At 33.8% G+C, this 69,728-nt stretch overlaps 1 protein-coding gene across 1 annotated transcript; it reads left to right on the top strand.

The window, feature by feature from the left end:
• The first annotated feature begins 34,353 nt into the window (after positions 1–34,353).
• Positions 34,354–61,718, top strand: LOC129753284 (uncharacterized). Its single transcript, XM_055749084.1, has 3 exons — positions 34,354–34,769; positions 43,787–44,524; positions 61,700–61,718. The coding sequence occupies exons 2-3, from the start codon at positions 44,139–44,141 to the stop codon at positions 61,716–61,718; spliced, it is 405 nt and encodes a 134-aa protein (XP_055605059.1). The 5' UTR covers positions 34,354–34,769; positions 43,787–44,138.
• The last annotated feature ends 8,010 nt before the right edge of the window (positions 61,719–69,728 follow it).

The raw sequence follows: 69,728 nt of genomic DNA, 5'->3' as shown, positions 1-69,728 counted from the left end.
AACGATTTATAACATGAACTTGAATGATTGATTTTCAGCTGTTTTGGGGTCTGTCAAAGGCACTTCTGAAATTTTCACTATCCCTTCCAAAAATGGTAGTCAATATACTTATACATGGAATGTTATTTAAAATATTACTTGACAAATCATCACAAAATTTCGTACATTTATAAACGCACCTAGCACTGGGTGCGTTTTACTGAAATTTTTTTTAGCGCCGATACCATTAAACGATTCGTGCACTTGAACTTTGTTGAACGAAGTGTATTTTTTATTTCAATATGTTAAGAGTTATTTACGATCAATTGTTAGTTTGTAATCAGTTATGTCTGATTTGCCTTTTCTTTTTTAATTAATTTAAAATCATGCCACTTCAGATATTTTTACAGGTTATAATCAAGGTTGCCAAAAAAATTCTGTATTTGGATGAAAAAAATTCTGACTTTGTGTGATTTTACCCAAAGTGTTGGGGTAGTTTCAGAGACCTTTTTGAGCAATCAAACACACGGTGGTTGTTGGTGAATGAACAGCTAAAACTATGACAATTTTATTAGTGGGTGATAAATGTCTTATCTAGTGGCAACTTACAATTTATGGTTTCTTGCCTAATAGGTTCTAACCTCCAACTTTGTTGACACCTAAGTGCTCGAATATCGGGAAAAATCTATCCTAGGGATCTCAAATTAGTCCAACTAAATTTTCATTAATATTCATCGGAAGTACTTACGATTAGAGATGTACCGAATAGTGGTATTCGGCGAACGGCCGAATACCGAATATTGGCCTTTTCAACTATTCGGCCAAACGAATATTCGGCTGAATATTCGGTCGAATATTCGGTCGAATATTCTATTGAATTTTTAATGAAAAAAACAAAAGTGATTATTACAATTTTTTGAATTTCTGCCATTTTATTGCCCCTCGTGTTTAAAAGTCGATTATTTTCATTCTGATGATATTATCAGATGATGTATTGCAAGATCTTTTTCAAGAAGTGGTATTTCTGATTTTTAAAATGTCACCAATAACTGAAAGAAAATCAGATAATTTGCCACTCTAGGGTAAAAAGATTGTGTTCCTGTGAAATCTGGGAAAAAAACATGGCAAAACAAGTGCCAATTAGGAATTGCTTATTTTATCGCGAGTTAGATGAAGGTTAAATTTCAGAAAAATATCTTAAAAATAGTTGATAAAAAAAGATGATCTCTAACATTAATCATATCATACTTTCAACCACACGTATCCACACAGTCAGGCATTCAGGACGACTTTAAAAATAAATAAAAAAGGGCAAGATTCATGTTCATTTTGAAATTTTGTTTAAAACCGGTTTTGAACACCAAAGTCTAAAACTTTTTAAAGAAAAGTTTTTAATTTGACTAAGATAACAATCTGAATAAAACCGAGCAAAATGCGGAAAATTTTTAAAAAACATCTGAACATTCCAGCCAGATTTGACTTACCCGAACCTTTATTGGATTCATGGACAAGCCTGGATTTTTTATTTTCGTAGTATTCCGTCTCACGACATATCTTGACTAACAAAATTCCTAAAATTCACTGTCTGGATATTTCAAGCCAAGATTTATCAAGAAACTCTGGAATAAACGATAATCAAAGCACAAAGCGATACAGCATTCTCCTATACGATCTACAGTAGCAGATGCACGGATACACATTAGACGTTTAGTTAAAACCAAAAATTTTTGATGATTGTGTAGCTTTTTTAACATTACTTTTGGATATTTTTGAAATTATCCAAAATTAGTCGAAAAACTTTACAAGTCTGTGATTTCATAAATTTAAATAACCACTATTCGGCCTATTCGGCCTATTCGGCCTATTCGGCCGAATACTTATCTCAACTATTCGGTGAGCCGAATATTCGGCTTAACGGTTTTCTGGTGGTATTCGGCGCCGAATATTCGGCCAACCGAATATTCGGTACATCTCTACTTACGATGTTATGCAAAAGCATATATGTGTTTCCCAAAATAATAAATGCGTATAAAAAACGCTTATAAAAGTTGCGCACGGTTTAGGATGATGACTTTCAATATTTATCTTCTTTACATTTTATTCTTCTTCTAAATAAAAATCTGTCAAAGGGAGCAGTAACGTCGTCACTGTCTGCCCATTGGTGGGGTTTGAAGACCGGGCGTAGCTGCCGAAACACAAAGGTTCTGTGACGGTTTTCTGTGATACTTTTTTCATTAATTCCATTTAAAAGTCATGTCAAATTATGTCTATTTTACTTAAGAAAAATCAGTAAACATTATCTATTTTATCATATTCCTCCACTTAAAAGATAATTATCCAAAATTTATATTGACATAAAAAAATTAATTTTAGAAAAAAATGTTCAATATTTTAAAATTCTGTGAAATCTGTGAACATTTGTAAAATTCTGTGTTCTGTGACACAGATTCTGTGATGAATTTTTAATCAAAATTCTGTGAAATTATAGATATTTCTGTGATTTCGGCAACCTTGGTTATAATGTTAATTGATGAAAAAATAAAAAATCTAGAAGGAAGAAGGTGGTACTTTTATTACTTTTCAACACGCTGTTTTATTATTTCCATTGCAAGATGACAACGTTATGTAAATTTGAAATATCTTTGAGGTTTTCCCCAAAAACTAAAAAAAAATGTCGAAAAATAAATATTTTAGAGAATCTGCAGAAAACCGTGTGTTTTAAATCTCAAAAATTAGATCACAATGAACAGGAAGGATTTTAATTGAGTCTGAAATGTGAATGAAATCATTTTGTTCAGGTGAATTATGAAAAAACTAGGATTTCATCAATAATTTTTTCCTTCACTTTGATGAACGATCTTCAAGTTTGAATCATTGGGATGAATGATGTGATAATGAAAAAACCTGGCGGTCTTCGATTTGTGTTCTAACATAAAAATGTCTGGTTTTATTAGTTTCATAAAAGTATCCTGAATTGTCCAAAAAAGGGATTTTTTAAAAGCAATGAATCCTATGAATCTCTTCCCTTGTAGAAAGTAACAAAATACTTTGTTCGGCAATGTTTCAAGGCACAAAAATCCACAACTTTGTATGATATTATTGTTTGAAAAAAATCTGGATGTTTAAAAATTGTGATACAAATTTGGATGTTCTTACAGTTTAGTTAGTTGTGACCCTTAGCTTTGTGAATTTAATTTTCTTGTTTCAATCTCAGTTTCATTTGATTTATTCAAGCCTAGAATTGATTCCGATTAATGAACAAGAAATATTTGCATCAGTATTCAGCAGTTTTAATGTGATTTTGTTTTCTCCACAATTCCCTACGCTTTGGATTCCTCGTAGAATGAAACGGCATATAATTTCTTAAGTGATTGACTACAAGCAATTTCAATCCATTTGCAAGATGCTTCAAAAATCGTTGAACCATGAACGAGTCAAGGCTGTTGGCACACCGGATGAGCATATCGAATTTTCAACGAGGCACAATGTGAACAACAAGCCAGAATAGCCAATGACCCAGATCCCTTTTCGCTCTTTGAGCTCAAAGGAGATAGAAACCGGAAATCTAATTTACTATACCTATTGGCCTCCCCGGATGGACACACATCCATTAGTTTCGGTAGTTTGCTAGAAACAGCTCGGGCGCTCGTGTGCTCGTTTTCGCAGAATCTAGCATGTAAAATAGACTGCAGGATTAGGGCATCCTTTTGGCTGAAAGTATTTACGTTCGAAGCGTAAGAGGGAAAAAAATGAATTCCATTTTCTGTTTTACATTTTTGCAGCTGATGAACAGGAAAATCCTCCCAGGATAGATGACATCAATCTTGCAGACGAAGTTGTTTATTATTTAACACATTCGTTGAGAATCTAGAACAAAGCCTAAATTTAGGTAATTTTAACAGCTGAAATTGATAGTTGTTGTGTATCGTGTGTTGTCTACCATTTCAAGTTAAGAAATATCCATTCTTATCTGATATTCCTAATTATAAATTATCAAAGCATATTCCCATTTTTTAATTTATCAGTAGTTATTCTAATTCTCTATTCACATTTAAAAATTCTCGAATTTCAATTCTCAATTCTCTCAATGTTCAATTCTAAATTCCAATTCTTAATTCTCAATTGACAATTCTCAATGCTCAATTCTCAATTCTAGATTCTCAATTCTCAATTCTCAATTCTCAATTCTCAATTCTCAATTCTCAATTCTCAATTCTCAATTCTCAATTCTCAATTGTCAATTCTCAATTTTCAATTCTCAATTCTTAATTCTCAATTCTCAATTCTTAATTTTCAATTTTCAATTTTCAATTCTCATTCCTCAATTCTTAGTTCTTTATTTTCAATTTTCAATTCATTACATTTGAGAATTTTCAATCCTCAATTTTCAGTTCGCAAATAAAAATTCTCAATTTTCAATGTTCGTTTTTCAATTATTTATTCTCAATTCTCAATTCTCAATTCTAAACTCTCAATTCTCAATTCTCAATTCTCAATTCTCAATTCTCAATTCTCAATTCTCAATTCTCAATTCTCAATTCTCAATTCTCAATTCTCAATTCTCAATTCTCAATTCTCAATTCTCAATTCTCAATTCTCAATTCTCAATTCTCAATTCTCAATTCTCAATTCTCAATTCTCAATTCTCAATTCTCAATTCTCAATTCTCAATTCTAAATTCTCAATTCTCAATTCTCAATTCTCAATTCTCAATTCTCAATTCTCAATTCTCAATTCTCAGTTCACGTTTGCAAGCCGAAGAGAGAAGACGTATCTTAGAGATTCTGTTTAAGCGCGTGTTTGTTGGGCTTTCGCCTGTGGTGAAAACAATTTATTTATCACCTCGGTGATATATAACCTTAAATCTCGGACGTGAAAAAAGAAAATGAGTGCTGAAAATAGAACAGCTGACCGGAACTTCCGAACGAGTTCGTTGCGGATTTATTTTGGGCAGGACAAGCCCATGCCAACGGACATTGAAATTTTCACCTTTTTCAAGAAGGTTGGTTTTGTGGCCGAATCTTTAAAGGCCATGTATAAAGAGGTCAAGGAGTACAGTGTGTACGCAATGTTCAAGACCGATGCTGACATGGATGCAGCCTACTCTAGGATAACAGGGAACCCGATTTTCACCTATACCAGCGGTTTGTCATACCCACTCACTGTGTCGATCGCTAGTAACAAGGTGAAGTATGTCCGTATCTTCGGTCTCCCTCCGGACATACTCGATTCAGAGATCACGCAGGTGATGTCCAAACATGGAAAAATTTATCGCATGATCCGGGAGAAATATGGTTCCAAAACGGGATTCCCCATTTGGAACGGGATCCGAGGCATACATATGGAGGTGACGAAGGACCTACCGGCAACAATCCACGTGCTCCACTTTCAAGCACGATTGTATTATGATGGTCTCAAACATAAGTGCTTTGCGTGCGGGGCAACGGATCACATTAAGACAAAGTGTCCAAAACGCCTTACAGTGAACGATCGTTTGAAGCAGGGTAACGCTGAAGAAACCAGAGAAGAGGAGGGTGATCTTCGGCCATCACCATCCTACAGCCAAGTTTTGGGTTCCAATTCCACGGCAAAACTCGAGCTGAATTTGGTAGCCTTGAAACCAAAAACTGGTTTGATGAAACCAACGGGCAACGAAGATACAGCTGAAATCGCGACCGCTCCTCTACCTACTCCTTGCCAGCAGGTAGAGTCGAGCACACAGCAACGAAGCAGCGAAATCATCTCGGACGAAGCAGATACCGGCCATGATATGGAAGTACACCCATCCGACGAGGAGAAAGGGAAAGAGTGGGAGGTAGTTCGAGCTAGGTAAAGTGAGTAGCTCTGACGAAGGCTGCTTCGTTCGACTCTTCGGACAGTGGTGAAAAACCCTTTAAGGTTCCCGAGGCACCCGATCTACTGAGAGCGCAGAGAACGAGGACCAGGTCGAAGCAGCGAAAGCTCAGTGAGAAGTGAGCAGCGTGGTGAGTTTATCCATAGAAGATTTTCGAAATGAACTATACGATGGTTATAGGCAGCATAAATCTAAACAGTTCCACTAGTGATATTAATAAGAATCTTCTCCGGGATTTCATTGTTAATCATAACGTAGATGTTTTATTTGTTCAAGAGCTAGTGTATGATAATTTTTGTTTTCTTCCTGGTTATCGAGCGATAGTAAATGTAGGCAATAATAAGAGAGGTACAGGAATTCTGGTTCGTAACACTTTTCAGCATGAGGGAGTCTTGTTCGATGAAGATAGTAGGATAGTCTCTATTGTTATTAATCACATTAATTTGGTGAACATATATGCTCCATCCGGATCCAACTTTAAAAAAGCTCGTGATGAGCTTTTTCGGGATGCCATTGCACCACATATGAACAAAGCAAATAGCAGGTTCTCTTTGATTGGTGGCGATTTTAACTGCATTTTGAATGCGCAAGATAGTAGTGGTTCTAATAAAAAATATTCAGTAGGTCTCTCGCAATTCGTACAACTGTTCTCTTTGAAAGATATTTTCCGTGAACTGAGGAAAAATGAGTTCACGTTCTTCCGAGGATCCGTACAATCTCGCATCGATCGTTTTTATGGCTGCCAAGAGTTTTTAGATAATGTGATCAGCGTTAGAACGATTTGTGTACCATTTTCAGACCATTCAGCTTTAACAATGAAAATTAAAATTGACTCAAATCCTTTTGTGCCCCGCGGAAAAGGTTATTGGAAGATTAATGCAGTACTTTTAGAAAAAGATGAAATTGCCAATCGCTTTAACACGGAGCTGAGCTTGTTAAAACAACGACAAGTTTTCAATCAAGATTTGAATTCATGGTGGAATATTGCTTTGAAACCCAAAACAAGAGGGTTTTACAAAAATGAGTCTTGGATATTTAACCAATCTGTTAGATGTCAGAAAAGTTCTTTGTATGCAGAAATTGATGCTCTCTCAGCTCGCCAAAATCTCGGGGAACAAGTTTTCGATGAATTACAGATAGTCAAGTCCAAGCTTATGTCGATAGAACAAGCCAGGCTTGACTATCTCGGAAAACATCTGCCAATTTCCTCCGTGCTTGCAGATGAAAAAATGAATATCTTCCAAGTTTCCGCTTTAGTAAAAAGATTTCAAAACAACTCTCGGTTCTGTCTCTCTGCTAATGATTCTCTCATAACTGATGTGCCAACATTAAAGCAAATGGTAAAACAATACTACTCGAATACCTTTAAAGCAAAAACTGAATCTAGAAACGAGGATAATAACCAATCCACCCCTTTAGATTACATCACCAAAATTTTGTCTCAAAACCAACAATCTATGCTTCTGGCACCAATTACAGAAGATGAAATCTATCAAACCCTTCGAAAATCATCAAGAAAAAAATCCCCCGGACCAGATGGTTTGACATACGAGTTTTACCTTAAGCATTTCGATTCTCTACGAAGTGAAATGTGCACAGTATTCAACGGCTATTTACAAGGAAGTTTGATCCCCCCAAAAGAGTTTTCATCAGGAATCATTTCACTGATACCTAAAGAAGGTAATCGTGATAGTCTAGGTAATTATCGTCCAATCAGTCAATTAAACACAGATTACAAGACGTTTACAAAAATTCTATTCAACAGAATGAGTTCTGTTTTGCCTGACTTGATTGGCAAAGGCCAAGCAGCTTGCATTCCAGGAAGATCATGTGTGACTAATCTAAAAGATATTCGAAGGTTAATTCTCAAGTCTAATGAAACTCGGAGGTTCAAAGGGTTTTTGGTTAGCGTTGACTTTAAAAAAGCATGCGATAACGTTTCTCATGATTTCCTTTGGAAAGTTCTCAGAAAATTCGCTTTCCCAGATCAGTTAGTCCTTTGCCTGCAAAAATTATACGCGAATGCCACTTCCAGAATTATTTTTGACGGTTTTTTGACAGATGAAGTGGAAATAAAGTCATCGGTGCGACAAGGATGCCCTCTGAGCATGTTGCTTTTTGTTCTATACGTCGAACCCTTGATTCGACAAATACACGATAGCGTCCAAGGAATAATGGCTTACGATCGTATTTTGAAGGTCTTGGCTTACGCGGATGATGTTAATATATTTGTTAGAAACGTCGAAGAATTCGATTTGCTTCTTCAAATCATCGGATCTTTTTCCGCTTATGCAAGTATTGAAATGAACCAGCAAAAGTCTTGTTTCATTAGACTCAACAATACATCGGGAGGACCAATGCAACTGGAAGAGAAAGTGCAGATAACTATCCTCGGTATGATTATCAGTCAAAAATGGACAGAAATGATAAATTCCAACTATGACAAGTTGATCTCGAGCGTTAAATACCGAATAAGTGTCAATGGAAGCAGATCAATGAATTTGTTTGAAAGGTCTTGGTTCTTAAACACATTTGTGCTTTCGAAACTATGGTACATAGCTCAGATTATTCCACCGACAAATCGGAATATAGCAGAACTGAAAACTGTAATAGGGTACTTCATCTGGCGTGGCATGATTTTCAAAACAGGGAGAGATCAGCTGTCATTACCGTGTGATGAAGGTGGTTTGAATCTAGTGGATCCTGGAATAAAAACAAAAGCGTTGTTCATCCGAAATCTTTTACTAAGAGAAAGTGAGGAGGTCATCGAAGAAGAAGAACTTTATTTAATGAATTTTCGACATTCTGAATTTCTTGGAAGAAACATGAGAGAATGGATTGAAGAAGGAAACCAAATAAAACGGTTGCAGCATTTAGATTCGGCAAAGACAATTTATTGGCATTTCATCAATGTACGTGGAGTCAAGCCGTTGGTAGAAGAACAACATCCACTGATGGACTGGAAACTTATTTGGTCAAATGTAAATTGGAAATGGCTCCCAAGTGCTGATCGTTCAAATATGTTTATGCTTTTAAACGATCTGATCCCCAACAAAGGAAAGTTAAAACTGTACAACATCGGAGGGCTTCAAAACAGCTTATGTAATGATTGTGGAATCAGCAATGACGATAACGAGCATAGGATGAAATTTTGTCCATCATCCAAAATAGTCTGGGATTGGCTGATTGATGCCTTGATAACAAAATTGAAAATAAATTGCAAGAAACCTGAAGACCTACTGAGTTTGAATATTGGAACCAGGGAGAAATGTTTAAAAACAGGACAGTGGCTGGTAATTCATACTATGAGCTTCCTACTTTCGAAATTCCCTCATGCAAATTTGTACGAACTGAAGAAAGGATTGTTAGAATGGAAATGGAAGTACAGAAAACGAACACAAGAAATTTTCGGGAAATATTTGAATCTGATATTGTAGTGCTAGGAAATAAGAGTGTGAACATGTATTTTTTAGATTTTTAGATCAATAAAAAAAAAAAAAAAATCTCAATTCACAATTTTCAATTCTAAATTCCAAATTCTCAATTCTCAATTCTCAATTCTCAATTCTCAATTCTCAATTTTCAATTCTCAATTCTGAATTCTCAATTTTCAATTCTTAATGCTCAATTTCCAATCCTCAATTCTTAATTCTCAATTCTCAATGCTTAGTTCTCAATCCTCAATTCTCAATTTCCAAATCTCAAATAACAATTTTCAATTCTCTACGGTCAATTCTCAATTTTCAATTCTCAATTCTTAATTTTTCATTCTCAATTCTTAATTATCAATCCTGATTTCTCAATTCTCCATTCTCATTTCTCAATTCTGATTTTTTACTCCTCAGTTCTCAAATTTTATTTCTCAGTTCTCAATTCTCAATTCTCAATTCTCAATTCTCAATTCTCAGTTCTCAATTCTCAATTCTCAATTATCAATTCTCAATTCTCAATTCTCAATTCTCAATTCTCAATTCTCAATTCTCAATTCTCAATTCTCAATTCTCAATCCCAATTATCAATTCTCAATTCTCAACTCTCAATCCTCAATTGTCAATTTTCAATTCTCATTTCTTAATCCTCAGTTCTCAATTCTCAATTCTCAATTCTCTATCCTCAATTCTCAATTTTAAATTCTCAATCCTCAATTCTTTATTCTCAATCCTCAATTCTCCATTTTCAAATCTAAAATATCAATTTTAAATTCCCAACGTTCAATTCTAAATTTTCAATTCTCAATTCTTAAATTTTCATTCTCTATTCTTAATTATCAATCCTAGTTTCTCAATTCTCCATTTTCATTTCTCAATTCTGAATATTTACTCCTCAATTTTAAAATTTTATTTCTCAATTCTCAATTCGCATTCTTTAATTCTCGGTACTCGATCCTTTATTCTCAATTCTCAATTCTCAATCCTCAATCGTCAATTTTCAATTCTGATTTCTTAATCTTCACTTCTGAATTTTCAATCCTCAATTCTCAATGCTCCATATTCCATACTCAATACTCAATGCTCAATACTCAATTCTTAATTTTCAATCCCTAAATCTCAATTCTCAAACAACAATTTTTTATTTTCAATATTCAATTCTCAATTCGGCAATTCTCAATTCCCATTTTCAATTCTCATATTTTAATTCTCAATTCTCAATTCTAAGTTCTCAATTCTCAATTCTCAATTCTCAATTCTCAATTCTCTATTCTCTATTCACAATTCTCAATTCTCAACTCTCCATTCTCCATTCTCCATTCTCTATTCTCGATTCTCCGGTACCTATTCTCCATTATCAAATTTCAATTTCTTTATTCCCAATTCTTCGTTTGGGATCATCTTTTCATGTCGTTTCGTGTATGCTTCTTGATTTCTGAGATCTACTTTCTTCTATAAAACGTTTGTAATCTTCAGGTTCAATGTTGTCTTTTCCGAACGTTGAACCTTCCTGGTGAGCTCATGCTTTCGAACAGCGTGAAGGCACATTGATAAACACCTGTGATGTGTGGGGGAAACAAACCAATTTTCACTCAACATAACAATAACAAACAGTGAGTCGAGTGATAAAAGTTTTGCCAAGGACGTGTTGCAAAATGACGGAGTAGGCGCCGACGCCCTGGCAGATACCAGAATATTGGGCACCCAGAATTCCGACGATTGATGAACGCTTTAAGAGTGCATCTGCTTTGGACAATAATACGAATGTCCAATTCCTTGATAAAGAATTAACATTATTCGAATCGTTGGATGAAGCACATATTATAAAAAGTGTTTTAATTGGCCTGATAATACATAACCTATTTCTTTATTTTGAATTTTTAATTTTATATTCTGAATTCTCAACTTTCAATTCTGTCTGAATTATCTTTTAATTCTCAATTACCAATTCTTAGTTTTCAAATTTCAATTTTTTATTTAGTTTTAAATTCTCAGGAAATCAAAGTTGTAGCAACCGGGTATAAAATTCAAAATTTGATCGGTAATCGATAAATTTGTGAATTGTGGGATAGTACGAAATAAAATTTAGAAATTTAGTTTGAAATTTTGAACTTGAATTGTCATTCTCATGGTCTTCCTTCAACCTACTTTTCAGGGATCATTGCTTTAAAGAAAATAAGTATTTTTTATTTGTTCTTGAAAGATATGCTCTAGCTTGGGACAATTTCTAAATAAGATGTAACCCAAAAAACAATCCTCAGCCTAAGCAACGATTTCCGGTAGCACATGCCAGAGAGCTAATTGTTCGGATGATACGGGTTGATTCCCACTTACAGCTGTAATCCAAAGTAAAAAAAGTTTTTTTCCGGCACGCCTTTTTCCCCATTTTTGTTTTTCGAATGATTGTTTTATTACTTTTGTGTTTCTATTATGTTGAGATCCTTTTCAGAATTTAACTTTTTCACGAAGAATAAAGTACAGTTCGAGAGTTTTATGGGGATATCAAAGTGTGGAGACATAAAAAGGTCTCTTTTCGACAGAGAAAAAAAAACGTTTTCATAATGGAGGACATGGGTACACGACTTTCTATAAACCGATACCCATCAGAGGCCCTTGAGACCAGCCGGCCAGCCGAACGGATGTTTTGGGTCAACTATATCGTTGTTGTCTTTTATGATGGCCACAAATATTCAAGCCACGATGATGGGCCCATTCGGTTCCGCATTCATATTGTGTCCTCCTAAATAGGGGAGAAGAAGCTGGAAGAAATCTGATCGAGGTGGAAGTGTTACGTGTGCCATTTGTACGAGGCACGAACTTGGTTTGCAATCAAATCAAATACATCTGTGCCGTTTCTCTCTCGTTTCCAGACTGCGGACATTCCGGATGATGTGATGATGGGTGTAGAAATGTTTCGGGGGTTTTCGTTTTGAGTTACTAAGGGACATTCTCCGGCTAAACTGAAAAGGTAAATACAGGTTCAAAAATGAAAGAACGTGACCCGTTTTGTGTATCGGGTGAAATTCTGAAGCCCCGAAATAATTGAGGACGGGCCGGTCGGTGCATGAAAAGGTGTTGATTCTGAATGCTGCAGAGTGTTTTTGTTTGCAGAAAGTTTTTCTCTTGCTGTTTCACTTGGCGAAGAATGGTGTATCCTGCAGCAAGCTTGATTTGGTAGCTGATGGGCAAATAAAACAGAGCTTGTTTCAAATACGGCAGAATTCTTTGCAGTCTTTATTGTGTGTTACTGATAGACTTAGTATTGTACATCTTATTTAAAAACGAAAGCTAATGGAGTATGTATACCTTCAAAATAGCAAGGTGCTTAAAAATTTATGGAATCATAATAAAGCTATGATCATTTAGTATCCGGGTACTTTATTTCGGTGATAGCTACGTTACTAGAGGTTGGATATGCAAAAACTATCTAACTATCTAACTATCAAAAACTAACTATCTTGCCTATTTTTATCAGATTTTTAAATTTACATGTGTTTGAGATATTTACGATGCAAAAAGACATGATAAAAATTGGAAATTCTTCATTGGCCCAAATTGTGAGAAGTCGGTATCGATTTTTGAATACGGCGAATGCGCCAACATCGCTGTTTCGAGAAAAACGCTTTCAAAGTTTGACAGCCCCATAAGCTCCCAGCAAAATATTATTTTGTTTCCTTTATTTCTCGAAAACCAAATATCCTTTAAATAACTTTTTCCAATCAAAATGGAGGTCTTCGAACGTATTTTTTCACCCAGCTGATAACTCAGTTTGTTTACATTTGGCTCATTCGCCCTATTCAAAATTTGCTACCGAAGTTTAATAAGCCACTCTAGAATGCTCACGAAGTTCAAACAAAGCATCGTTGTGAAATCCTTGATCTCAACTATGGTAAAAAGTCTATGGATAACTTAATGCTGACCCTTTAACTTTGCATTAATCCGTTCCCGGCAGGCAAAAATTGTTGCCTGTCTAGAAGAAACCCAGCAAATTACTGAAAAGTGAGCAGTTCCCCTGATCGCACTCTGTGCAATCGGTTTTTACGCAATGTGACAGATGTGTTCTGATGGACGAAGAAATTTATGTTAAAACCGTATTTAAGAGGTCAAATTCCTTCTCATGAAAAGGTTCCAACCAGATTGCAATTGGTTTTTCCAGCTGAATTTGTGTAAAATATCATGATTCTACAAAGGTTTTGCATCTCTGGTAAAAATAATCATAACTGAAGAAGTGTGCGAAGATAAAAAAGAGATTATATGATAAAGTAAGTGTTTTTATTTAAATCAACGGTAATTTTTTTTTATATTTTCACAATTAATATGATATCAACAACTTTATTTCCTCCATAGAAAGCTTTTCGATTGAATAAATAGTTTTTAAAATATCCTTGTTTGTAACTGCCCGGATTTTAAAAGATCGGTGAAAATGTATGTCGTTTTTAGTAAGAAAATCTTAAGATTATGAAATTTTATAAACGGATAGAAAGTTGAAGAAATGAAAGATGGTGGAAGTTTGCGGATAGAATTTATTAGAAGCATTATCATCACATACCAAATCTTTGTTCGGCACGGGCCCACTACTATAAGGTGGTAGATAGACAGATAGAGTCTGTGGCATCGTTTTGTTTAAAGTATGACTTCAGCAAAAAATATGACAAACATATCTATGCCACAAACCCCAATTGAAATAAAGGGTGTTCCACATTAAATTGCATTCCATTAATTTGAAAACGAAGTAGAAAATCACTGATTGGGAATTTTTGCTTGAAAATTTGCATAAATGTAGCTGAAAGTGTATAGTTTTCAACATTTTTGTCCCTGAATTTATTTTGAAAGTTGGAAAAATTAAATTCACTCCGAGAGCAACAGTGCAAATTATTTTGCGAAGACTTCAGACAAATATTCAACTTTTTCAAAAGGACGTTTGAAAACAAATTGTGGTCGTGCTGCAACTGTGAGTTTTGAATTAAATGTTACTACCCAGTTCTGAGCAGAGTTGTGAGAATTCGCACGTCACGCTTAAATGGACTATCCATTTTCCCTCAACAAAACAGCTCCGTATTCCGTTTTCAGTTTTGGCTCGATCAATAATACCATTTTATAATCATCTTAATAGCGATTTTATTGTTTTAAAGTTTGTAAAATGTTGGTGTAGGTAATCCTTAAGTTTATGAAAAATACAAAATGGTTCAATAATAACATTGATTTTTATCAAAAACCCGATTCACGGTAAAAATTGCTTCTGTAGCTCTTTGCAGGTGGATTGGCATCCTTTGGTCAGTTGAAAGTCCAAACTAAGCTGAAGTAATAAGAAGTGAAAGAAGTCACTTTTGTATCCAAGAACAAAAATTTTCTCAGGGCAACGTAGCTTAGACCCATTATTGAAAAATACTGTGCAATTTTGAAGCTGACACTCAGTGAGAATCTCAAATAGGTCAACGAACGAGGACGAAAATGTGGGCTTCTGTATTGGAGAAGCTGCTTCTAAATGTTGTTGGGCCTATTTTACAAATTTACGAATAAGGTCTTGAACTGGAATAAAGTGATTCTACCAAAAAATTACAAATAGATTGAAGTTTATTGTTTGAAAGTTTAAAGAGAATCGGTTAACTAGGTAATTTATTAAAGAGTTTTTCTGTAATGCAAATTGTCGTGGGACACCTTTTAGCTCAGAAATTAAGTATGATTGGTTACCAATACTAATCACAATAGAATTATAATGGAAATCAAAAGCTTTTTTTAAACAATCGGAATTCAAAATTCAAGCAAAAGCCGGAAAATTAAAGCTCATGATCATATTAGAATTACGTTTAATTCACGGAGTTGAACAAATAATAATGACTCTTTAGTATGAATTTTAAACCTGAATAAAAAACCAATAAATAATGTTAAAAATGTATATTTCAGAATCGGAACTTTAAATCAAAGCTAAAAATGAAATACCTTTCAGAGTTTAAATTAGTTATTTCAAATAAAACTTCAATTCAGAATCAAGGGTTTAATTTGATGCTAGGCCGAGCGAACGGGGCGGGGTTTTAGGAGTTTAAAGGAGATTTTTTCCATGCAAAATTTTCATCGTAATACCGGAAAATAACTTGATCTTCTATGGTGTTAAAAAGTTAGTGTTAACATTTAAACTTGTAAAAGTAAATGGCCTTAATAAAGAATTATTTGAATTAAAAAAAAACAAGCAAGTCAGAAATTTAGCTCACCCCTGGGGGGTTTTAGTTATTAATCACCCTGGGCTTGAGAAATTTCATTTTACACTATATGACATTCTCTAGTTGAAACTAATTATTACATTTAAATTTCGATTTGCAATTCAATGAACCTTTTGTATTGAAATTCTAAACTTGACATAAAAAAAACACTACCTCGTCTTTAGAATGCAAAGAATTTAAAAAGTAATTTAGACTAATTCGAATGACCTTAATCTAAATGAGCAAATTTTCTATCAGCTTTTGTTATTGAAACAACTTTTTAAAATAGATTAAAATATTTCTAGGAAGTTCTGCACTTTTTTGTCAAATCTTGAAAACATAAACATTACATTTTAATATCAAAACTTTGAATCAATTATCAACTTCCATTAAGACTTCAAGTAATTTTGAGTTCTGCTAAAAAAGTTTTAGAAGTTTTCTCTTTGTTTACTTTTATTCATATAACGATTTTTTAAAGAAGTTTTAAACCTAATTAAATTTTAGATAATACTTAATACATAATTCTATTCGTTTTGCGGGATCTAACACATTTGTTTATGAAATCAAGAACTGTTTGCTGAAATTTCAAAAATACTTATAATAATACCTATCCAAATTTTTAAAAACTATTCAATTTTAATTTTTAGATCATGCATCATCATCATTTAAAAATGATTCCTTAATTGAATGAAGTATAGTAAACGAAATAAGAATCAGATTTCTTCTTAAATGTAGGTTTCATAGCTAATCAGTTATTCATGATTGATTTCACGTAAAACCGACTCATTTAATCACAAACCGACTCATTTAATCACAAACCGACTACAAATAATCAAAACTAAATGTGATTGTCCAAATTTAACAAAAGATTAGAATTCAGGACGCTAAAATCTACCAAACTATTCACTGAAACATAAGCACCAAATTGCTTCTGCCTTGAGTTATCAATAAAATTCCATAAATATTTTTTAATGGTGTTTATTGAAAAAACTCCTTCTTTGATTTTTAAATACTTAACGTTTTATCTTTATATTTTGTTTTAATTTTCAAATGAATTTATCGAATTTTAAAGTACAGTTTTTCTATGTTTTTCGATTCTGAATTTTTGTGTTCTAAAATCATAAACCATTTATTATTTCCTTATCAAAAATTCACTCAGTTGAACATGAAGAAACGTAAATGTTAATCTTAAATGTAAATTAAGATCAATAATGAATAACAACTGTTATCATTTTCCTTACAATTTATCCTGGTTTATTTTTACCTGACTTGACATTTATTTTAGAATCGAGATTTTTTTTAAAGATGTGTTTCGGAAATATTTATTTCAAAATTGAAAACTAGACTGCTGAGAAATTATTTTGCAAATTTCTTATTCAGAACAAGGTACATAATTTTGTAAATTTTATTAATGATTTACCGAAAATAGCATTGACTGGAAACTTTCATTGAGTTTTGTTTCGGAAATTTTGATTTATTTGATCATTTTTTTTTATTTTTTTGTGTGATTATTATGAATAGGAAAATCATGTTAGATGTTCTTTCCTTATATATTGTGTATTTTGGTATTGTTATTATTTTTAGCAAAATTAGAATTTTGAAATCCCCCACCATGGACGGTTCCTTCGCACAGGCTTGATTTAATGATTTCAATTACAATTTAATACCAAAAATTTATCAAATAAAAAAAAATTGATCATTTTTAGTGTTTTTTAAAGAAAAAAATGAATGTTCAACTTTAAATAACGTGCAGTCGAGGAGCACGAAGAGTGTATTTCGAGAATTAATGGATTCAGTTTTTGGGTTGAAATCATATCAAGCAAAGGTTAAGACTTTCCAAAAGTTTCTATAAATAAATAATCTAAAGATTCATGATCATTTTTCTGTAAACATTAAAGTGAATATCAGAAATCAAACCAGAATACGAATTAAAACAAAACTATCTTATATTTATTTTATTTCAAAATTTAAAATTTTAGACAGCAATAAATTTTTGAAATGCTCAGTCATAATTTGGTGTCGGTTTTTTCAGTGTTAAGCATCTATGTTTTTCACATAATGGAAGGAAACTTCGTTTGACTTGATACCATCAAAATGAATGATTTTGGTGATTCACTCAGCTTTTAATATTATATGTATAGAAAAAGCATAAGGATCTTGATTCAGATCACGATACTGTGCTGATCCTGATGAAAATCCTTTTCTCAATCCTAACTTTGATTCCCATTCCGATCCTGATTCAAATACACTTCCAGATCAAGATCTCGATCCTGATTCTCTACTTGAATCAACCTTGCTGTTAGTCCTGATCCAGATCTGAATCTTGATCTAGATCCAGACGGAAATTTGAATTCAGATCTGAATCTGGATTCAGCCCGAAATTTATACCGTATTTGTTTATTCCGAGTGTTGCACTAGTGTGGCACTAAGTACTATCATCCTTTTTGTTTATTCGGACAGTGTTGCACTGGTTTTGACCTGGTGCCGCACTGCCATCGGGCGGTAGTGCAAGAGAGCGTGTGAGTGAGGTGGCATTATACTGGCGACTATTTGTATTCGTTTATATCGGGTTAAGTGCAATACTGAACGAGGGGAGAAAACAAATACAATTTTAGGTATTCATCCTGATCTTGATCTTAATTCTGTTCCCAAACATGATTTATTTCCTGATTCTAATGCTGATTTTGATTCCGATCTTGATTCAGACCCAAAGCAATTAAAAGTAAAGAAGCATATAATGCAAAGTACAGCATAACTGTTGAAAACATACTTCAATCTATAAGTGAGTTTTATGTTTTTCTATGTCACACTCATGAACGACGTGTTTTCACATGAGTCATCAACGAACTTTCAGCTTGCATGTAGATTAGACTGAGTCGATTTGGGGTCATTTTGGAATTTCTCAAACCCTGGGATCTAAAAAGCTTCGTTTTGGTCCAAATCTCACCCATGATTTTTTGCAAAATTTTTAAGTAACGTTTACATGAGTAAATTTAAACTTTTAGATTTGTATGGGAAAATTGAATATTTTGTACTGAAAAATCAACATCATTTTTGTTTCGACTGTGGAACCGAGCCAGCTAAAGGTTTTTGTGCCAATTTATAAAATTCCTTAAGGAAATTTTCCACTGAATAACTTTGTCGAAGACCGTAACTTCGTATCTTTTTTGACAAAAAAGTTATTAGCTGTTTTACAGGGGTATGTCTTTTCGCATTGATTAACAAAAAATTTAATTGACATCACTGCTTGAGCCTCGCGAGGTGTTCATGTGCTCTTCATAACGCGCCAATCGTAGTAGGCTGAAAAAAGCATTTATTTTTCAAAAAGGCCAATTTTCATTGAAAATGAACAAAAAGTCTAGAATCGTATTTTGAGCGTTAATTCAGCCCAAAAAATCAACTTTTCATTTTTTGTTAAATTTCTATTAGTCCATTTTGATTTTCTTTTCAGTCAAAGTGTCTGTAAGTATTGGTGTGTTTTCGGTCTTCGGCTGCTCTCGGGTGTGTTCGGCTGCTAGGCGCGTATTGAATACACAGCGGCGCAACACAGTTTTGTTCTGCTTTGAATATGGTTTTTAAAAATCAAGTTTTTGAAGAAACTATAGCAATTTGAGTAATAAAAAATCATAGGAATTTGTAGAAAACACTTTTCTTCAACGATTACACCCATTTTTAACACAATTTGTACGTGGAATACATAGAAAATCAGCGATTCGCTTAGGTGGCGCATAATAGGGCATGTTCTCCTACACGCTGATATCGCTACAACATTTCCACACATCGTATACTTCAGGATTAAGCTTTATCAGCCCCAGCGAAGGTTACACGTGAATCAACTAAATCGATCCTTGGTACTCCAGCCAGCTCGATTGTGTCAACTGAAAATGGCAGTCTCTTATTTAAATTAACTAGACGCACTCGACAATGGTGTGGAAAATTGATTTGATTACGCCGAGTGTATTCCTTACCATTTACAATAAAGAGCCAGTAAAAGTCGATGCTTTGCTTTCATGTTAGTTTCTCTTACGAAAAAACTTGTGTGACAATTTGTTCAGCAACAAATGCTTCCATTGAATCAATTGAACCAGAATGGAAAAACACGATATCAGCATTATCTCAAAAGACAATTCCCGATTGAACATTGTCGTACTCATATGTGCACTGCACGTCCGTTGTACTGGCTTTCAGTTCCTACAATCTGTACTGGTACGTGCCTCAACAGCTATCTGTCAGTTAAATTTAATGACGAATGGATAGATAGATTCAATCTGTGCTTTCCGGGAAAAGAAGTAGCTAGGCCCCCGTTTGTGGACATTTTTTTTTTGCCGTCGACGACATTGACGACGACGGCTTCATGCTTAAACTTTTTTTCCTCACTTTCCTGATGGGTCCGCTCCAACGCTCTAAACCAACAAGGAAGGTAGAAAAAGAAAACATTACACCACTTGTGGAAAGTAAACAACCCCTTTAACCCAGTCCATGCATGCGAACTAGAGCGGCAAACACATATCGTTAACACTGCCTCCGAATGGTTGGCTGGTTGGTTGGTTGATGCCCAAACATTAAAGCTACTACAGGAGTGAAAGATTGGTGATGGCCGGAGTTTGCAGCAAAATTTAACATTCGATGGGAAAATACGAATTAAGGGTTCACTGCCGAGTTCATTCGATTCCTGAGCCCACAAACCTTTGGGTGAACATGCTGTCAGTTTCATTTTTCTCCGGTTCACTTACCAACTTTTTAATCGGAGGGTGGTTTCCGGCATGGCCAACCCATTCCATCGGGACAATGTTATCCTGGAGCTGCTTTCAGGATGAAAAAAAAGAAAACATTCTGCAACCGGTGCTGTACGCAAGCAACAGGACCCAAAGCACGTGACCTTAGATTTTCTCTCTCCCAGACACGGTGGGGTTTAAGTCGGGAAAAACAATTTTTAAATTTTTAAAAATTGATTTTGTGCCAAATTCATTCTTTTTAAGTAGATAAAAATTCCTTTAAGAAAGAAGAGGTTTTCTGTGATAGGCATACAAAAAAAAATTTTAGGTCTCTGGAGCCTCAGTCGCAACATCACATGCTTTAATATTAAAAAAGAAGAGAGAAGAGGGATCGTCCTCATATTTCGGGAATATAATGACATTCAGATGCTGCGGTAAGAATACCGATAAACCATTTGAGTGTTGATAAATTTAACAAAGCGTTTTAGTATGATTTATGTTGTATAAACATTTTTATAAGTTTTTGTCAATCGATATTAAAAAAACATATTTAAGTGAAAATTTATTCCTAGTGTTCATTTTTTGGTTAAAAATATTGTAAATTAATTGAATCTTTCTGGAGCACTTTTTTTTTTCATATATTGTTATACAGGCACCAGTAATGAATTAATAATACTACAGATGCTGATGGCTTCAGAGAGAGATTTTTTTTTATCTAAATTTCATCGAAACTCTTTCAGTTTGTGGAGTTGCTGGTATATGATCAGTAATTCAACAAATCTGGTCTTATCTATGATTATTCTTAATAGCTTCTATACTATTTGTACAATGTTCATTACTATTCTGATAGTCATAAAAAGTTTATGAGAACACCTGTGAGTCATGCAACAGTACGATCAAAATTAATGGCTCCATAAAGTGATTCAATGCTTTTGGCAATGTTTAATGATTAGATTGAAATTCGTTCAAGTGATAGAAAACCAGAAATGCTTCATGTTAGCAAATGATGAAACAATATATTTTGTTTCTGTCTCTATATTGAGTCACTATGCTGATTAGGATACTGTAATTTCTTCATAATATTTTTTCAATATTTTTGATTGTGACATTTACTATTGTTAGAACTTTGGATTCATCGAAATTACAGAAAATAATTTATGGTAACACTGTTTTTATTTTAAAATTCTAATCATATCAAATCAGGAGAAAGTTTTCTAAAAACAGCTTTTTGTGATTTAATCTTAATTTCTAGCCACTTATGGCTGATCATAATTTTTGATAACACTTTTTTTAATCATTTATGTTTTTATTTACATCCACTAAAAACTATTAACTTAGCTTTGTTATCGATGTTATTTTCTTTTAAAAGTTGAGTTTGATACCAGATTTGAAATCAGGACATCGGATGTCAGAAATCGCATTTTGAAATTGTTTCTATACTGTTTGCTTAAGTGACTCATTTCACAAGCAAAATATCAGCTTCGTTTGGAAACAGAACTCTAGGTTGGGCGTTTGTTTCATTTTAGATACTGTTTTAGTTTATGATATGAGTATTGCTTTTGGAATTGAGATTTTCTTCTTCTTCTAACACCAACATGGCCAAAACATGTATGCATCCTGGAAAATGATGAACTTGCGTTCCTTTTTTTTCTTTTCAACATAGTGTCTTATACATATGCATTGCAGATATTACTATGGCCAGACCAACCATGTGATGATAAACGCAAAAGATACAGGAACAAGAGAGGAATGAAGCGTGGAGTTCCTTGATCAACGCTTCATTTGATTATATTGGGTTTTGGTTAAAAATTTAAAAAATTATGTAAAAAACAGACTGAAAATAATACCGAATGCGCTTACCATATCAAAGGGAAACTATGATTACAGATGATTCCTTCTACTGCTTTAGCTGCGGTAAAAAATCTGGAAACGTGGTTTAACTGGATCCGGTGATTTTGGGAAAATTGCTAGTTTTGCTTCTTCACAGGAACCGAGGCTAACTGGTAGTTCTTTTTCGGGTAAACTCTAAAGTCCGGTCAGTTCCATGACTCGAACTTTGACTACAATTACTCTTTGCACTATCATCTACTGTACAATATAATCTCATTTACTCTACAATCTCATGTACCTCACATTCTTATCTACTCTACATTATAACATATTATACACTCTCGTCTACTCTCAACTCTCATAAAATCTACACTCAACTCTTCACTCTCAACTATTTTTCATTCTCCTTTTTTTAGAGACATTTAACGCTAGACTCATATTTACTCTTCATTTTATCTGCTCTACACTCTCATCAAATTTACACTCTACCCTACTCTTCTCTGCTCTGCTTTACACTACTCTGCTCTACTCTTCTCTACTCCACTCTACTTCACTCTACTCTGCTCTACTCTAGTCAATTCTTCTATACTCAATTCTACACTATTCCACTCTACTCTACTCTGATCAACTCCATTCTAATCTAATCTAATCTAATCTACTCTAATCTACTCTACTCTTCTCTACTCTTCTCTACTCTACTCTACTCTACTATACTCTAATCTACTCTACTCTACTCTACTATACTCTAATCTACTCTTCTCTACTCTACTCAACTCTACTCTACTCTACTACACAATACACTAATGTACTCTACTCTACTTTACTTTACTCTACTCTACTATACTCTACTCTTATGTAATCTACTCTTCTCTACTCTATTCATCTTTACTTTACTGTACTCTACTCTACTCTACTCCGTTTTCCCTACTATACTCTACTCTAATCTACTATACTCTCCTTTACTCTACTTTACTCTACTCTACACTACTGTACTATACTCTACTCTACTCTACTCTACTCTACTCTATTCTATTCTACTCTATTCTACTCTACTCTATTCTACTCTACTCTACTCTACTCAACTCGACTATATAACTAATCTACTCTGCTCTTCTTCTCTACTCTACTCTTCTTTACTCTACTCTACTCTACTCTTCTCTACACTACTCTACTCTTCTCTACACTACTCTACTCTACTATACTCTTCTCTATTCTATTCTATTATTGTTTTTGGGATTGTGTTTATCAATAAAAGTTACTAGCTGATCCCGAACAAACCTCATTTCGCTTTCAGCTTCAAAACAGAGAAGTTTGTATTTCAATGGTAATTGGAACGCAATTTCAAGACAAAATTGCTCAAAATATCAATCAGTATTTATAAGCGACCTATTTACTTGTCTATCAAACTGAAATTCCAAATGATCAATTGATTGAACGTCGAAAAAAACTTCCAAGTACAAATTTTCGACCTTTTCGGATGCATAATAACGAAACTATTTCTAAATCATATAAAACTTAAAATGAACGATTCGTTTTTTGTCGTCTGGTTAAAAATTTGAATTTAGGTTACAATTGACCGTTTTGTAAAACACCCGTTGATGAACTTTCGTCCGGATCTCATGCATAATAAAGCAATTATTCCAAAAATGATTAACAGCTAATTACGTAATTATTGCGAAAACAATGGAAAATTATTATGGACAACGCCTTCTGCCGCCCCCTTATCAAAATCTGACACTTGGAACCAATAGAGTGTCTCTGAAGACCCCCGTGTAGAAATTTTCATCTCAACCCAATGTATAATAACGTCAATATCGCAAAAACATTAAACAGTTGATATGGACGACCCTTTCCGCCGACCCCTGATCCAAAATTTGACTCCTGAAATCAATTACCCGTGCCTTAAAACTCCCATTTGCAAATTCTCATTTCAATGCAATGTATTTTGGCGTCAATATCGGTAAAACAGTGAATAGTTAATATTGGCGACCCTTTTGATCGACCACTTACCCGGAATCGATTGCTCAATGAGCAATGCTCATCCCTCAAAAACTCATGAGCAAATTTTCACCACAATCCTATGTAGAATAACGCCAATATCGCTAAAAAAATATTTGTCTTGTATGGACTACCGCCTTCAAAAGGGGTCATCCGAAACTCTGAAAACATTTTTCACCATTTCTGATCCTATTGAGTACCCTTGCCAAATTTCAGCTCTCTAGGTCTTCAGACGGCTGAGTCTATCTATAGATGACAAACAAACAAATAAACAATATTTCCTTTTTTCAATCAAAGCAGGAATGAAGATTCAATCAATTAACATTAGTAGAAGTGGTTAATTTTGAAATCGTAAAAAAAAAATCTAATATACAAACATCCGCCAAAAAAAAGAATAAAATCGCCTGATGGACAGTAATGAACCTCATTTTCAAACCGGTCCCTTTTTTGATCGCGTCAATTGATTTCGACGAAACTCTGTCAGGTACGAGATCAAACATTTTTACATCTTTTGGCCAAATTTCAAGTATTTTCAATGAAGATTGTCAAAAATTCAGCGAAATTTTTGGAGCAATCTCAAATTTCCATTTTCAACTAGAATAGTTGTATCTTTTTTCCAATCATTTTAGTATAGTCTTCAATTTTTTAGAGAGTTATTTGGTTAGTTGAATTAGGTTTTGTGAAAATTTTGTGAAAAAATATCAACACAGACAGAAATGGCAACTAGTGAAAGTTAGAAATGAGTGCGCTGCTTCACACGATGCTATTTTTTTTTGGAAGTAACTGTATGTATAGACAAATTTTAAGTTTCATCTTAGTGCAATTCTTAAAGGTTTCCTTTATTTTAGAGTGTAATCATCCCTAAAAGATGCTTGTGGTCCTAAAAATATTGTTTTGCCGTACAGATTGAATGCTGGTATTGAAAAATAAGCCAATTGCCATCAGTATTAGAATCTTAATTTTCTCCAGTTTCTAAAACACTAATTTCATACCGTCAACTGGGGCAACATGCAACATTTTTCAATTTCAATGGCTTAAAAAAAAAAATATGTTCACAGTTAATCATACCCCTTATGCATCAAAAGTTTTAAGGTTGATGGGACATCAAATTGGCGTAGTCAGAAAAATTATTGGTTTCACCAGTTATTTTTGATTTTCTAAAAACATGCGCTTTTCACCCTCCTCAAAAAATGGGGTAACTTGCAACAAACTTTGTTTTTGATGAATTTCCGATGCCTTTAAGACCATTACGCATGAAAACACCAATTACAGTAGTTTTTTGTTCTGTAAATACTAATTTTATCATTTTTCTGAAAATAAAGATGCTGCATACATTTAGGGGTAAAAAATATAACAAATAATTCTACAAGCTGAAATCATAAAAATAAATGTTTAGATGAAAGAAATTACAATGTTGACAAACGCGTTATGCAAAACAATCATATTCCAGCATATGTAAACCAGATTTACGTCGTGTTTCTTAGATTTGCATTTTGTTGCATCTAACCCCAGACAGGTAACTGAATCATAAAAAATATTTATTAAAAAAAATTTTTACACTAACAGTGATGATACATTATGAGGAAATCAGTAAAAAGTTTGTAGGTGATATTATTTAGCCAATCCGCCATACTGGGTAAAGTTTTTTTTTAAATGTTAAAAATTGTACATTTATAGCTCGATTTTTTAAATTTTTTATGAGAATCAAAAACTTTGAAAAACTACCTTATGATGAGGAAAATTATGTCATCAACATTTTGCAATCATTAAAAGACAACTTGAGAGCATAACATTAAATTGAAAATTGAATCAATGTGGTGTATATAATTATCATGACATTTGGCGAAAAGTTTCAAAAACTTAGACAATTTCAAAATTACAGAAAAGATGGCTCCAGAGAGTAACGCTTGGGACTTTGGTGAAACATAGAGCGTTTTGAAGGCTGAAAGTATGTAAATATATATTTACAACAAAACCAAAAGTAAAATAACAAATTCTATTCACCATTTAGATTTTTTTTTATCGTTTTAAACTCTATAAGTCATTTTTATTAGTACTTTGGCATTTGCGTTTTTGTTGTTTTGTTGCTTCTTTTTATAAACGAAATTTCATTATGTGCATCGAGTAGTCTTGAAATAAAAAAGTTCGAATTATTTCTAGGTAAGGATCATTCAGCTCAGAAAATTGTCTTTCCCTGTCCCTGAGTATTCATTTCAAAAGCAGATATCTTTTTCAGTCTCTGGAGCCACCTTTTTATGAGTGCAATTTCAATTCTATCCTAATATTAAAACTTATTTATGTATTTTATTTTGGAGCTCTTTACGTTTTGACCGCGTTTTTTATGAGTGAATGGTGTGAATGCAGGCTTAGCTTGAATGAATAGAAATTTATTTGATTTTAAGAATTGTTCTCAGAAGTCTTTTACATCTATTTAAATGGTTCGAACCTACTCTTATCCGTGGAATTTTGTATAAAATCTTGTCAATATCATGAAAAAATTGCAACGAACTAAAAAAGCTCAAAAATCTAATTTTTAATTCAATTTGATTCATATTGGGTTGATGTTGTGCTAAATACACTTTTCTATATTTCTGAAAATATTTTTAGCAATTCAAACAACCGATCCTTATAATTTAAGGTTTATAGGAGCACTTGAATCATTCGTTAAAAATTTTCTTCTGCAAAATATATTTATTCGAATTGTATGAATCAGAATAAGCTGTCTAGTTTGTAATAAATAAAATCGTTCTTGTCAATAATATTCAATTTTTAATCTCGAATCTGAAAATTAATTCAAAATTTTGTTATCTCGAAGTTATCTAATGGCAATTTGTTCGGTCTGGCAAAGCAAAAACCCGATAAATTACAATTAAAAAACAAATAGGCTCCAGAAAAATTATTATGAAATTCATCAAAAGTTTAGTTGCTACCAAGCAGGTTTGTTTTACTCAATACAAAATAAGGCAAGTCCTGTAAAAAAAATATTGATGAAAAGACTTAATGAATTCTAACAGATTGTGGGTGTGAAAGTAAAGTGGTTGTTGTTATAAATTAAAAACGCTCATGAAATGTGTCCATATTTATAGACTCAATAAAGATACAAAAAATTAACATTGTTCAAGTTGACTATTGATTTGTGAATGAATAAACTATTTCAAAACTATTCAGCTAGATGATGCCCAGTTAAATCCAGAAAAAAACCGATTATGGCTCCAGATAGTAATTTTTAGCTTCGATCGATTTACGTGAAAATATTTTATTTCACGTTACTTCGTTGGACATGTAATTTTTCAAAACGATCTTTGATCAAGATGATTCATGATTATCGTGTTTTCTTGAACAAAGCCCAAGAAATCGATTTATTTTAGTAATCCTCGATGATTGGAAAACAAATAATTGCATTTGCTATTTACAAGTTTATTTAAAAAAATTAAATAATCAGACAGAAAGTATTAAAATTATTTTTCGAATATAATATGCAAGATTTTCGACTTTGTTGAAAATAAATCTAAGTGTGGACTCTAGACTACTATAGATTTACAATAATATCAGATTCTTGATTTGCAATAGTATCAACAAGTTAGCTTTCAAAACAATTGTTTTAAACGTCTCAGTAAAAGTATTCTGGAAAAATAAGTTTTAAGCTCTCTGGAGCCACTTTCATTCTTCATTATTTGATTTTTTTAAATTTATTATTGATCGAATAAGAAAAAAGAATTTCAACACCCATAAATTAAAAATTGAAAAAAACCCTAAGTTTTCAATTTGAGAGTAGATATCTTTTTCAGTCTCTGGAGCCACCTTTTTATGAAGTCAACTTTCAGTTGCAATTTAATCCAAAAAAATGAAGTATTTATTTTATGGTAGTGCTCTTCAAGCTTAGAAAGTGGTATCTATTAGTGAATAGCTCGGCTGAATGGCTCAAGATGGTAATTTTAAGCTTCGATCGTTTTAAGTGAAAATATTTCATTCTACGTTACTTCGTCGAACATGAGTTTTTTAAAACGATCTGTGATGAAAATGATACATGATGTTTCGTTAGACCATTTTCTGAATTTTCGGTAGGGAAATAAGAAACAACTTTCCTGTATGAAAATTGATACTGAAGAGAACTTTTTATTTCATCGTCATTTTACATTACAACTTTTCCCGCGCAAAGTATGATAAATTAGTGGGCTAAAACAAACAAGTTGATAACATTTAGCAACATTCACAATAGTAACGGTTCAGGGGGTTATGCATAAATTTTCGTGACGTTCCTTTCAGAGTGACCAAAACAAATGAAACTAAACACATGATTATCGTGTTTTCTTTAACAAAGCTCAAAAAATCGATATTTTTTTAAAGAAAATCTTCGATCATTGGATAGCAAACAGGATCATTTGCTACTAACAAGTTTATCTTAAATATTTCCAATGCATCTCTTAGAAAGGTAGGCAGATAGGAAGCATTAAAATTATTTCTCGTATAAAATAAAGTTTCAAGCGAAAAATAACACATTTTAGAAGCATTCATTTTTGACTTTTTGCCGAAGTGCGAGATTTTTAAGACTCTTTTATTTATAATGCTTTTATTTGAAACGCTTAAGGAGCCAATGTCCTTTGTTTTTTTTTTAATGGATTACATCAATTACTTAAATCTAATTAACATATTGAAAAAGGAGTAGGAGGAAGATTTTGACTTTGTTAATAAATATATTTAAACCTAGACTATTCATTTGTATTTGCAATAATATCATCAAGTATGCTTTCAAAACATGTGTTGGAACGTCTTATATAAGGTATTTTGATAAATTGAATTTTAAGCTCTCTGGAGCCACTTTAATTTTTTTCATTATTTGAATCTTATCAATTATTGTAAAATAAGTTTGAAAAAAATAATCTTAATACCCATCAATGAAAAAATTAAAAGAAAACTTTGGGTATTTAATTTGAAAGCAGATATATTTTTTAGTCTCCAGAGCCACCTTTTCATGAAGCATTTTCAAATTCTTACCTTATCATGAAAATAAAGTATTCATTTTATTTTAGTGTTCTTTTGGCTTTGAAGGTTGTTTTTATGAGTGAATGATAAGAATACTGGCTAAGCTTGAATTATATTCTAGAATGTAAAAAAAAAGCTTTGTAGGTTTTGAAGGTTTGTTTTCAGAAGTCTTTAACATTTATTCAAATTGTTTGAAGTTTTCTTTCATTGAACAACAAATAATTGCATTTGCTATTTACAAGCTTGTATAAAAAAATTTCAATGCATCACTTTGAAAGGTTTGTCAGACAGAAAACATTAGAATTATTTCTCGAATAAAATAAAGTTTCCTGCCGAACATTTTTGACACATTTTTGACTTTTTGCCGAAAAGCAAAATAATGACATTTTTGATAAATATATTATAGTCTAGCCTCTATATTTGTATTTGCAATTATATCAGCTAGTTTGCTTTCAAAACACGTGTTTTGAATGGCTTAGTTAAGGCAAGAATGTAATCATCCACAAATTAAAAAAAACCGTGGGTATTTAAATCAAAAGCAGATATCTTTTTCAGTTTCTGGAGTGACCTTTTCATGAAGGCAATTTTCAATTCCAACATAATCATAAAGCTTAGTTCTTTTAGAAATGGGACAGTTACGAATGCCTGTATCTCAAAAACCATTCGTCTGAACCAAATACTTTCTATGAAGAAAAAGAAGGTAATGTTATGATCTTTCATGAAAAAATTTGAAAAAAAAATATTGACCGTTTTTTGTTAAAGAAATTTCTACTTAATTCTTGGCATCTCCCATTGGCCGGCGCACACTTTTTTCAGTCATGGTATTGATCAGTTTCTCCAACTTATACTTCGTAAAATCTATATTTTAGGTGGCTTCACCCTCCTTCTTCAATTTCTGATACTTTTTAGTCCAATACTTCTCTGGAAACTGGAAATCGGAAGCATTTAAGTGAAAACAGTTGTTTCGAAATGAACAAATTTGATTATTTTTGACCACATTTTTGAACGTTTTTTTTTTCGGTACCGGTTTTACAGCTTAAGAGCTTTGGAACTATCAAAAAATGGTTGTTTGAGGTTGGATTTCTATGAGTCATCACTAGGCAACACTTTCAGCTTATCGGAGAAAATTGTTTTGGACATTTCAGCGATCTACCCTTAGTTTTTCGTTTATTGAAAATTAAAAATGCTGGTATGAGACTTGACTTCCTTGATGATCCTTAACCGTTGTTGACAATCATGTGCCTCACTCCAATGCTTGATTTGAACTTTGTGGACATTATTGCCAGTGTTTGCATACTTATCCACCACAAAAACTCAGTAATTCTTTGAATAATCAACGGTTTTGTCAGCTATCAATTTGATAATGACGAACTTTAAAGGAAACTGTGCAAAATTATTTTTTTCTTTTTCTCTTACATCGTACATATCTCAAAAACGCGTAAACTTTAAATTTTGAAAAAAATAGCTCAAATAGTTCTTTTCACAGGCAACAAAATGCTGTCAAAATTTTTAATATCCAATAACTAGTTAACGAGCTATTAGCAAATGAAAGTGTCCCATTTCTAAAAGAACTAAGCTTTAGAAATGATCTATTTAATTTATTTCAATGCTCTTTAGGCCTAGATTGTGGTTTTAAGTTTTAACGCGTGAATGATGGGGATGCTTGCGAAGCTTGAAAAATATTCTGGAATATATTGGCATATAGTTTTGATTCATTTTCAGAATTGTTCTCTGAAGTCTTTTCCATTTATTCAAACGGTTTGAAGATTTTATTATTCATGAATTTTTTTGATAAAAATATTGTCAAAAATGAAATTTTTTATTCAAATTGATTGAAATTTGGTGGATGTTATTCTAAATACATTTTCCTTATTTAAATTTTCCTTTAAACTAATATCATAATTATAGTTTTCCTTGAAATTTTACAAACATTTTAAACAACCAAACCTTGTTATTTAAGGTTAATGAAAGCACTTACAACATTCGTAAAAACTTTCTATTGAAAAAAATCTATGTATTTAAAATTTATAAATCAGTATCAGCTGTTTGGTTTGTAAAAAAATCGTTTTTGTCAATCACAGATATTAGTTTTACAATCTCAAATACAAATATTTATTTAAAACTTTGGTATCTTATCAAGTTATCGCTTTGTTCAATCTGGCCAAATCCGATCAATAATAAAAAAAAACAAACATGGTGGCTTGTGAAATATTACAAACAATTCAAACAAACAAACTTAATAAACTAAGATTTGTAGAAGCACTCAAGTCATTCAGCAAAACTTTTCTTACGAAAAAATTTCTTTATTTTAATTTTATGAACCAGAATCAACTGTCTTGTTTGTAATAAAAAAATCGTTCTTGTCAATCATATTCAGTTTTTAATCTTGAATACAAATATTGTAGCGGTCGCACCCTTTAAATTTTAAATTCTTTCGAACCGTGTAGAATGCATCTGTTCTGCCAGTTGTATGCAAGTTGCATTAATCCATCCAATCATCCATAACTCAAAGTTTTCAAATGGAACTTTCTTTAGTCTGGCCGAAGCCCGATCAATTACAAAACAAAAAACCAAATATGTTGGCTCCAGAGAGTGTTATTTGGTTAAATTAATAAATGATGAAATTAGTTAATTGTAAAGTATCTTCCAAGCTGATTTGTTTCGCTTGAATCAAAATGAGCCAAGTCCTGTAAAAAATATTGATGGAAATGTTTAATGATGATGAAAACTTGCCTACAGAAATGATCCTGTGAAGCACAGTCTTAAAGGTTAAATGAGTTCTAAAAGATTATGGATGTGAAAGTTAACTTGTTGTTGATAATAATTAAAAACGCTCATGTAATATGTACATATTTACATATAGAATCAATAAAGGTACATAAAAGTGAACATTGTTTTAGTTGACTATTAATTTGTGAATAAACTATTTCAAAATTATTCAGCCAGATTATGCCCAGTTGAATAGAGAAAAAAAAAACCCGATTATATATCCAGATAGTAATTTTGTGCTTCTCAAAGCAAGTTTGCTTTCAAAACATTTGATTTATACGTCTTAGTTAAGAAATTTTGAAAAATTAGATTTTGAGCTCTCTGGAGCCACTTTTTTTTTCATTATTTGATTATTTTTATTTTTACTGTTGATTAAATTTGGAAAGAAAAGAATGGGTGTTTACACAAATATAAACAAAAAAGAAAACCCTGGGTTTTTAATTCGAATGCAAATAACTTTTTTAGTCTCTGGAGCCACCTTTTTTTGAAGGCAATTTTCAATTCCAATGATGAACCTATTTATTTTATTTTAGTGCTCTTTAGGTCTTAAAGGTGGTTTTATGAGTGAATGATGAGGATGCTTGCTTAGCTTGAATAATATTCTAGGATATAGAAAGGAGTTTCGCTTGATTTTCAGACTTGTTCTCCGAAGTTCTTTACATTTGTGCAAATGGTTTGAAGCTATTCTTATTTATGAAATTTTGGATGAAAATTTTGTCCATTACACTGCTTCTTGATGTGTTTCAAAAGCTCTTAAAATTTCAACAAATACAATGCTCAAAAATTAAATGTTTAATTCAATTTGATTTGAAATAATTTCGTATTGCTCCAAATACATTTTCTTTTTTTAAATTTTCTTATAAAATAGTGTCATAAACTTATTTTTGCTTGAATTATTACAAACAATTCAAACAACCGAACATTTTAATTTTGAGTTTAAAGAAGCACTTCTTGAAAAATTTTCTTCTAAATAAAATCCATAAATCCATTCATTCAATTTTTTAAATTCAGAATCAGCTGTTTAGTTTGTAATAAAAAATCGTTCATGTCAAGCATATCCAGTTTTTAATCTCAAGTTCAATTTCAAATCATTTATTCATTTAACTTTTTTTTTTATCTCAAAGTTATCTAATGGCGCTTTGTTTATTTTGGTCAAAGCCCGATCAATTACAACACAAAAACAAATATGGTGGCTCCAGAGAGTGTGTTATTTGATTAAATGAATAAATGATGAAATTCATGAATACTTTAGTATCTTCCAAGCAGATTTTTATTTGTTTAAACGAAATATGCCAAGCCCTGTTAAAAAATTGATAATTCTAACGAATTCGCACAGTTTGTGGACGTTCAAGTTAAGTTGTTTTTGATATAAATTAAAAACGCTCATGATTTATTTATTTAATTTTAACATTTGGCAGCCGATATTCATCCTCACTCTCTGGAGCCACCTTGTTATTTCTTTTGAACTATCAAGATATTTGATAATTATGAAATTTTATGTCCTTGTCAGTATGATTAAACATTTTTCACAATTGCTTCAATTGTTGTCGTGCGATTGGCAAAATAGGTGTTGTTGACATAAATTAAAAACACTCTTGATGAAATTATGAGTGAATTTTGTCATTTGCCAATTCACATCAATCCAAACTCTCTGGAGCCACCAAGTAATATCTTTTGAATAATCAAGGTATTGGTTTATTTTGAAATTTTGTTTCTTTTTATCAATATGAATGAATATTTTTATAAAAAAGTGAATTTATTATGAAAGTGTTAGGAAATTTACAAAGTAGCTTTAATTGTTGTTGTGCGTTTGCATCGGAAAATTCTTATAAGTTTCGGGAAAAAAATATTTTCAGCTGGCATTATGAGTATTCTAAGCTTTCTGAAAAAAGCATTTCCAATTGGTCTTTTTTAAATTCACTTTCAAAACCCACTGTGTATCATTAATTCCTCTCTCCCGCTGTTTATACTGTTGGTTAATGTAATGCAACAGCTCTCTCTTGGTCGAATGAACAAACTATTCATTCAGCCACCTACTCCACACCACGTGCATTCCCCAAACGGGGTGGCACTTCACGATGCCTGAAGATTGACAGCCAAGTGGCAAACGCGCGCTCCTGTTTGTTCCAGCCAGCAGCAATGGGGAGGGAATCATTCTGGCTGGCTGGTTGACTGGCTAGCTGGCTCTTGGGGCTCGTGAATGGGAAGTTTCACGCGGGCTGCGAAACTTCATCCATTCAGTTCGCCTGAGATGTATGTATACGATGGTTCGCTGAGATATTTCGTGGTTCGTGGAGTTCTATGCTGCTGGATTTCGATGCTGCTGAGCCAACAAGTGACTTGAACTTGCTTTGCCATTACGGTCCGGTATCGCGCTAAGAATTGCCGTGTTTCGTCGTTGGCTCGTGGCGTACGGTTTCGTTTCGATTGTTGCTTGTTGCTGGTGGTGTTTTATTTTTTATTTTTTCTACAATTCGTGTATCATCGAAATCAAGTGTTCAAAGTTTGCGCTAAGTCCTTCGAAAGGAACAGTGCTTTCCCGGTGTAACGAGTGCTCATGTGAACATTATCTGGCTTTTTGCAGATGGTACAACCAATTTAGTCTCGCTTTTGTTGGATTTGTGATATTTTTTGGTGTTTCGGCTCCTTTCTTTGGCCTTGTGATTAGAAGGAATCATGAAAGACAACATAAGTTCGTTCGGTATTGTTTGAATTGCCAAAGCATAAAGTGGCGAAGTGGGTTGAGATTCGTTGTGTTTCCCCCTTGGATGGATGAGAAGGCCAAATCTTTTCTCCGAGTTCAGTGATGGTGAAATGGCCGCATTACACAGGCGGGAATGATGCTGCTTTGAAGTCTCTGGAAAACACACAACCAGTATTAGGCGGCCAAAAGAGGATTTCACAGCAGCGCGTCTCGGTTGGGTTTCTCATTGTGCTGGGGGATGATTAGTGAAATGTGCCAACTTTAACGTTCACCAGAAATTTCCCGTGGATAGCAGATGGTGTTACAGCACCTGTACAGTTACTTGTTTATGTGCTTAAAGTTTTTGCCTTCTATTAAATTATTTTAAGGATCAGATGTGTCCAAGTTATGTTACATTTTTCTCTTGCTTTATTTTTACCGATTATAATTTTTACAACATAACAATGAGGAATTTTTACAAAGAACAGCCATCAATCAAAAATATCGTCCCTCCTTCCCCAAATCAATTGCTTTATTAGATTTGAAATCAAAATTAAACTCGATCATTACTCTTTCTAAGAGTTTCTGCTGCTTCTACGCACTAAGACAGACCCAGGTGCATTTTAAGCAAAAATCTCGTAATAAAATTTGAATTTATTCATCAGTTGCCTTGCTTGTAGCTACGCTTTAGCTAGCAGCAACCCCCCAGGAATTAGGGCCGATTCGAGTTCGTCTTATCTTGGACTTGCACCTGTTGTTGTCCCACAGCATTTTGATGAGATCTCTGTAATCGAGTGAGCGATTGTTCAATGTTTACACGTGTAGTAGACGTGCAATTTTAAAGTTGTGCTCCGATAGTGGAGTCAAAATTATAAAACAAGAATTTTGAAAGTTTTCAAAAGCTTTAAACTGGTTTTTAAATTCAGAAACAGCGTTAACATAAGCTTTTCAGTATTTTTTTTCGGAAAATAATCTAAATCGTAGGATACAACTTTGAATAACCAAAATATTAAAGTTTTTTTCAACATAATGTATTTTTACACACATTTATTTCGCAGAAAACACTAAACTTCGATTATCGATAAAAACCCCTTTTTAAGCAAAAGTGTGTGATTTCTTTTTTCAAAATACTTCAACTTTGGTTTTAGACTCTAACTGGGGTAAATGAGGACGGCTTTCTATAGACTGAATGTTTCAATAATATGTTTTTTAATTTTCGTCGTTCGGACCATTTTGGCTGTATCAAGCATTTGGATGATAGAAAGTTGGAATAAGTACTTATTGTTTCTCCTGAAATTAATATCTATGTCCATTTAATTTGTACAAAGTGTTTTGCAACATATTTTTTAACTATGTCTCATAATAAAGTCTGCTTCATTTAATATTGGAACAAATTCTTTTGCTCATTGTGGCGCTCCTAGTGGACGGATTTGGAAACTTTTTTCACCCACGTGTCGGGAAATTCATTACCTTTCACCATGTATTTATGTCATAACACCAAACGATAGCATTTTGTAAACAACCGCCATGGAAGCCGAACGGAGAGATCAAATTGTGCACAGTTTTCTTACGAGTACGGGTACGAGAATTTCTTCGAAACAGCAATGAATATTTTTTTTAATTTTTTTTATGAAAGAGTAAAGAAAATGCTACATTTGTATGAAAAACAAATTATGAATTCGTTAATAAATGACTGAACTACACGCAATTGTTTGTGTTCCAATATTAAATGAAGCAGACTTTACATCCGTCGAACTTGGTCAGCACTTGGTCGTACAGCTTTCGAGCACGGATTCTGGCCACATTGTTCTGCCTCAGCGTCCGATTTGGCTGTTTGCTGGCTCGGAATGACCTTATTCCTTCCCGGAGACGAATTCGTCGCACCGTACTGTGAGCGGCCTGGAACTTATTGGCCAAATCGCGGTCTGAAAGATTGGGATTCCTCTTGACGGCCTTGATGACTTTCCCACGCAGTTTCCGGTCGACAGTTCCACTCCGACGCTTCGAATGCGGCTTCCGAGCCGTCGTCAATGTTTCCTTGTACTGCTTGATAACACGCCATACGGTATTTCTGGGCATTTTAAGCTGTTTAGCTAGCTTCGATGCCGACAACAATGGATTTTCAAGAAAACTGTGCACAATTTGATCTCTCCGTTCGGCTTCCATGGCGGTTGTTTACAAAATGCTATCGTTTGGTGTTATGACATAAATAAATGGTGAAAGGTAATGAATTTCCCGACACGTGGGTGAAAAAAGTTTCCAAATCCGTCCACTAGGAGCGCCACAATGAGCAAAAGAATTTGTTCCAATATTAAATGAAGCAGACTTTAGTATCATGCACTTTTTTTCAAAATCTAAGGCTGTTTGTGCAAAAAACTAACGTATTCAGCCAAGAAAATGCAAGTTTAGAAATTTCCCGAGAAATAAAAAAAGGAAAACTATCCCCAGCAGTCCAAAACAATTTACGTGCTATTTTTTCTTTTTTTGCATTTTTGAAGCTTATCTTTCAGCGTTTGAGAACACAATGTTTTAAATCAAATTGAACATTATTTAATCAAAATTGATCCACTGCTGTTTGTTATTTTAATATGTTTTAAATATCCAAAGAAAAATGAGTTCTAACCATCATCCGTCCCTGAAATTTTTACCCGTTACAGTACCTGGAGTGTCAATTTTACACACCTGACTAAAACCAATACATCTCTTATGTTTCCCAACCAACAAAGTTTATAGTTTTGGAAACCTCATAATGTAACTCATATAGGTTTCTCAGACACTATTCACATACAACACTTCAGTTTTCCGTTATTTAAAGTTTATCTGAGTAAATCCGACAAAACATGCTTCGGAAAAAATACTGTAGATCAGCTACGGAATGCTCAAAATTTACTGAGTTTCTAAGAAAGTTGAAGTTAAAAGCTATACGTTGCTCATAAGATTTTTTTTTAAATTTTTTAAGATCATGACCACAAAAAATGTAAATAAGTGGTGTCAAAACCGTACTTTTTAATCAATGAATTGTCATAATTGGTTAAGTCATACCAGATAAATTTTGAAAAGAAGATTGGAAAATTTACGTAATTTGGCACTTTTTTGCTACTTTAGATTTTCAAAATACGACACACAGAATATTTAACGAATTTTCAAATGTCGCTGTTTTTCGATTTTTTTTGTCGACTTCGAATTTTCCAGATTCGATTGCATTTTGATTCAATTTTGCACTGTGTTTAGAGTAAGTTAGATTTTACACCACTTTTTACATTTTTCATGATCTTAAAAAAATTCAAAAAAATATATCTTTATGTGTAATGTATAGCTTCTTACTTCAGCTTTCTTGGACATAAAGTATTTTTTTTTTAAATTCCGTAGTTGATTTACAGTCTTTTTCCGAAGAATGTTTTCCTGATTTGTTTTTCTTATTATGTAGCGACTCACCACACTCCCCCACACTAAAAGATTCAATTGAGCCACCTAAAAAAGCGAGCAAAATTCTACTCATGCTAAGAACTCAAAATGTTGGACTTAGACTTTGAACTACGCAAACTGAAGTGGTGTAGGTAAAAAATGTTTCAAATACATATTTGAGTTAAATTACGAGGTTCTTTAAACTAAAAATTTTGTAAAAATGGGTTAGGAAACAAGAGATTGGCTTGATAAATTGGCTTAAGAAAGGAATGTCAAATTGACACTCCAGGGATAGTAACGCGTAAAAATAAATTGACTGGAACAAGCTATTCTTTTTTTTTTCTTTTCAATATTGGATTTTTTTCAAAAGATCAGATTGCATTCAAAGAAATCCCAACTCATGTCTTTAATTTTTTTGAATTTTAATTCTTTTGGTAAAATGTGAATTTGAAGAATGTATAATTTTCCGAAGACTTTTTTCACGGAAAGTTCGTTTTAAAAAATGGAATTTTCTTTTTTTTTTCAAGTAATCTTCAAGAGATGACATAATATGTTTTTATTAGTAAGCCTTCAAAACTTCTACTGCATGAGTTTAGAAACCATTGAAAAATTGGTTTATTTCGAAATATTTATTTGTAACTGAAGAATATCAAGAATTATTTTACATTTTTTGTAATTTGTATTGGGTAAGTTTTTTTTATTCCTGATTATACATGAAATGTAAAAAAATACAACCAAAGAAAAATGAGTTCTTAAGCAGCGGCGTTATGTTAATAAGATTACAAAGTAAGAAGTTACGAAAAGCTTTGATTCATAAACGTTTTACTTCTTAAATTCATTTCCTGGCAATATCTGGGCATTTTAAACATAAAATCCGGACAAATCTAAAAATAAATTAAGGATTTTTTTAAATATGACTTATAAAATTTCAACTAAAAAAACAAATGAAATTTTGCCTTCATTCAATTCTCTAGGACCTCGCACCAATCCCGTTTTATCTTTTCCTCCAAACTTTTCTATTTGATAGGGTTTCTCGCCTTTTGTCCTAGGCTGGCTATCTCTTGGGAAATGTTCCTATTTTTTAAATATCTAAAATTTACCTCAAAATACAACAAAAACTTCACTAAAACTACACATTTACTAAGAAAAAAGTTGAACTCTCATAGAAATCAAACTTCTGCTTCTAAACGTTTCGATTTCATCAGGAAGGGTATTTGTTTGCGAGCCTTCGAAAAAATAGATTTTTCAAGGTATTGAAATTACATTTTCACTTATATTTGAAATTTTCAAAATCAAACCAAGTTTTTCCCAATTTGAAACCCAACTTATAGGTTTTTAAACGTTGAAAATTTTTTTGAGATATTTAAACTTTAACCTTAGTTATTGATCATGTGGAAAAATTTTCATGTTGATTAAAGCTACCCCGGTGTTCAATGTTATCCCGTTTTACGGTAACTGTAGTTGACAAAATAGAGTTCCGCTTTTAAATTTTTACTCCAATTTTAATTTAAGATTCAAAACTCTAATTGGAACTTTTCCAACTGGTTCAGCGCAAATTTCATACTTTTGAGTCTGATGTGCTTTTTTTCTAAATGATCCTCTACTGAAGGAAATACCCTAAATTCAGCATATCATTCTTTTATTTATTTCATAACGTTTCTTTTAAAATAAATTAACAATTTTTTAAATTTTAAGTTTTAATTCGCATTACACTTCAAAAGATAAGAAAGTGAAATAAACATTGGGATCTAAATTATAAATTAAGCAATTCCTGCTTTTCACTGATTGTATCTTTGATTCTCAATTTTGTATTTAAATTTTATTTGTAATATGATAGTACGATTTTAATTTGAGACTTTGAATTGTGGGTCTGAATAAAATTTGATTTTGGGTTTTGAGTTTCACTGTTGAACTGTAATTTTTCTCCAAGGAATTTGACTTTAATTCTGTTGTATTTTTTTAATTTTAGATTCTTTATCTGAAGTCTTTATATTACTTCATGATTACAATAATAGAAAAATATTTATTCCGCTTTCGATGAAGCTCATTGCAAATGATAGAGTAATTAACAAAAATGAATCATTTAAAAACACTAGTTTACAGCATTTTTGAACTAAGTAAACTGATGATCACTATTAATGTTGCGGGCGCTGAATCCGAAAATTAAATCTAAAAAATCTCGGTTGAACAATTTTTGAGTTATGCTCCAAATATGAAATTTTCTTATAATAAAAAAAGTACTTGTACTTTAATTCAAATATTTCTAACTGCATAACACTAATTTGTAATTTTTTTTTTGCATATTAACGAGGACAAATCTGATTTTCTATTGGCCTTAAAAATCAATTCAAAACGCAGGTTTTAAGTGATTTTTTTTATTAAAATTGATTGAAAATGAAAGAAGTTATGTTTACTTTACACTAACAGTAATTTTTGCATTTTTGAATACTCCATCGAACCGCGGTGTACTTATCATAGAATGGTAAATTTCCCTCGCTCCAAGTCAAAATTGATTAGAAGCTTGATTCTCAAACGTAAATAGGATTTTAAAGTATCTAGCTCGGAAGAAATAAAAATTACTTGTATTTCATTGATAACCTTTTTCTTCACTAGCCGATTGCTTTTTATGAATATTTTTTTTAAAGTCTAAACTGAGCCAAATATTTCACTTGAAGACTGCAGCACTATTGGAATTGAAACAAAAAAGTTATTGCGGTTTAAAGATTGTAATTTTGCGGAAAATTCTTGTATAAAAAGCAATGCGTGAAAAGGATTGTATCCCATTTACCCGAAAACTTTTGCCCAGAATGAATTTTTCTCAGAATGACAAAAACCCGAAATCAAACCCCAGAATGAAGTATTTCCCAGAAAAAAAATTCCCATAATGCACCATTTACCACAAATTTTTTTCCCAGAATGAACCATTTCACAGAATTTTTTTCCCCAGAATAGAATAGAATACAATTCGTTAAATTATTCTAAAATGCAAAAAAAACTGTTATGGTAAAGCATCCATATTTCTTTCAATTTTCAACCGGTTTTAATAAATAACCACTTGAAATCTGCGTTTTGAATTAATTCTTAAGGCCATTAAAAATCAGATTTTTTTAATGTTACTTTCGAGTCTAAAACTTTCTCTGAAAAAAAAAAAAATTTCACAAAAATGCGTTTTTCTATTTTTTTTTCTCTATTTAGATGATCGATAGTAAATTTATTCACCTATAGGGGAGATGGGGGCATAATGGCCACCTTAAGGAAAACGCTTATTTAACCATAGAGAACAGCTGTAATATGTGAATTACATCATTGTTTCGTGTTCAGACACTCAAATAGTCTATTGCCTAATTGGATGAAATTTGAAAAAGTAGATAAAAACGTTTAAAAATGCATTTTTAAAATTTTTGCCGAAAGCTGAAAACCAGTCACTGTAAAGGCATAATAAGAAACCTCCCGAGGCAGTACGGGCACCATTAATGAAGGCATAATGAGCGTTTTCTGCCGGGGATTCTAGCAGCGAATTCGACTCGATTAAGTCAACTGAGTAATAGAGCTACAGCTTGACTTGTTTCTTCTGACGATTTGGCCTATTGGTAAGATATCGGAGAGGTATTCAGTAGGCTCGAGTTCGATTCCTGTTCGAGGTGATTTTTTTTTCATTTATCATTCATGATCATGATTGCACTAAACGGTGAGGCGTAGATTTATCAAACAAAGCAAAAACAAAATAATCTAGGTCTGTTTGTAGAATTCAAAGAATTAACAAATGCTCATACATTATGTTTCTGGTGTTTTGTTTGACGGATGATGCTTTGATGCTATTAGCGGTATAATGTAACAATAAAAAAAATCTCCTCGAACAGGAATCGAACTCGAGTCTACTGATTACCTCTCCGACACCTTACCAATAGGCCAAATCGACAGACGAAACAAGCCAAGCTGTAGCTCTATTATTCAGTTGACTTCATCGAGTTGAATTCGCTGCTAGATTCCCCGGCAGAAAATGCTCATTATGCCTTCATTGATAGTGCTCGGTTCGCCTCTAGTGAAAAAAATTAAAGTAAAAAATCGTTTTAAAATTGATTAATGTGAAAAATCAAAAATTTTATGATGTTGAAAATTGAGAAACAATGTGTAGACCATGTTGCAGTGCGTACATATCAGATTAAGATGATTTAAAGGTCATAAAAGTTTATTTGGTGGTGCTCAAAAATTATAATATTTTCGTCACTTGAGAACCTTGCTGGTTATTATTTAATATTTCTGTAAAGATGAAAAGGATATTTCTTTTTAGGTGAAAAATTAATACTAGAGGTAAAACAAAACAAATCCCAATGAAAATTTGTTTAAGAAAATACGTACTTATGTAGAAAAAAGGAATACTCATTATGCCCTCATCTCCCCTAATGTGCAAAAAAGAGATTTAAAATTTATGTTATGCATTCCGAGATATTGGAATCTGAGTACAACTACTTTTGTTTATTTTTTATATTAATTCATATTTGGAGCAAAACTCAAACACTATTCTTCTTAGATTTTTTCGAATTCCATTTTCGGATTCAGCGTCCGATTTCACATTAGAATTTGGCTGATTTTTCAAATTTTTTTAAATGAATATCCATTTTTAAATTTCTGTAATCCAGGAAGTTTTGGGTGGTGTTAGAGTTATTAAATAAATTGTAAATGGAATTATGCATTTAACAACTCTAATCAGTTTTTTTTTATTTTCGATTAGTTGATTAATTCTTCCGCAATGTTTGCACGTGATGGATTAACAATTATTGTTTGAAGATATCAGACATAATGGATTGAATATAATGGTATATTGAATATAATGATCTCTTTACAAAAACCAGCATCACTAAATTATTTTCTAATTCATCCTATGTTTAAATTTTTAGTGGACATGAATGTCAAACAAATGTGAAAAAAAATACTTTTTCGAGTTAATTTGTTAAATTTTTCGTACAGTTTGAATTAGTCCAAGTAAAATCAAAACATTTCTTTTCTTAATCCGGTCATTTAAACAGACCAATTCTTTTGCACTAAATACTCAGACAAGCTTTGTTCTGGAATGCAGATACTTTTGAAGGGCTAAGCTTTTTCAGGGTATGAGTAGTGAATCTGAAAAAATAGAAAAAAGTAGTTTTTCTAAGTATTTGAACGTTTTGGATATTTGTTGCAGCCTTCATGCTGTATTGAACAGAATTAAGAACATTGTTATCGAAAAGTATTGTTTGTTTTGTTACTTTGATTTATCGGCCTAGCGGTGAAAAGTGATGTCCTTTTTAGTAGGGACATCTAAAGATTAGGAAATTTTTATATAGATGGATAGAAGGTTAGAAGAAATGAAAGATGGTGAAAATGAGCGGGTAGAATTTGTCTAGAAGCATTACCATCACATACCAAATTTTTGTTCCTCACGAGCCTACTACTATGAAGTGGTAGATACAGATAGAGTTGCATCTACCACCACACATTAGTAGGCTTAGCGTGGTCCGCCCCACAAGCGAGAACTTGTAGTGCGGACGCTAAGCCTACTAATGTGTGGTGGTAGATGCAACTCTATCTGTATCTACCACTTCATAGTAGTAGGCTCGTGAGGAACAAAAAATTTGGTATGTGATGGTAATGCTTCTAGACAAATTCTACCCGCTCATTTTCACCATCTTTCATTTCTTCTAACCTTCTATCCATCTATATAAAAATTTCCTAATCTTTAGATGTCCCTACTAAAAAGGACATCACTTTTCACCGCTAGGCCGATAAATCAAAGTAACAAAACAAAAATTACGGTGGTTAATCTCTTCATAAAAGTATTGTTTGTTTTCCATTTACGGTTGTGTTTTTTAATCAATAGAATTCCCAGAAGGATATTGTTACTTTTCATTTTGATCCGTTCCCTACCGTTCGCATTGCATATTCCGTTATCCATACTACATAAATAGATCCCTAGACGCCAAACTTCATTTTCAAAGGACGATGCAATATTTGGACGGGTGCTGATAGTGCAACTTGTCAAGTGAGATTGTTATAGCATAGTGAAGTCGGAACTTTGGTTCATTCAGATGCTACCGGAAGATGAGAGATGAGGAGGATTCCGAGTCGGGTAAATAATATTCGCTCTCTATTCAAATGAGACAAGTGCTTTCGAGGATCCGTCAGTCGGTGGTAGAATCCCTGTGTCAAGCGTATTTCAAAGTGAATAGTGTGCGAAACGCCCCCCATTTCCCCTCAACGTGAACCTGAAACGGTATCTAGAAGAAAACCAAAAAGGATAAAAGATAGAAAGTTGCAACGATGGCGAGTGCAGACGGCGATGAATGTGCAAATGCTGCTGGCACCGGAACAGCAAATCATCCATCTTTTTCGTCGGAGCAGCAGAATATTCAATCACCGTCTTCATCGTTGCCGTCGCCATCGTCAGCTTCGACGACGACGGCCATCAGCCGGCAGACGTCCATTCCGTGCCGGCGTCGTGGGCGGCTTCAGCGGTCGGAACGGTTGCAATCCGATGGATCGTCCTCGGTTGGCGGATCGCAGCAACAGGCTTCCTACTCCAGCCTCGAGACGCTGATTCGGGACAGCTTTGGTCAGATCGTATGGCCCATTCGCATCACCAGCTGGGACTTGCTGGCCAGCCAGGCTGCCGCCGGAGGGGTTCCGCAGGATTTCATCAACTCAAGGTTGGTACCTTCCTGTTGCTAGCTAGCTATCATGCTAACCATTAACGAACCGGCGATATTGGAAAGTAATTAATTTTGTATGATTTCGTCTACACCGGGCATGTGGTATCACTTTCCGCATATTGCTTAATTCAGATGGAGCGATGCCCTGATAAGGTATGGTTCATTTACTTCGTTATACTTCACCACTTTTAGCAGAGAATCTCAGTAAATATGGATTCATCTTTGAACCGTATCACGGAAGTCAAGCGAATTAAAAAAAAGACCTAACTTCGAGAGAAAACTGCGATAAGCGGATTCTCATTCATAATTCAATAGAATGATAAGTATGCTACCGACAGAACTTTCTTTCGCCAGGAACAGGCTTTCATCTACATCAAATCTGGTAGATTTAGACTTTTTTTTTACTGGGTCGAAACATTCGTAGAAAGAGTCTCATATAGCTGGATATGTAATTTAAAAATGACTAGGTTACTAAAATATTTTTTACTTTAAGCCGTTCAAGCGTATTTTTTGGATCAAACTCAAAATTACAATATAGGTTTTTTCAGGAACACTGATTTTTTCAACCATGTTTATTATAGAAATAGAGGGCTGGAAAACACAAAAAAAAATTTAAAAAAAATCGCCCAAAAGTCAAATTGGTCTGATTGAATCACCGAGCAGTGAGTTAGTAGCAAATTTTGTTTCTTGAAAATGATCATTATAAAAAAACTTTTCAAGTCTTTAAGAAAGTTTTTCATTAAACAACTTTGCAAATTTCATCAAACTGAGCATGCCTTAAACATGAAACAATATTTGTATTGATTTTGTTTTGTTTCGGCATGAATTTTTATCTTAAAGGATTACTAACTAATCTTTTCAAAAACTGGTAAGTTTTTTGTAAAAAGTAAAAAAAAAACCTGCAAAAATGCTGCAGCGAATTCCAATCTGCCTCACCTAGATCAAAATAAGAAAAGCTCACGCTTATATTCAAGAAAAAATGTATTTTATTTGTTAATGATTTCATTTTATTGCAAGAATTTGGTTATCAACGAAGTAAGCGTTTATGCAAGTTTTTCCAATTTAATAAAATAATTCCTAATATTTTCAAAACAAAATATCTGCTGAGTTAATTTATCATGAAACTTCATCTTTAGCAGAAATTTGAAAAAATATCTTTATATGCTCATCAGTAGTCTTCTGATTTTTTTTAACCTTTTCGACTAGGTAGTTATTGATTTTAAATCGAAAAACCTTAAAGAAAAAGTAAAGGGTAATCGGTCAAAATTTGCTCAAGGGAAACGCGTTTAAATCGGTGAAATCGTTTGTTTAAAAAATAAAATTAAATTTCTTTTTCAAGTTTAATTAGTATAAAATTCAGGAAAAATATTCAGTTCCGCTTTTCCAAATCCGAATTCCCGAACCTTACGCTTAACCCCTGCCATCAGATTTTGTACAGACACCTTGTCCACCTTCTTCGCCGCAGAAAGCCAGTTTGCCTTGAACTGCTGCTTGTCCTTAGAAGTTTTTTAGTCTACTTTAGGTTCCGCTTGACAATAGCCCAGTATTTGTCAATTGGGAGGAGCTCTGGCGTGTTGGAAGGGTTCTTGTCCTTGGGAACCACCTGCACGTTGTTGGCGGCGTACCACTCCATGACCTTTTCCCGTAATGGCAAGATGCCAAATCCGGCCAAAACAGTACGGAACAACCGTGTTTCTTCAGGAAAGGCAGCAGACGTTTATTCAAACACTCTTTCACGTAAATTTCTTGGTTGACAGTCCCGGAAGGTATGAAAATACTGCTTTTCAAGCCACAGGTACAGATGGTTTGCCAAACCAGATATTTCTTCGCGAAATTTGACAATTTCATGTGCTTGAAAATATCTGCTACCTTTCCCCTTCCTTTTGCCGTATAAAACTCCTGCCCCGGAAGCTGCTTGTAGTCGGCTTTGACGTAGGTTTCGTCGTCCCTTACCACGCAGTCAAACTTCGTCAGCCTCGTCGTGTACAGCCTCCGCGATCGCGCTTTGGCCGTCGTATTTTGTTTATCATCGCGATTTAGAGTCACTACCTTCTTGTAAGTCGATAATCCGGCTCGTTTTTTGGCTCGATGCACGGTTGTAGACAATACACCCAGCTTATTTGAAGCATCTTGGAGAGAGAGGTTAGGGTTTCGCTTGAAACTACCGGCATCTCTCTTTGTCGTCTCAGCGGCTTCCGGTTTTCGATTTCCCCCCGATCCAGACTTCCTGGCTGTCAACAAACGTTCCCCAAACACTTTAATTACATTTGTAACGGTTGATTTGGCAACTTTTAGCGATTTTGCCAGCTTTGCGTGCGAGTAGCTCGAGTTTTCGCGATGCGCGAGCAAAATTTTGATACGCTGCTCTTCTTCCTTGAACGGCATTTTGACAACTGAAGAGTGAATTCCAAAATCAAAATAGGAGCAACATTCTACAGACACACACTTTCAAAATGAGGGATGTTAAGGTTTTTTAAATGCAAAATTGAAAGAAATACGTCAAGTTGATATTGACCAAATTTTGACCGTATCACCCTTTAAGCTAGACAGTATTTTAAATTAGAAAAACCCCAATAAAGCTTAGTTCTTTTAGAAATGGGACAGTAACGAATGCGTGTATCCAAAACCATTCGTTTGATTGAAATACTTTCTATGGAGAAAATTAAGGTAATCTTATGATAATTCATGAAAAGGAATTGAAAAAACATTTATTATTTTTTGTAAGAAAAATTTCTACTTTATTCTTGGTACCTCCCATCAGCCGGCGCACACTTTTTTCAGTCATGATGTTGATCAGTTTTTCCAACTTTATCTAATCTATTCTAGATGGCTGCATCCTTCTCCTTAAATTTATGCTACTTTTCAGTCCAATAATTCTCTTTTGAAAGAAACTGAGGGCAATTTTGTGGATACAGCTGTTTCGAAATTAATAAAACTTGTTTATTTTTGAGCCACTTAAAAGTGTTTTAATGGAATTTCTGCTGGTAAAACCAGGCAATAACGAAGCAAAACCATCATGAGATTACAATTAAAGGCTACATACGAGATAACTCTTTTTAGGCTTTTGAAAACAGCAAAAACGAAAGTTTTTTTTTACAGGTGCACAATTTTGGCAAAGCATTAAATTTTATACAAAACAACCAGCTAAAGCATACTTTAATATGCTAAGGACCATAACCACGAGTAGACCTGTTATGGGATTCAAACGCCGAAATTTGTTCGATACACGGTTTTTCATAAGTTTTGTCGTCCATCAGAAATCATTTGTCTCATAGCCTCGGTACCGACTTCACAGATTGCGAGCTCTGCAACTACCAAAAATGTGTTGTTTGAAGTTATGTTTAAATGACTCATAACGAGGCAACATTTTCATCTTATCGGAGAAAAAAATTGCTGGAGATTGTTACCGTTGCGATATTCAACTCGGTAAAGTTTTCCTAAAATTATTATTTATTTGTTTATTTACTTAAATTATTTGTTTATTGTTATATGTTACTTCATTATTTTAATTATTAGTTCATCAGAGCAAGATAGATTTAGTTCAATAAAATACAGGACTCACAAGAACACAACATGTTAACACAGGTACACTGAAACAAACACACAAAATGCTGTACTAGAACGGGTATAAAAGGAACGCACAAATTAAAAAAGGTATTAGTCCAGATGTTAAAAAAAGTGGTATAATCGGCCTGATGAGAGGAAAACTACCAAAAGTAAAACTAAAAAGATCTCTTTCCGCTTTGATCGCCAAGATAGCCAGACTGCGTATCAAGAGGACTTAACCTAACAATAAAAGGGTTGAACTTATAGAAGTCTAAATAAAAGTTCATTAAAGTCCGATAGCGGAAAAACACCAGTGCGCAGTTGAGAAGAGCGAATCAGGTAAAAGTGAAGATCTTGGTAGCCCTTGCAGAAGTTTTATCGGCCTTTTATCCACCAGAACCCAAAACCTAAGAGCATATGCTTTATGCCCTCCGGGACCAACTAGTATCGGGGAGGTTCCAATCTGGTACCGCGTTTCTGCAGTTTGGACCACTTTGGCAGACAACCACCCACCGTAATACAGGATCGAATCCCGAAGGGAATCCACTATTTGGAAGGCTGAACGGAATCCCACATCCGTTCCGGCCTGAGGAGCTGACAAGGAATTGGCAAAGTTACCGCCAATTCTTTTCAACTGCCTAGCCACACCCCAAATACCCGTAGCGTTCCGAAGGAGTAGCGTCAACAGCAGCAAAGGCCGGCCCAACGAGACACACGCCACACAAAACACAAAGGTAAATTAATAAAAACACATAAAAAGCAATTCAGTGGTAGAGTGTTTGATCCTTTCCGAACGGTCCTTGATCAGCAATTTTGTGAAAGCCGACCTTGAGGAGCTCCGTTCCTGCTCAAGATCGAGCTAGCCAGAAAAGAAGGCCTTGTGTGCCCACCCTCCACTGAGTCTCCAGAGGAACGACCAGGGACTCGAGGGCTTAGGTTTGGCCCCCTCTGGTCCAGACGGTAATAAGATTTCAGTGATCTACAGTCTACACTTAGTTTTCTGCTTATTAAATATTAAAAATTCTGATAAGAGACTTGACTTCCCTGATGACCCTTAACCGTTGCCTATAAACGAGTTGCCGATCATGTGCTTTACTACAATGCTCGATTTGAGCTTTGTGGCCATTTTTGACAGTGTTGCATTCTTTTCCATCACTCAAACACGGTAATTCTATGAATAATCAACGGTTTTGTCAGCTATCAATTCGATAATGATAATTTTTGAAGGAAACTGTGCAGAATAATTTATTTCTTTTTTTTGCATCGTATATCTCAAAAACGCGTGAATTTAAAATTTTGAAAAAAAAAATAGGTTGGTTAGTAATTTTCACAGACGCTTCAAGTACAAGTAAAGGAGCTATCAGTAAGTGAAGGTGTCCCATTTCTAAAAGAACTAAGCTTTATTACGTTTCTGACTATGATGTTTTATTTAACTCTTAAAAAAAAAAAACATATTGAATGCTTAAATTTGTGAAAAAATCAATATTGATGATTTTGTGATAAATCCAAACCAAAACACGTGAAGTGGACATTCAAACAAGTTATCTATATATCTACTATTTCCGGTTTATTGAAGGGTATTTTATGAAAATTAACGATCAATCACAGGAAAATTTGCAGAAATTAGTTCAATTTCAGAAGTGATTCGCGGGCCGCACAATAGGGTTCTGAGGGCTCAACTCCGTGTTACAGTATCTCGAAAAGCTATAGTAATGTTCTCTTCAATAAGGCTACTCAAGAAACTAAAAGTCTCGTTAAACAGATCAAACACAGCTTAATCACCATAATGTTGGCAACCAGACGCATCTTTTGATCCCAAAAGTCTCAGCGAGTTAGGGGAAAACTGTACAGAATGCACCAGTCAAGCATTAACGATATTTACAGCGCTTCTTATAGCTTAAGAATAAAATTGAACATTTACGAACGTTGTTATTGCTGAACTTATTGAAAATTTCGCTTTTTAAAACACACTTTCAGATATTTTTAAAGGTAAAACGCCTTCAGGTAAACAACTAAATTCAATTTCTTGGCTGATGTCGAGGCAAATTGGTGCACCTTTTAAACTTGAATAAGGACGAAATTTGTTATAATTATGCATTTATATCGTAATTTGGGAGTCAGCAAATGAAAAGAATGACATTTCGTTTTTTCCTCTCTGCTAATATCATTCAAAATTTGATGGCAAAACAAGTGGTCTTGCAGGAATTCTGCTTTAATTTTTAAATGATTGTTTTTTTTAAAAAAAGTGGTTGGAATGTAAGTGAAATTGAACAATATATTTACAGTCATCTGAAAGTGCACACGAGTAGTTTGGTTTGCTATAAAATCTTTTATAATAAACATAAAAAATTACAAGTTTTACGCAAATTCGATTAATCTTTCTCATTGAACGAATTAAAGAATGAACTTTTTACCAAATAAAGGATTGATAAACTTATTTGCCACGCCAAAATAAAAAATGAAGAAAAGCACGATTCGAAGCCATAGGATAGCGTTTTTTTTTAGAAATAATGGCATGAGCCACTTTGCATGAAACAAAAGAAAGTCATCGACTACCTTCAATGTTTTTGTAAATATTTTTTTCAAAAATCCTTAAAATAGTGCTATAAAAAAAATGAGGTTTTCACAATAATATAGGTATTGCTCTCTAGTAAAGCGTCGGCTAAATGACACAACATACTACTTCCATAGTTGATGATACTAGCTTATCTCTGGTTCCGACTATTTAAAAAAAATGGTTTTTGGAGTATGCAGGAGTGAGAGGTTGCTAGTTGAACTTAAAGAGTATCTAACTAACAATCCTTCCCTTTTCCCCATTGACTACTAGGACGTGGCCGGCGCCGTTATTAATCAGATAAATCATATAAAAAAGGGAGAGCATCAGTTTTGTACAATGAGAATGGCTGCTAATCCCAAGCACCATTCTTTTGGACTTTGTGCAAAATTGATGGCCTCGATTAATCACGGAGTAGCAACCATTGGCGACGTGGAACTTGTTCTGCTTAGCCACGCCAGCGATCATGGAATTCGAAATCTATAGTTTGAAATCAAATGTAAAAAATACTTCATTCCTCTAAAATCGATTTAAAAACAAAAACCTGTAAATTAAGCATTTCGAGTTCAATGATTAAAGGTGGATATGAGTAGTCAAACAAGCTAAGCTACAACATACTACAATTTGATAAAAATACTTAACCAATCTTCATATTGATAGCATAAAAAAAAGTTTATTGTGCCCACACTTCACAACCTATTGATTTTTCCTATGAAGAGTTCAATCCAGGTTTTGTACCACCCTAAAGATCTTTGACAAAAGATTTTTTTATCATCTATAAAACACTTTATTTTACCTACATTTCTCTAACCTCTCATTTAATGATGTTTTTTAATGAGAAAACTCTGATGTTGGTAATAGCGTATGTATAAAGTGAAAAACTTACTATTCAAAACCATACTATTCATTGTAACCAATGACCTCTTTTTTTCAAGGAAAAAAGGGTATGTATCAAATTGTCACTTGGAAAATGCTCAAGGACTTTATTTTAGACAATGAAATACAAATGAATTTCATAAAAAAAACTTTAAAAATATTTTGCGTTTCAATAACAATAAAAAAAAGACAGGCTAATATCATGTGGTAATTCACATTAAGTATATTTAAAAATAAACAGAATGAATTCAATTTTATATCATTTTGAAAATATGTTTATAAAAACTTTTTTTATCAGAAGAGTTACCTAACTAAGCGTCTTAATTTGTCCCGCTTTTGCTTGAAACATGTCTTTCTCTTTTATAATCTCTCAATCAAAATGTCCTATTTTCTAACATTTATTTTGGAAAGCTAACTTTAATATAAGAATTTGTCACATAGAGCATCAGTATCCGTGGTCCAAACAGTCGGTTTAGACCCAAATTCGGACCAAAGCAACCGCATCTGTGGTCCATTATACCCGTTTCAACTCAACTTGTTTTTAGAACCGGTTTAAGGATTGATCCAAAACTGATGAGATTTGAATCCAATTCGACGTAAATAGTTCTAAGCCGCGTTTGAACGTTAATGAAACACGAGTGGAGTTGCTAGTTTTTTCATTTATTATTATTTCGTTGGTTCAATTCTTGTAAATATTAGACCCAGAAATAGACCACGGAAACAGGTGCTCTTAGGTACATCTGAGCATCTTGAGATGTTTTTTTTTAAACAAAAATGCATAAATTTTAGCCATTGTTTATTTGATTTTTGTAGTCAGAGTTTAAATTAATGATACAAATATTTTTTATTCGGCTCTATTGGAGAAAAAGTTTCTTGAAAGAAGAACGAAATGAAAAAAATGAAAATTTTGCACGAATAGATAAGACAAGATAAACAGAAAGACTACCGGTTTTGAAAAAAAGCAAAGTGTATTTTTTGAAAGAAAGAAAGATTATAATTTTCGTTTAAGATTAACGAAATCACCCTTACATTTTTCTTCATTTCCAAATGTGTTTAATCGAAAAAATACTTGCAAAAATACTGTTTCTCAAATACTTATTAACTTTAAGACAAAAATGTAAATGACTTTAAACATATTATTGGTTTATTCATTTGGATTGATTTTTGTCAACAGTTATCGGGTCCTTGGTAAAGGTTCAAGTTTATTTAAAGTTATAAATATCATTATTGTTTTGTATCACAAAAATGCATGTCAAACATCACATTTCATCTAAAACTTTTGTTCATTACACAACGCTGTCAGGAAATGTCAAAGATGATTATGATTAATTTAAAAAGAACAATAAAATGGTATCAAGTTATCCATTTCTCACCTTTTCCTGCTTATGCAGCGTGCGTTGCGAAACATTAGAGATCTTCTCGTTGAATTTTTCAAGTTCTTCTATATATTACCTTTTAACGTGATACATGTATCGAAACTTTATTGAAGTTTATAATAATGAATTCAAATTTATTCATTGCAGTGAGGCCTATAATTGGTAAATACATATATCATTGTAGTACATTCCAGCTCAAAATTGATTGTTTTTGCTGGAATATAAAAGGTCCACATCACACAATAAAAAAGTTTCAAAAAATTTGTTTTCAATTTATTTTTTTCCACAATAATTACTCGATTCATGTTATCAATTGAAGCGCATCAAATTTTCACGTTCAAAGCCAGAAACATATTGTCATCTCATAAAATTACAAAAAAAAATCGGTCAAACCGTATGGCCCTAACTACAAACAATAAACAAACAAAAAAAGCTCCAAAAGCTTTAGAAGAACGTATTTAATCCAATATGATGAAGGCAGTAAAACTGGCATTCGGCCCGCTCAAATAAAATCTTTTTACGAAGTGAAACTTGAGCGATCATCAATATCCTATCAGTAATTTGTCGGATATTCGTAAACAGCTGTGGCGCAACAAATTGCATTTTTTATGTGTCGTCATCCGGGGGAGTAGAGTTTGAGTTTGGTTTTATTGCGTTCCGTTTAGTAGGTTTTAAGGTAGGGTATGAGGTCTGGTGTTGGATCTACACTGATGACAGTTTACAAAAAATGAGTGTAAAATATATAAAATATTGGTTTAGAAAATAATTATGTAGCGTATATAGGCGTAGCGCAATTTTTCAGTTGATGCGTAGTTGGACCATTATTGGTGCCAGGTTTGTATTCATTCGGCATCAAACATAGATTTTTTTTTCCGTTTGAATGGGTCAGTCTTCATTCAGGAAGCTATTTTGAGTTACTTGACCGGACTCCTGGGATACTTGGGCAAAGCATGAAAAAAGATGTATCTTATAAATTGCAGTAAACATCGTTTTGTTGCTCTGAATGATTAATGGTGACTGTTAAATTTAAAGAACATTGTAAATATTCTGAAAAACAAATTTGTATAAGGAATAACAGATTTACTTGGAATCCAGATATAATAGTTCTCACAAATTTGACACAAAAACTCTGAGAAAAAAAGCTTTAATTACACAAACTTTCTTTTCAATGACTAGGTATTAAACACTGCTATTTGTTGACCAAAAAAGCCAAAACATTTTTCTTGTATGTTAAACAAGTGGATTGAGTTCTTATTGTGTTTATTATTTCAAAATGTATCCTGTTCAATTTCTGCGAAAAAAAATTGTTTTGAAAACAATTGTTAAAAGAAATTCAAAATTATTTGTCAAAACTTTTGTTATCATCCTTGTCATCTTCTATCTTTCTTTTTTCCTTATGATCTACTGTAATTTTTTAAATTTACAACAAGTTTTGATTCTTTTATGGATCGTCTTGTCTTTAAACAACATAACCCTATATAAAATCCTATTGAATATACATAAATATTGTTAAGTTATATTACAAAAGTTGTGCAAGTGATTGGTAGGTACTCATACAGGTATTAAACTGCTACAGGTTAGAAATTCGAGTAGATATGAAAAAAGCAATAGGTGGTATGAATAAGAAAATAGCAATTGCTTCGATAGCTTTTACTTAGCTCGAACTTTAGAATGGCAAAATTTAAAGGCATTTGCTCAACTAGATGTGAAAAAGCAGACTAGAACATTTACTTTCAACCAGCTCCGGATTAAAAATATGCATGCCATTCGAAGTATTTGACTCACGAAACTCCTCGAAAATAGCAAAAGCAATTACTAGAGCTTTATTCATACCAGCCAATGTCTGTTTTGCAAAACTCTAGAAAAAAACGCTTTTTTCTCAGCAACCTTAGAAATTCTAGCAAAATTTGTAGTTTAGAATCGTTTAGAAATCAATTTCCAACCAAAGGACTTCGACACTTGATCAGTTTAACTTTCCAACGCGTGGTTGTCTCGTGTAGTAATATTTCAAAACAGGGACCCGGAAAGCCTCACCGGAATAAATAGCGAAACAGCGCCGCTTATTAAATCGCTAGCTCATTCAAAGTTAGCGATCGCTAATTAAATACGCTAAATGTGCCGAAAAAGTTATCGCTTTAAGCTTAAAGCGCTAATCGCTAATCGCTAACTGTTGATCACCATTAAGCTCGAAACAAATAACAAATTCTTCTTTTGTCACGCCCTCCCCCCTTCGATTTTTCCACTTCTTCAAGGGGTAATAAATAAAGTTTAAGCATTTCATTTAAAATTTTATACATTGAAATTTTCATACAATTATATAAGCAAAACCAAAACTGTCTCTATCTGTGTTCTACAAATAAAAAATAAAACAAATTCTCGAACAATTACAATAGCAAATGAACAGAATGTGGAAGATGGGAGCTATATTTTTTTTTATTTGATTGATTTTGATTGTAAATTTACTCGATTTATCGGTTTTGTACAAAGTAGATAGTATGCAATTTTTTGTTGTTTGTTGCATTATTTTACATTATCCTCATTTAAAATCGTCAACCCTTTTCCCCTTTTTCAAACTTGCAGGAGCATTGTCAAACGTGAATATTTATTATATTATATTTACTCGTTGAGTACCACTTATCATAGTTTGGACACCTTACCTCAGAGGTGACCTTAGAGCCCATTTTGTTCCACAATCTCTTCATCTCTGTTACATCCCGAGTCGTCCTACCATTCTTCTTTATCTTCTGCTTGACAATTGCCCAAAATTTTTCGATAGGGCGGAATTGAGGGCAGTTGGGTGGGTTGATGTCCTTTTCGACAAAATCCACCCGTTGTCCCGATACCACTGTAGTACCACTTTGCTGTAGTAGCAGCTTGCCAAATCTGGCGAAAACTTTACTGGTCCTTTGTGAGATCTATTGAACGGAAAAATACATTTTTCAGGCACTCCTCCTTGTACTTTTTGGAGTCCATGGTCTTGTCTATCACAGAAACTGGGTTTATTCGTCCGCAGCTGCAAACACCTTGCCAGATCAAACACTTTCTTGCAAACTTAGCGACAAAAACGAATTCAAACTTGCCGGGGACATCACCCCGGCCAGTGCAGTGCACCATTGCAGTGGCTTTATAAAATTTTTAGCCTGGAATCTGTCAAAAATCCATCACGTCGGGTTTTTGACGTGGGTGACCAAAATTAATTTTCTTCTCGCGGCTTCCATCACGTGTTTTTTGAAACAAAACGAATCGTAATGAAATTTTCAGCACTGATAGAGGAAACATTTCCAAACAAATTACTGTCAAAACTTTCCAGATCCGACAACTAGGAGCGCAATGGTATAATAAACAGTGCGTTCAGATTTGTCATGATCCATGCTTTAGTAGGGAGTGCTATTTTCTGAGCGTGTAGCAAAAATGGAAAAAAATATTAGTAGGGGAAAGTCGGGTAAGACGTACACCCTAAGGTAGAATCACAATAGAAAACCAGATATTGCTATTTTCATCGCAGTTTTTTTGCAGATGGACAGTTTAGATTGTTTGCTATCGCATTAACCACTGGAATTAGTAAATTTCCTTCATCAAGTCATCTAAAAAATGCTTGCAAATTACACTTTTCAAAAATGGTCGTGTAAAACGGACACTGTTCTGAAAAGGTACATTTTGCCGCAAAAGTAGCTGTAAATGTAGATATTTTTGTGAGTTAAGTATAAGAAAACGTTTTTTAACCAAAATGGAACCAACTGGTCCGAGTCCAGAAGCGAAACAGTGTGGTTTCGGAATTCCGTATTTTATAGGCGCTTTCTTCACAGGAGGTCCTGCTTTTACAGTTTATATGGCCTGTTTGAGATGTTGAGTGCTTTTCGACCGGCAATTGCTCTTGCCAAGATCTTCCGAAGGCATATGGAGGATCGAACCGATGAAAAATTCAAAATACCTGGAGAAACTTATGTGTCCGTTTTACCCGACCTTGAGGTGTCCGTCTTACCCGCCTTAGCAACTTTTTTTTCTAAACGATTGATGTTCAAGCCCTTTGACCGGAAATCGCTGATTTTTCGTCATATGGTTAAAAAGAAGCCTAATAAACACTCTTCCTTTGAAAACGGTTGACATTTTTGAAAATTTTGCGAGTTATGAACTATTTTATGAGGAGAGAAAATTACATCAAATAATGGATTCTCAAAGTTTTTGTTTGTTTTGTTTACTATTATGGGACCTTGCTTGCTATAAGGGTCTCGAAAGTATTGATACACTCAGGCAAACATATTCTCATCATTAGATTAGTGCCAAACATTGTAATTCTCGAAATATTGAAAGTGTCCGTTTTATCCGCTGTGTCCGTCTTGCCCGACTTTCCCCTACCGGTAACGACACCTAGTGGCTCTAAGCTAAGTTAAAAAAATGGCGTTGGATCATTTGAAATCATGGTTGATTCTTACACAAGCTTGGAGCTCCAGCCCGACCTCTGCTTCTCTGTTTTCCTAGGTAAAATATTTTAATATTCAGTGGAACTTTACCGGAAAAAGCTTTACTTTAGGCGCACTAGACGTCACTATATTTTTTCTACTTATAGTGCCGCAAAGTGCTATACACCCAGTTAATCTGATTTTTCCTTCACAGATTCCAGAGTTTATTTCTCTCCGCCACTGTGTTATCAACTGAGTGCCTCCCCTAGTCAGCTGATCGAATTGAGTGAGCTACCAAAGTGGAATAATTTTCTCAACTCATTTTCCTTCCCTCTCCAACGGCGAGCGGCGAGAAAATGCGAACTACTCACTTCCCTTCTTAAATTGAAAGATACAAACAGAGCGGAAATCAAGCGGAGGGTGGTTGTAAAATAACGTAACGCCTCCTCGTGGAGGCAGAGCTTCCGTCAGTAGCATTCGAAGATTTAGTCTGCCGTGAAAAATCACATGATTCGGTTTAGAGGTTGTCCCACTACTCTGGGAGCACAATTTGTCATTCGGCGAATCATCTCTCGTTCGGGTCTTTGGTTTGGGCTTGGCGCGTAACTACATACCTATTATTCTAGCCTTTGTGATTGCGAGGGCGGGAAAGTTTCTTTTAGGTTTTGCCGAGCCATGCACAAAGTTTTGGAGGAAAACTATGCAATCGGAATAGTTCGTTCGATGTGCAATTACTAGTTTCTAGTGCATTTTTGGGGGTAAAAGTTGTTTTCCGGATTTCCGATAACACGTGCGCTCAGTAATTTTCCTTGTGAGTGTTGCCGGATGGTGTTTTTGTAGTTATTTGGTGGCAATCTGCTATCGTCTGTGGCAAATAACGTTCGTTGTTAAGTGGTTTGCTGACCTAATTTCTCGACTCCAAAGAGGGAATGTCAACAACCGTGACATATCGCCTATTGTCAATCAGCCTTTGGAAGGGGAAGGGACGTCTCGTTTGAAGTGAAGTTCTGAAGTGTTATGGCCTTTGCTTGCGTATGGCAAAAGGAGGGATGCCGTAAACCATCATCATCAACACCAAAGGCAATGGCAGTAGCAGCGAGCTTTCCGACGACCAAAACCTTGTTTTTCATGCATCATTTCAATTGAGACGGTTGTTATTCGTAATCAAAAGGGAGGGCCTATTCAAACACACACACAAATACACGCGCGTATCACACAAATACATACCAATTCTCAACCGAACAGTTCGATAGATCTGACATTTTGATTACATTTGTGCCACAGTGTCGTCGCAGGATTCCCCTAACTAAATGGATAAGGATTCGCTAACGAGCGGCGTTGCTGCTAGCAGGTAAAGTTTGAGGCGATGAAAAATTACATTTCTCCCCAACGCGTCATCGTAGGTAATGTAAACGGGGTTGTGGGTGAAAGTTCACTGCCATTATGTTAGAGTGTTTTCCGAGGCGTCCGATAAGATCTTAATTAGAATTAGTTTAATTATGGATTGTCGAGATAAGCGTTGAACTTGACACTTGAGTTGTTCCGTAAAATGTGAACTTTTGTAATGTGTTTTTTCAATCAAGTCAGAAAATATATCGCAGCAAGGCAAAAAAAACTTGATAAGCTGTGAATAAGGGAAACTCAACGATAAATGACAAAGTGTTAAATATTTGAACTTTTTTTAACGGTAAAGCATGGATCACGCATAATCTGGACGCATTAAAAAGGGTCTATCTCGGAGCTATGTAAACGAAATAAAAATGTTTTGAAATAAAAATGTAGGGTTTTTATTGCACTTCGAAGAAAAAATAAAAAAAAAATTATTTCGATGTTGTTTTGATGAAATTTCAAACTTTTTGTCTAGAACCACTCATCATAGTTTGGACACTCTATTCACTGACCTCAGCGGCCATTTTGTTCCACAATCTCTTCATCTCTGTTGCATTCCGAGTCGTCCTACCATTCTTCTTCATCTTCTGTTTGACAATTGCCCAAAATTTTTCGATAGGGCGGAATTGAGGAGGGTAGTTGGGTGGGTTGATGTCCTTTTCGACAAAATCCACCCATTGGCCCAATATCACTGTAGTACCTCCTAGCTGTAGTGGCAGCATGCCAAATCTGTCGAAAACTTTACTGGTCCTTTGTGAGATCTAATGTACGAAAAAAAAAACCTTTTTAAGGCACTCCTCCTTGTACATTTCGGAGTCCATGGTCTTGTTTTTCACAAAAAACGGGATTTTTCGTCCGCAGCTGCAAATACCTTGCCAGATCAAACACTTTCTTGCCAACTTACCGGCAAAAACGAATTTGAACTTGGCAAGGACATCACCTCGACCAGTGGCTTTTTAAAATTTTTGGCCAGGAAGCCGCCCAAAATCAGATTTCACGATTTTTGAACCAGACCACGTCGGGTTTTTGACGTGGGTGTCCAAAATTAATTTTCGTCTCACGGCTTCCATTACGTGTAACATTATTGGAACAAAACGAATCGTTATGAAATTTTCAGCACTGATAGAGGAAACATTTCCGAACAAAGTACTGTCAAAGCATTCCAGATCCGACAACTAGGAGCGCTATGGTATAATAAACAGTGCGTCCAGATTTTGGATGATCCATGCTTTATTGGTGAATATAACAAGAAATTTAAAACTTTAGCATCTGAAGAAGACGTAAATACGTTTAATCTGAATGTGACTGTTATTCATAATGTAACCACTGAAAAATGGTCTTGTTTGTCGTTGCCACTCCATGCGGTAGAAGATGATAAGTATCTTGAATTTTTGGTATCCAAGCTAGGATTGGTCGATCTTGGATCGATCTTCGCGAGATCGATCTTTTGAACTCAAATTTTCGATTTTTTGGATCGATTCTTTAGCCTTGGGAAAATCGATTAAATGGGTTTATTTTCGATCCGATCTTTCGATTTTTTTTTTTAATTTTTCCGGAGATTTTGAGATTTAGTTTTTTTTATAATTTTGAAACCTATACCATTCTTAAGACTGTGTTCCATTATTGATGTTCCCATGCCAGCAATATAATCGAGACTGGTTTAAAAAATAGCCTTTTTTACCGATATACTCTTTAGGAAAATCTGAACTTTTATAGAATGCTCAAGTAATCAATATTCACAAAATCTGGTTACTTGAAAGCTAACTCAGCCTTAAAGTTATCGTCAATATTCTATAGCATTTTTTTCAGCTTAAAAATTAAGTTCTTATCGAAACTTTCGAGTTTCACTGTCGATAATCGGTAGAAGACTTTTCAGCCTTCAAATGAGACCGCAATAAAAAGGATTTCTAGAAAAATCAAGTATTCAGTTTTATCTACATTTGAATTATTACATTCCTCAAATTAATATTTTAATATTGCTTCTACTTCAATAAAACTATTCTTGAAAAATTTTGATGCTTGAACCTTGAGCCTTCCTGATGATAACTGAATAAGTGTAAATAAAAATCCGTAGCCTTTTCAAAATAAGCATTCTACCAAGTTTCATTCTACCTAATGGTTGAAATAAAATCAGTCAAGTTTATTTAGACTTATTTCTATCTAACGCGCTTATGATTTGAACTTGAAAGTATGTCGTATAGAGAAACGGATCATATTTATTCTGTTTTATTTTATACTAGCTGATTTTACCCGGCCTTGCTCGGGTTCACAAAAGATATTAATCAAAATGAGTCGTTTGATTTTTCGATATATTAGAAGCTTTATATTCATGATTTTAAGAAATTGGGCCCATGTTTGGCCACGTAAGTTTTGTAAGTCTTTTAAAAGTTTTTATTGAGATTATTCACAGTGTTTATCGATTTCATTTTTTTAGAAGAAGCTTATAGTTTTAAGGATTATGAATTGAATTTCAAAATAATTTCCTTCTTCTCTATCACAAAAAACTTTAATCTCTTTTGGAGACTATCCCACTTTTCAAGATGGATGATCTCCCTGTACAATGGTATATTTAAGTTTTATTTAATTAAAAATTTCTAAAAACACTTCCGAACCTTGTTGAACCATGTTTAAGACTCATTTGGCATGTTTTCAATTGTACGTTTGCTTTTTTCGCTTTTTTAATTTAAATCTGATTTTCTTAAATGTGAAAGTTGCACTAAAAGTTTCTTGGAGTTATCGAAAAGAAATCATCTCTGAACCGAAATAACCATTTAAATGTTATAGAAATGGTCTTATTTGAGTTCCATTAATTATTTTGAAGAGTGATCAATGTTAAAATTCTTTGAAATCATTTGTTTGAACTCGCAGTACCAAACGGTTTTTTTTTTTCAAAATTGGATGGTAGAATTGAACACATTGATGACTAAAAATAAATCAAAAAGTATAAATAAATTGGCCAATGAAATAGGATTGTATAAAACTAAAAACCTCAGATTGTATTATCTAATCAATTTTCTAATCCCCCATTTAGATTCCCCGGCGGCTATTAAAGCGTTGAAATTGCAGCCTTCATCATACATATATGTAACTCTGAATCTAATGATTTTTTCTTTCTCTATAAGGAATCTTTAAAATTTGAAAATGGTTGGTTAAAAGCTGGAGTTTATGAAAATCGGTTCATTAGTTTTTCAGCATTCAGTCCAAATAGTTATTCAGCTGAAGAAGCCAATTCACTGTTGACTGTTCAATCCACTGTATATCCTTGTAAACTCTCAAAGCCCCCCAGCGGGGCGGTAGGCAGCACATTGAAAATCACTACAATTTTAGTCAATATATTCTTTACAGGATACTTGTAATTTTCAATACAAAATGTAGGCTCATTATTGCATCCAAATATCTCGTACCGGTACCACGTGTTTTGAACAGTAGAAGGAAAAAACACCCGCCAAAATTTTACCTTTCAAATCTTTGATGCTCAGCAAGCTTTGATTTGCTTTCCAGTCCACGTGAACTCTTGATGGTTGTTTCTAATGCCCGGCCCATAGTGATGGTGAAAACAACCCCGCCAAAGGGAAAAAATGGGTTCTGAAAAATGGGTGCCATGACTTTTGATTTGTGGGAAAAAAACGAAAGTTCTATGGGAGGGCCCCTTTTCTCAGGTGGGAGGGGCTCGAAACTATTACCAAAACCTTCCCATGATCCAAACACATAACTGTACCAAGTTTCAGGCTGATCGGTTAAGCGGTGTGGATTTGTATAAGGTGCATACAAACAAACATATATAGTCCAACTCATCTTTATATATTAGAAGATGTCATATTCATATACACTCAACCAAATTCATGAAAAGTTTAACATTCTGATATTGAATAAGAATTTTTTTTTCACTTTCAAATGTATGGATTTTCCTGTCGAATTTCACTTTTTACTTCAGCATAAAGCATCCCTCAGGCAACACCCCTCACGAAAATTTGAAAGATCGATCTTGCAGAGATCGATCCTTTTGCTTCGATTTTTTGGGGGGATCGATCCTGGAACCATTTAGCTGAATCGATCTCGGGAATCGATCTTTTCCAGAAGATCGAACAATCCTGTAGCACATCATCTCGATTGTGCTAATCGTCATCACAATTGTCACAATCGTCATCGGTGCCACATCTAGGAACCCGATAAATTATAGCAAATTTGTAATCTGTACACAATAGAAACACACACACTAAGGAACACACACTTGATCCAAATTTTGATTTCAATAAAACACACATCCAGTTTAGGCTTACAACTCAATCAGAGCACATCATTTCATCCTGATCTGAAAACCCCAAAGTTGATAAGAGTGCCTAAAGATTGGTGACCCCAGACAAAAACCGAAATCGTATCTCGTGTCTCGCTAATTCATACTTATTTTCGGTCGATTACGTGCACGCGAAATGGAGGATAATAAATCCAACAGCACCTCGAATCTGCAGCCGGTCGTTGAAACGATACACGCGCCGCGGCTTAATCCACCCAATATGGCCGACGCGAACATCGAAACTTACTTCATGTCACTGGAGTTCTGGTTCGCAGCCTCTGGAATCGGGCCGCAACATGACTCCCGTAAGTTCAACATTGTGATGGCACAAGTGCCCCCAAATAAATTGGCCGAACTGAGGTTGATTATTGAGGCCACTCCAGCAAGCGATAAGTACACCTACATTAAGACGAAGCTCATCGAGTATTTCGCCGATAGTCAACAGCGGCGCCTGCAACGTGTTTTGTCGGATATGCCATTAGGGGATCTAAAGCCAAGTCAACTCTACAACGAGATGAAACGAGTTGCGGGTAATTCCCTAGCCGACACTGTATTGGTTGACTTGTGGGCGTCTCGATTACCTCCGCATGCTCAAGCCGCAGTTATTGCATCGAGAGGCGACACGAACGACAAAATCACCATTGCTGACGCCATCGTGGATTCTATGGGACTACGAAAAATCCACGCCATCGAATACAATGGACCAAATTCAGCAATGGCGACTTCACATGGTGCAGAGACAGCAGCTAGCGATCCGATCCAGGAGCTTAAACGGGAAATCGCTGAGCTCTCCAAAAGGCTTGATAAAGCGCTACCCATTCAGCGGAATATACGCAGTCGGCCGCGTTCCCGTTCTCGAGGAAATGAGCAGCAGTACCCTCGCCAGTCAAGAGAGCCATCGGTTGGGTTGGGTGTGCGTATTGTGCAAACAGTCATATTATGGTTCACCGTAAAAATATGCAAGTTGTGCCAAAGAGAAATCCGAATATAAAATATTGAGTGTTTAATTAATGCGTTAAAAACACAAGAGATTCCAGTAACAATAAACCAAAAGAAGAGATAATGTGTTTGTAACTATTGCGTTCCCTTTGCGTTTCAGAGCAAAACAAGGAATGAAAAGTATTTATAAAAGTGTTTCAATATGACGGAATTTGTGTTTTGCAATAGAAATTTAAATTAATATCCAGAACTCAAAATCTGCATTCATAATTATAACACAAGAAAACAAAATTCATATTTTCCGAGGTGTTAACAACATTTATATAACACCACACTGAATGAATGTGATAAAGTTATCTTTTAATGATTACAAAATGATGATGACATAATTTCTCGCATCTTAAGCTAGTTTTCTAAGGTTCTTTTTTTTTTTTTAATTTTTATATTAAGTTTGAAAAACCGAGTAAAAAATGTACAAATTTGAACATTTATCGATGCTGTAAAAAAACTTTACCCAGTATGACGGATTGGCTTGATAATATTACCCACAAACTTTTCACTGGTTTCGTCATACTATACCAACACTGTTTGTGTAAACATATTTTTCGAGCAATCACTCAATTTTTAAAATAAATATTTTTATAACTCCGTAAGGTGTCTGGGGGTACAACGCAACAAAATGCAAATCAAAGAAACACCTTGTAAATCTCGTTTCCATGTGCTTGACTTGAATATGAATGTTTTTCATCACGCGTTTGTAAACATCGAAATTTCATCTATCTTAACATTTATTTTTATGATTTCAGCTTGTAGAATTTTTCATAGTATTATTTAACCCCTAAATGTATACAGTATTCATATTTTCGGAAAAAAATTGTAAAATAAGTTTTTACAGTCCATAAAAATTTCTGCAATTGGTGTTCTCATGCGTAATTTTACCCAAAAGTGTAAAATTCGAAAAAGATCTATAAAAAAATGGTTTTAACTAAATGATCAATTTTCCTGAAGACTGTGTGTAATTTAGCGTCATTTCTGGGCGAAAAAGTCATAAAATTAAGTATGTTTCCACGTTTTGTAAAATACGGGAATTATAAAAACATTTTAAACCAAAATCAATCATGAATATTATTTATTGCACAAGTCAAAATACTTTTCAGCCTTCAACAGCGCTGTGAAATAGATCAAAATTTTCAGAAAAAAAACTTAACTAAACAAATCTTCCTTTTGCGATGTTAGCAATAATAAGCAATTTTCAGATAGAAAATGTAAAATATATTTTTTTCGAATCGTTGTATTTATTTTTAACAAGATTATCCAGACAAAATCTGTATCGATTTTTCGGAAATTTGCCACATTCTTCCCTATAATCTGTAGCGATCAATGAACAAAGGATAATGAATAGATCCTAATAATATTTTGTTGTTCATTAAGGTTACTTACTTTATCAGTTACTAGCTGATCCCATACGAACTCCGTTTCGCTTTCAACTTGGAATATGTCGTTAACACTTTGTATGAAATTCAATTGCTAAGCATTTTCCAGATGTACTTCCGAATTATTTGTTTAACAATAATTTTAAAAATGTTGGACGATCACTTTTTCTGTCTGCTACTAAATTTGTAATCAGGAATCAATTGACCGTTCCAAAAACCTCCGTGTATAAATTTCGACTCGATTGTTGCATAACAACGCAATTATTGCCGTTCCCTCGAAACTCCCGTGTGCAAATTTTCCAAGCAATCCATTGCATAGTAACTTCAATATTCCTTAAAACTTTGAAAAATTAATTAATAAGAACGACCCCTTTTGTCGATCCCTGGCAAAGCATTTGACATCTGAATTTGATTGCCCGTCCCTGAAAACTACCGTGTGCAAATTTTCATCACAATCCGATGTATAATAACAATGATATTGCAAAATTATTGAAAGGTTAATATGGACGACCCCCTTGGCCTACCCCTTACACTGAATTCAATACCTGAAATCCATCCCTCAAAACTCTCGTGTACCAATTTTCAATCTGAATTTGTTGTAAAATGACGACAATATCGCATTAACAATGAATAGTTAATATGGACGACCCCTTTGGCCAACCCCTGATTTCAATTTGGATAAGTGAAATCAATTGTTTATCCCTAATAACTTCTATGTGCAAATTTTCATCCCAATCCTTATACATCGGAAAAAAACGTCAATATCACTAAGATATTGAAAATTTAATATGGACGACCCCTTTTGCCGGCCCCTTACTTTGAATTTGATACCTCAAATCGATTGCACGTCACTCAAGACTATCGTGTACCAATTTTTATCTGAATACGATGTATAATAACGTCAATATCTAAAAAACAGCGATATGTTAATATGGACGACCCCTTTGGCTGACCCCTTACACAAAATTTGACACCTCAAATCGAATGCTCGTATTTCAAAACACTCATGTGCAAATTTTCAACACAATCCGACGAAAAGTAACGTCAATATCGCCAAAACAATATTTGTCTTGTATGGACGACTCCTTTCAGAAGGGGTCATCCAAAAATCTGAAAACATTTTTCATCCTTCCTGGTCCTAATGAGCGTCCATGCCAAATTTCAGACCTCTAGCTTTTAAGACGGCTGAATCTATAGAGGACAAACAAACAAACAAACATACAGAAATTGCTTTTTATATATATAGATTATTGATCGATTCAACTCGAAATTGATTAGTTTTCAAATTTCCAAATGCCACAAAAATCGAATTTAGGACCAACAAATCTTCCAAAATCAGTTTGCCTATGTTTTAATTTTCCCTTGTGATTTTAAATTATCCTGTTATCAGTCAACTGTTTTTTTTTCGGCAACAAAGCATTCTATCAAACTAAACATTCTCAAGATGTTATACTGAAATTTGATTTACACTGCTGGAATTTTAAGGTCTACACCAATTATATTGCCAAAACTGCTTTCTGCTCATCCCCACAATATTATTTTAAGTTGAAATCCAGTTTAAGGTTTGATACTCTGCATATTTCAATTGCAATTTTTTAAGAATCTTCACTAAAGATTAATATTAAATTTAAAAATCAATCCTTCATTTCATGATTTTTTAATTTTAATTGAAAATCATCTAAAGTTTCGGAATTATGTGTAGACATAATGAAGATACATGAAGAAAACAAAAAACAAATTTTTCACTTTCACGATTTCATTCGTTTCACTACAATGAAAATTGTAATTTTGTATGATAACTTGAAATTCAAGAACATATCAATTAAAATGAAGTTCCAGAAACTTCGGAAACTGATTTTGATAATTTTACTTTCAACTAAATTTAAGATGTTGATTTTTTATACTGATTTTTGATGGTTTTCAGAAGCATTTCCTTGTCATTTTCAAAAAATCGTAAGAAGGAAAAATGTTAGAAAAAATCTGTCACTGCCTCTTTTCCGATTTGAATTATGCAAAACCAAATGTGTTTTTTTAGTGGATTGAGGTCGGAACAAATATCAAACTTTTCTTTGTCCCCCTCTTTCCTTCGTTTATCCACAAATTATGAAGGGAGGAATAGATAAAGTTTAAGGTATTTTTTATGAGAAAATTGAAAAATTCTTCTTAAATTCAAACAATTCAAAGAGCGAAGGTCAAACTGTAGGAAGTGGGCATTGTATCACCTTTTGGAAACGAGACTATGTAAAATTATCGATCTAAAATAACTCGGTTTTTCGGTTTTGTGTAATGTAGATTTTATGTAAGTTTTTAGTATGCAAGCTTTGTCCAATCTGATCCAAGTAAATTTTGATTATGTTTTTTCATAATACCAACCCCCCGCCCTTCCCTGATCTGTTTGAACTTCAAATTGTCAAAGGGGTATAAGCGCCTAAGATGAAAGCCTTTTTTTGAAAAACGCGCTTTGTCGTTGTTGTGTTTTTCCATTTTCCCTATTTTGTTCAAAAAATTTTATTTTTCTTCCAAACGTAAAAGTATGTAGATAAAATTCTAAAATTTTGAAACAAATTCTCAATATAGTAGTTTGAAATATGAAGAATCGTTTGGCATCACAGACTTAAAATCGATCATTTTCGAACTTACTTAGTATATCAACAAACATTATCTTCTTGGTTTTTTGAAACATACATAGTTGCGATGATGACATTGTTTCATATTGAATCCCTACGAATAATGAAAGCCATCGTTCAACCGGCGATGATTTGCAAAAGATCTTCTTTTCATGAGAACATGCTTACCCGGTAAAAAATGTTAAATAAAACAATATCGTCTTCCAGAAACACACACGCATTCAAACGAGAGAACATTGTTTACATTGAATGGGATATTTTTCTATTCTTTGCAAACAACTCAGAAAATTCTTTCATGTCAACAGCACAAAAGTAAATGGTAAAGATACGGGTAGCGATGCGGTCTCCCAGCAAGAAAAGAAAAAGACCTTCCGTTTGCATACTGTGCGCTTAGACTATACAAGTAGGGTATGAAGGCAGACAAAATAAAACGTAAGAGAATGTAATGTCCTTTCTACTATAGGCAAATCTACGGGAAACCTTCGGCACGTTTAAGAAAATCCCACAGCCACTGAAAAACTTCCCACATTAGGGAGCGCCTCCTCTACGTTATACAAAAAAAAAAAAAGCTGGCAAATGCCCGCTGCTTCATTTTCATACCAATCATCAGATGCCTCGCTTCCGGTTTTCCAGCTTCTTGAGGAAAAATCAAGAAAAGTGGGCAAGGAAAATCCTTTTCCTGCACTACACTACAGTCTGTTGTCCTACACGGCAGGGTGCTGTGAAAACTGGGTCAACTATTTAGGTTTAGTGTTGTTTCGTTTTCCTGCTTCATGTGTTTGCATACAGCTTTAGACTTAAGAGAAACGAGTATAAGAATCATGTTTCAGATTAACAAAGAAAAAACTTGAATTTGCTAGAGAATTTAATTTTATGATGGGGATCTGAGTAAGTTTATCGTGATTGAATAACAAATTTAAGATTAAGATTCTTGTGAAAGATTTAAAAATTCTCAGTTCGAATTTACAATGAAGGATCACGTTTGGGATTCATGTTTAAGAATTTGGGAAAAATTTCAGCTTTATTTTCCAAATTTCTTATATGTGATTAAAATTGAACACCAAGCCACTTTCAAAACTTTTAAAATATAAAACTGTTCTTCAACCATTTTACAGTACAATCAGTTTAAACCTCATAATCAAATCAAGGTGAAGTGTCGTAAATAAAAAAAAACATAATCAAATTTGACTCAATCAACAGACAGACAATACATGTAAATAAATAGGATAACAGCCTCCGCGAACAATAGGGGAAAAGTTCATATAACGCCCCATGTGGCTAATACGCGCCACCCTTGTTTTGAAGAATCTGAATCATTTTAAGCCTGCAAAATATTACCAATTTGTTCTAAATGCTGTGATTGGCCATGGCAAATATGAATTTTTCCTTAGAATGCTCCTGTGTCTTGATAATTTCACAATTTAGGTTTTTCTTCATTTCGATCTAAATTTTAAAACGCTTTCAATAAGGTGTCACCAAGCAGAGAAAAGCGAATAAGACATTATTTTCTGACACATCGATAGAGGAGAATCTAAACTACGATTTAATGCTAAAAAATTATACCGAACTCGCTATGGTATGCTTTTTATGGGTATGTTTTATCACGGCCCATGCGCTCGTTATAACGCGCCAATCGTAGTAGGCTGAAAATAGCATTAATTTTTCAAAAAGGCCAATTTTCATTGAAAATGAACAAAAAGTCTAAAACCTTATTTTGAGCGTTAATTCAGCCCAAAAAATCTACTTTTATTTTTTTTTTAATTCTGA

This window comes from Uranotaenia lowii, chromosome 3 (genome assembly GCF_029784155.1).
Source record: "Uranotaenia lowii strain MFRU-FL chromosome 3, ASM2978415v1, whole genome shotgun sequence".
NCBI lineage: Eukaryota > Metazoa > Arthropoda > Insecta > Diptera > Culicidae > Uranotaenia > Uranotaenia lowii.
The sequence above is the reverse complement of the archived record's forward strand: the minus strand, read 5'-3'. Positions and strand labels throughout refer to the sequence as shown.

Bases quoted from the DNA above. Each gene is read 5' to 3' on its own strand.
- LOC129753284 (XM_055749084.1), top strand. From the start codon at position 44,139: ATGGCGAGTGCAGACGGCGATGAATGTGCAAATGCTGCTGGCACCGGA.